Source organism: Pseudomyrmex gracilis, unplaced genomic scaffold (assembly GCF_002006095.1).
Source record: "Pseudomyrmex gracilis isolate BER0280 unplaced genomic scaffold, ASM200609v1 scaffold_1, whole genome shotgun sequence".
NCBI lineage: Eukaryota > Metazoa > Arthropoda > Insecta > Hymenoptera > Formicidae > Pseudomyrmex > Pseudomyrmex gracilis.
In genome coordinates, this window is record NW_018020585.1 from 553750 (window position 1) to 625838 (window position 72089).

At 39.2% G+C, this 72089-nt stretch overlaps 1 protein-coding gene across 1 annotated transcript; it reads left to right on the forward strand.

Annotated features, from left to right (window-relative positions):
• The first annotated feature begins 16626 nt into the window (after positions 1-16626).
• On the forward strand, positions 16627-40544 carry LOC109852286. Its single transcript, XM_020423311.1, has 18 exons — positions 16627-16773; positions 19303-19511; positions 30863-30991; positions 31517-31713; positions 32347-32706; positions 33660-33807; positions 34090-34407; positions 34727-35097; positions 35204-35358; positions 35522-35606; positions 37516-37729; positions 37859-37987; positions 38066-38262; positions 38366-38460; positions 38749-39025; positions 39125-39593; positions 39732-40123; positions 40315-40544. Exons 2-18 carry the CDS (start codon positions 19304-19306, stop codon positions 40405-40407), a joined length of 3837 nt encoding a protein of 1278 aa, XP_020278900.1. The 5' UTR covers positions 16627-16773; position 19303; the 3' UTR covers positions 40408-40544.
• Positions 40545-72089: the final 31545 nt, after the last annotated feature.

Consider the following 72089-nt stretch of genomic DNA (forward strand, 5'->3'; position numbering starts at 1 on the left):
CCGGGCCGAAAGCGAGCGGAGCGAGAAGAGGGTGCTGCAACGAGGGGAGATCTTTGGGTGGAAATGTCGGGTTGGGTTCCTTAAGAGAGCAGCTCTACTTGCTTGCTTTGGTAGCGACAAACTTCGAACAAGTCGAGCAATCTGGAATCGAATGGAGTTTCGGGGACTTAGCCGAGTGAAAAATTGCTGGAGCAACTTTCGCGCGACGCTCCCGGACCCATTAAGCGACTCAACAAGTACGATTCCAGTAACCATTTTGCCGGTGCTCTTTGAATAGGAGAAATCCCGGAACGTGCATCGTGTCGCATCGGCGGTGGGGAACAGAAAATTAGGCGGAGCTCCGCAGCAGCGGAGAAAATTGTTTGTATCGTGCCGGGGCGCGCGCCGCCGCCTCTATCGCGAAAGCTACGTCGAGGGAATGGTTGGAAAACGCAAACAATCAAAGTAGACGTGGTTCACTGCTCTCGCTGCAGCGAGAGTCATCCACGGGTTTTCCACGAGTGAATTCACGCGAGAACACCACGCTTCCGTAATTTGGCTAATCTGGCCTATTTGGTGGTTTCTTGACGCGGATAAATTTCTCCAAACAAAATTATCGGTAAGCGAAGTCAATGACGAAATAAAAAATGGAATAAAATCAAATACTCTTAGATTGCATCACAAAATGTCCGCGTTGCGAAAGGAACAAAAGAGAGTGAAACGGAAATATACACAAATATAATTTTTAATTTATTGAAAAACCAACGAAAGTGCTAAGTCACAACCCCAGCTTCGCTCTCCGCAGAAATAATCTGCCTAATCTCGTGCCTTCTTCGCGTGCATTCATTCTCTCTCAGCGCGTCCAGGATTTAAATTCTCCAATGACGGACTGTTCCGGTTTAACGAGTACCTTTCGAGTCCTTCATTAGCGTATATATCTCACTTTTCATTCCGCGTAAATGTGTTTTCACCGCTCTATTACCAGACCCTGGACCCGAAGGCGGAGAAGTTTCGCAATGAACATGCAGGCAACGGCGCCAAGCAAAAGGGTCGTAAATTTTCGACAGTTTTACAGGCAAATTCGCGACAGCTAAAAGTGAACGCAGTCAGGTCTAATGTACAGTGCATACTTTTACCGTTTTACTCATCAACGGAGGCAGCGAAAACGACGTACTTTGACCCGTCGCAGTTCAAAGTTCTCTTCGCAACAATATCGTACAGAAAGAATATTGTTCTAGCTTTAGCTAAAAGAGTATTAAGAAGTGAATTAGAATGGGAGAATAGTTTCAAAGTGTATACTGTCTCGTTGACTATAAAACTTCTGAATTTTGCAAGTGTAACTTGTGTCGGTTAAGACTACGTGCACATTACGAGTTTATTGCATCGGATACATTAAAACAAAAAGTAAATTCTGTAAAATGTTCGATATAACCTATTCAAGCGTAATGTATTGAAATATTTTTATCAAGAGAATTTTTTCTTTAAACTGGTTCAGAAAGAGCGTATTATACAGTAACTTGAATATCTGTAATCAGTAGATCTTGATTATCTAATCCCTTACTCTGACACTTTCCCTTATATTGAAAAAAATAAAAATCACACATCCCCAACAAGGCAAACAATGTATTGTTTGTATTACAGGAGTGAAAAAAATAGCGAACAAAAGATCTAGATTTGAATGTAACGTCGGGTTCTGTGTAAGTGATTGTTTTTTGAAGTTTATCACACAAAAACTTTTAGCGCACAAAAGCACAAAAACGCATTTGTTATTTACTAGAATCATCACTTCCAATAAAAGTTTTTTTCAAAAATACTTTTGAAAAGGTTCAAAGTATTCTAAATCCACTACACGTATCTAACATATATCAGAGCTATAGAATTTTTCAGTAAAAGCAATTTTACGCAAAAAAGTAATTTTAAAAAACTATATATAAATGAAAAGTGTTTTAAATAACAATTACATAAAGAGAGAGGAAAAAAGAGAGAGAGAGAGAGTAAATGAGTAAAAAAAAAAAGAATAATTACGTGCGTTTTTTTACGCAGCGTATTTTTAATGCATCGCCGCTCAGACGCGGATCAACGTTATTTCTGATCCTGATTCGATCGCGTCGCAATCAAAGGAGAGTCACATTAATCGCAAATACGTGCCATTGATAAAATTTAATTGATCGCCTCGGCAACGCGTCGTGCTCGCCAGCCGTGTCAATATATTTTAATTAACATCTCTCTTTAATTGACTATATATATGTATATGTATATACGTCGAAATCTCTCTATCGCTGTCGTGTGAAAATTCTCTCGCCAAAGAAGCAGAAAGCGCGCTGAGGATCAACAATTATTTCCGGCCGGTCGAACCACGCGAGATGCAATTGGCATGATTGGTATTGGGAGACCGTGAGAGAACACCGGTCAAAGTGGGGAGATAGGGAGGCTTTCGCAAATTTGAATTTGAATCTACGGGCCAAAGAGCTCGACGAGTGAAGTGTTCGGTACATTCCACTCTCAAGCATGGATAGCACAGAGGAAGGCCTGCGGGTGGGAGATTGAAGGGAAGAGGAGAGGGAAGAGGAAGGGAAAGAGGGGAACGAGTCGAAATCCACTTCGACGGTAATTGCATGTTCGAAGTTATCGCGAATCTACTGCCGCCGCGCGATAGAGGGTCCGGTTCGAGGATCTCCGTTTCCGACATGCGTTTTGCGTATTGATCGATCGCGCGCGGATGACATGCCGGCACTTTCTTGCGAGCGAATGGGATAATCCCCAAGTAATTAGCAAAATTACGGAGAACATGATTCCAAGGGGCGAGATTTAACATTACACATTGACAGAAAGCGAAAATGTGTTGCTTGTAGAATTGCGAGAGAATCGTTGTGTGCAATTAAAAATAGTAAATTATAAAAATAACTCGGGAAAGGTCCTATATTAAAAAAGGCACCGAGAAGTACGCGTTTGGAGTTATTTCGAATATATCGCACTTATTGTTGCTTCTTTTCCGCGTTGCTGATTGATTGGTTGGTTGATCGAGTCGAATCGAATCGATAAGATCGAAAGAGTAAATAATACAAGCGATTTTGAGACAGTTCGTCGTATATGTAGAGACAATTAAAAACGCAACTAAAATCACGTGACAGGAAAGAGTAGAAAAACAACACGTGAAAATAACGTGACTGTAATTTATATTATATATAACATTAAATAATACATATTATACATATAATTTATTATATATTTATAATATTATACTTTATATTGTATTATATGTATTATATACATACTACAGTAATGTCACTGCTCACTCCGCGACTTTGGCGGAGTCACTGACCTCGGCCGTGCGGCCTTGGCGGGGCACTGACCTCGGCCGCGCGGCCTTAGTGGGGGAGGGGTCACTGACCTCGGCCGCGCGACCGCGGCGGGGTCAATGACCTCGGTCGCGCGACAGCGGCGGGGTCAATGACCTCGGTCGCGCGACTGCGGTGGAGTTACTGACCTCGGCCACGCGACCGCGGCGGTGTTAATGACTTCGGTCACGTGATTGCGGTATATATATATATATATATGCGTATGTGTGTGTATTATATATAGATATAGAATATTACATATAATATTCTCTTTTTTACCCTTTTCCCTGTCACGTGACTTTAGTCTCGTGTTGTTTTTCCATTTTTCTCTTTCACTATTTTTTTAGTTTGATTTTCATGCGTTATTTCTGACATTTCTCATATGTGTATTATATGGTTTATAAGACGTATATACTATCTGTCATCGCGGTGACAGGTTGTGTTCACTGACAACACGTTAAATAAAAATAACAATAGCGTATGCGTAGCGCGCGCCTGTGTTGTGCTAGTTTTATACAAAAAGCAAAAATGATAGAACTTTTTTGAATTTTTGTTTTTCTTTGTTTATTATTGCGAAGCAATCGATTAGAACGCTTGGAAGTCACTTAAATTTTCGGAGATGCGCTATGTTAACAACGTACGTTTCTTTTTTCTCTTACACAGCTAAGGAAAACTCTTCGGAATTTTTAGTCGCGAAATGGTTAGAAAACTGGGTGACAGGGCGCGCCATCGTGCGAAACGATCTCGCTAAAGAGAGATAGCGTTTGGAGAGCTTCTTGCGAGGATCTTCCGGCCAGACCTACAGCGACTTCGACGGACGGCACGACGCATCAGTTGATCCCGGAAATTCACGGAAAAAGATCCCATGGAGCCCATAACTTTTACCCTTGAATTGCTCTTCTGTACTTTTCAGATCCGAAGCGCGATATACTTGGCGCGCTTCGTTCCCTTGCTCGTATCCCTCCCGCTCGTTAACCCACATCAGCAGAATGTAGAGCGTGTAATTTCTCTTCTGCCGTCATTAAAGGAGCTTTAAGTCGCAACGAGCGGCCGACGCGCGCGTTTCGAGTTTCGCGGTTAGGTTTAATCGCCTACTAATCGAACTCGCGAAACTTCCACTCGATTATTGCAGCTCTCGATCGGTTAATAGACAACTTCGACTGCGTTCGCGAACTATACGTGCTGCACCGATTAACGTAGAAATCACGTGAACCGTCGGTGCTTTATGTATAAACTAGCACAACATAGGCGCGCGCTACGCGCACGCTATTATTGTTTTTATTTTAACGTGTAGTGTCAGTGAACACACAATCTGTCACCGCGATGACAGCTAGTATATACGTCTTACAAACCATATAATACACATTAGAGAGATGTCAGAAATAACGCATGAAAATCAAAATCAAAACATACTGAGAGGAAAGAGTGGAACATTTCATTCGGTTACAACATTACGTCGAACACGCATGAAAGTGTCCCTGTATACGATCGTTACACATCTCCGGTGTGTAGCCGATATTTTTATTGGTTTCCTAAAAACAGGACAATCTGCGTTCTCGAGCTTGTGTGGGATGTCGCAGTTCTCGAAGTAGTCCAAATATTACAGATGAAAACAGCGGTGCACGGGGCTTCTTCGGTGTACACTCGGTTCTTAAACCCGGCATCGAAGTCACTAAGCTCGACAAGGACCGCAAAGACAATATTATCTCGGGGAAGTCCCCCGTGATGTTGTTTCCCCGGTTAGCCCTCCAGCTGTTTCGCTGTACGTATAGCGCGCGTGCGTTCCGTCTGATTTTTCGTAAAATCGCTTGAGGATGTGTTTCTCCATTAATGGAAGAACACTGTCGATTTTTAAAATTGCATCTAGTTGGTTGCCACGTCACGCGTTTACTCCCGCGTACGTGCTGTTTGGTCTTTTAACAACGGAGCGTGGACCGATTTATTAAATAAACACGGGCGTTATTAAATGCATTTTCTTCATCTCGACAAACGTTACTTCTTTCCAATCTGAATCGTCGGAAAAACATGGAATGCCATTACAATTTCATCGATAAAATCGTTTTATTTAACTTGAAACTTAATTTGAAAAATACACGTGCGCATTCTTCTCTCTTCGCATCTCTCATAATTTTATCGTCATTTCTTACTTTTCATTGTTATTGGAGAATAACCGAATGTTTATCGTCATCCAGAGGATAGTTAAAATTAGGGAAATAATTTTATACAATTATGCAATGTGGACTCGAGTGCTATTTTAAGAATTTTTTTTCTCTTACTCTCTCGGCATCGCGAAATTTAATCTCTGATTGAACGCAATTAAGATTCAATCTAATACGCTGTCGCAGGAAGGTATGCAAAACAGATTGTAATTGAGTTGTAGGATTGAATCTGAAAAAGGGAATAAATAATAGCGTTTGTTACACTCGCGATTCGTCGACAGAAACTTGAGGGATTGCTACCCAGCTGGCGCGGACATTGAACCTAATGAATAGCAGATGTTCGCGAGAAGAATCCATAACACGTTATCGATCATAAAAATTGTACTGTGTGCGCGTTGTTCAGGCGCGCGCGAGTGAAGCCGACGGAAAAAGTGTAACGAGATAGATGGCGGATATATAAAACAGATTTAATAAGCTGCAAACCGATTTATACTTTTGCATGGCACGTGGCGCACAGTGTAGGGGAGGCGCGGTAAAATCCGCTGCGAAATAATCACGCGGCCATTAAATATTTCAGGCTATTCTGACCGCAGAGGTAGCTTGAGTGGCGTGCATGCCGCGTGCATCATTTATGTACGGCGCATGCAATACTTGTAGCGTTCATAATCCTCGCTGCGCGTAGCTCACTAGAGAGTGCAGTAATGCGCCCATTACTTACACACGCCACGATCGTATCGTGCTCTCGCCATTCGATAACGATATACTCGACGAGAAAACTGTGTTACATAAACGTGATCGGTGTGTTACGTTTCTTTCACAATTCAGCCCATTCTAACGGATAAACATATTATTAGCATTTTTCTACTTGTCAGCTAATCATTTGTCAAAATCTCTTTGATCCTATACGCTCCTTAAAGAGCATATATTCAATTAAATTCATCGATATTAAAAACAAAATTTCTTCTCTGCAATTCTTACACATCTTGACTATGTATTTCATGATGTCTCGTTCTTAGAACTTGGACTATACAAGAAAGGACACTTAGAACTGAAGACTGAGCTTGAAGCATTCTACAAATCTTACCGCAGGGGCGCTTCTACGGAAACACGTCGATGGCCGAACAATGTCGTCCGAACTAGAGCTTTTCTACATTCCCTCGGGCGTTGCGGTATTATTGGATCGGCATTTGTTCGCGATTCTATCGGCATTTCTGTGATTATTCCGCAGCTTTCTCGGTTTTCCCGTCGGCTGACGAGAAAACGATAACGCAAAGAATTCAAAATGTTTGATTAACGTGATGCGTCAAATAAACGAATAATCTGCACGAGATCGTATTTGCTTAGTCTAATCTTGTCGTCGTTGTCGCGTTTTGTGATGTACAGTAATCTGATTCTTACTTCGTTTATACAAAATTAAACATTAAATTGTGAATTTTATATAAATTAATATAGTTGTTACTATATTTACTCGTAGATATATTATAAAATGTTAAAATTGCTGCAACTGCAAAAGAGAGTGTCATTTCTTCATTTTAAACATACTTCCTTTTCGCGGATAATATCGCGAGTCAGATCCTCCCTTTATTCACTATCTCACCGCAGCACGCGCTAATATAATCCAATACTTGGCACCGACTTTCTGCTAGACTTCTTAATTGCAAATGGAGCTAATGAAGACAGCGGGGAAGCGCGCGTTAATCGGTGCTACTTTATATATACATAGCATGTCAATTTATCTTAATATAAACTTCTCAGCTTGCCTGAGAGAACAGATCGATTTAATGATTAACGTAATCACATTATTTCGCTCAAAGTAGGCGATTGAAAATTTCAATCACTAATAATACCGCGCGTAATTTGAAATTCAAATTGCGAACAATTGGATGTTATTTTATAGACAAGCAATGTTGATTTTGTTAGTATAAACATGTATTATAATCAATGTTGTTTTTCTTATAATCAGAATATAAAACTTAATCGATAAATTGTTACCAAAACAAAAAACTCGTTTGGTTTTGTTGGAACAAAATAACCGAGTATTTTTCCAAGTTGAAAGACGGTCGGTCGCTTCCAAGTTTTTGGCGGTCCCGAACTTATTTATCTTCGGTTTTAACGGACAGTCAAGACATTATTACAGAATCCGCGTCTTCTTCGCTCGACGATTTACGGCAATATTCCTTGCGAGCGGGAGTTAACTCGGCAGTTAGCACAGACTACCCGCCAAAAAGTTCCGGAGCTCGGACGGAGTTGATGAAGAGGGCGGGGAAACGTTGGTCGAAGCTACCTATCTACGCGACAGTTTGCTTATTTAAGCTTAGCTTAAGCAAAGCTCCTGGGCTACCGCGGAATGAGTGAAGGAGGAAACTGAGAAAGGTTGACGAGAAGAAGAAAGAGAACTAGACTACGAATATATCATAGTATGCGAAAGATCGAACTTCCGATTTGTCTGCTGGTAACTTTGCGCGCTCGTGCTTTTGCTAATTACGTAGTCATAAATGTACTTATATGCAATCTGTGCTTCTTGACATTTTCTTGTCAGATGGAAACCAATACTATAATGTAATATGTTAAAAATATTAAATGTGATATTTTTAAAATTACGAATATTTGAACAACTTTATAAAAAACGAAAAAACTTATAAAACAATAAAGAAAGGATTTTGCAAGTTCACGTTGTTAATTTGATTAAAAATTTGATGCGCGACTCCTGCACAAAGCGATTTTATCAAATATATTAAATAATTCGAGAACCAACCGCTGTGAAAAATGAAGATTTGCAAGATGAAGAGTGCTCGACCGAATTTCCGTTGCCATGTTGAGGCGGAAACGGTCGGTATTGATGTCGCTTCTGCGGTATTCTTCACCGGTCGTAGCGGCGACAGTTACAGCGGACAAAGAAGGAAACGAAGGAGCGTTCCGCGATCTTGGAAATTCTCTCCTCTTTTTATTGGCTTACTTCGTGCTTGGCGCTTTCAGCGCGTCGGGTGTAATCTCCTCCGGTGAATTCAGAGAAGCCGCTGCAACGTGCGCGAGCTAAAAAAGAGCATGCACGGCGGAGAACGCGGCGAGGTGTCGGTTTCCGCGCAAGCACCAGCTACACCCTTAGCCCTTCGTAAGCCTTTGACGCCGTGTATTTCCGCGTCGGCATCGCGACGGCTGCGCTCGTAGCGTCGCTATTTCTTCCTGACGTAAGATGGGATTTGCCGTATTCAGCGATGGGATAGACGCGCGGCTTTTCAGTTCGTTTTTTTTCCCCGCCTCCGACCGCTATGCTTTCGCGAGGGAATTACCGCCGTGTTTTCATCTCGCGCTGCTACGCCTCGCGCGTATGCTTCGCCACATAAATTCGTAATCCTTCTCGTTTCATTAGGCCTGTTTCTATATATACATATATATATCGTCAAAGAACTTAAAACTAATGAGCGCACAGACGCACAGCATTGCTATAACGAACGATAGCAGGTACTTCATTAATGTCGCGCGTAATGACACTTTAATTGCCGCGTCGTTAAATATTTATATTCATACGGACACGCACATAAATATGTAAAGCAAAACCGCTGTTATAAATATCGGAGAAATAACTCTAGCAACTTTTCCCGCGCCGTGGGGCAACACAACCCGATGGAGAATAATTTTTCGTAAGGCGAACCGTCACAATGTATATTAACCAATATAAACGCGCGTCGTATCAAAGACTTGAATCTGTGCGATGACGCGTTTTTTTATACGACACACCCGCTATTTTTCCTAACATCGCACCAAAGCGAATGACGTATATAAAACCGATGGTTATTATGGATGTGCATCATAACGTACATGCTGAGCTTTAAGCGTCTTTGGTAAAGGGAAAAAAATGAAACAAACGGGATGAAAGGCTATTTGTACAGACTGCCCTCGTAACGACGAGCTCGCTCATAACGCGCAGGTGCGTGAAGAATGATTGTCTTGAAAAATACGAGCTAAGCGTGATGCTCGTGGTCTATAGAAGAAATGAGGTTTCAAGAGACTTAAGTTTCGTTTTCATAATTAAATTATTACACGTGTGTGTGAATTGTATAACAAATGTACGTTTATAACAAATGTATACGTTCATTTATTATTCGTATGCTTGTTATAAAAGTAATACTTGTGCATCAATTATTTGTGAAGTGTCATCAATCCTGTCATAAAGGTTGTTTATAAATGTTAGTGATAATGAAAGAGAGAGAGACTCATATAGGAAATTCAAGTTGCTTGAGTGAAATTAATAATATATACATAGATTGTTATACAAGGTATGAAGTGATAAAGTATTATTCGTGTGCTGAGGTGCGATAATGTCAAATATTAACGTTGTGCGTAGCATGTAACATCATAACTGTTGAACATCATAGTGGCATTAAGATGATACAGCTAATAAACTGCTAAACAACTGATAAGGAACGATTATTTTGATTTTAATTGTGTTCTCTGCGATTATTGTTTTATTTCCATTTTCTCTCTCTGATAAAGCACAATTGCGTAACGAATAATGCGATAGAAATAAGTTTAATATTTCCGGCAAAAATGTTTTACTGTTTAAATCCCGTGAAATTGTTTTACATAAAATAATTAAGGAGCCGATTATGAAGTTGAGATTGAAAAGTATGTCAAGCATAACTGATGATTGAGCAATACACTTGCGGCAATGTTCTTCAATCATTTTTGCAATAGAAAATTGCGGTTCTGTGACGTCAGTATGAAGAATAATTTCATACACACGTATGTTTAGTAAGATACATACAAATAAGGACATAATGATAGCGTATTGCAATGATTGACAAGCGCATGACAACTATTTGCAGTAGAGTAATCACGCTAGTCGTAGCGCGATGAATTAATGAAGAGCGATCCAATACGGAAATACATACTATAACTCATGACAAGATCATGACATTTTTTTTAGCGTTATTAATGTTCCGTTTCCAACAGGAAGTCCACTCCATTATAATTAGCAAAATTATCTTTACAAAAGTCAGTGTGCTAACAATGTTTATCAGCAATCGTTAAATATTTCAAAGACCTTGTTCAAATTCTTATCACACAATAAATTATTACTCATATATTCAAGTAAAACGAAGTGAGTATACTTTCAAGACAGCTTTTCTTCTTTCTTGCGTTATTCAACTTGTGATCATAATTAACGTAAGGAACTTCGCTTCACATTATACTTTTTTTGCTTTATAAATTGTTCAAGTTACTCACAAGTGATAACATTATTTATTTACGCGTTTTATCTTATCTATTAATTAACTATAGAACGATTAATTATCTCGACGTTCTTTTTGTATCGAGAGATTATTAACAATATATTGTTCGGAAAAGAATTTACTTTATCTTAATTAAATAATTATTAAAAAATTATTATCGATTTTTGATACATTCTATGATAATATCTTATAATGACAACAAGCTTTTATATGCTCATAATTATGCTGTAATGTACTTTATTAGAATCGCGGGAAATCCTTCATAAGTTAAACAACGTTTATCAGATAAGTGTATGAAGCTACATCTACTCGGAGAGCCCACATAATTATTAAATACTTAAATTCTCTACTCGTGAATTCAATCCGATTACTTCTCATCCTGGAGATTAATTACTCTACAAAGAACGTGAATATTTACTACAAGAGATATGCTGTATCACAACTTGAATATCGCACAGTATCTTTCAATATTTGTTTTTTTTTAATATTTTTGTATTTAGAGCTTTTTTTTGTCTATATGTCGTTATCAAAATACCAAAAAAAGCATAATTTCTATGTTTCAATTGCAAATAATATATTTAAATCAATTTTAGTAGAGAAAAGTCACATCAGCACTGAATTAAAAATAAGGATTTAAGAAAAAGTCTTATATTAAAGAAATGTTTGATGTATTCAAGTAAAAACTATTAAAATATATCAGCTCTGAATATAAAAATAAGTTCTCTCTCTTTCTCTCTTAGAAACGCGTACGTCATCAAAGCATTTTACACCGTTGACTATTACAGTTTCATCACCACTGACGACTCTTTGCACAGTTCTGAGTATATAGTAATTCCCACGCTCTCTTCTCTCAAGTTTCTCAGAGTGTGTTTACTCATATCCTCAGGAGAAGTTTTAGACTCCGAAGAAGGCGGAGGAACAAACGAACGGTCGGAAAGGATAAGAACTTTGTTAATATATGCATTGCTTATACACGCTAATATGCCATCATCCGCTTTACTTACAATTAGCGCGCCTTCATGCGTTTGTTTTGTACCTCGCGCTGCCATTTTTCGAATAAACGGATAGCCGATCACACGTCGGTTAAATGATAAAGTACTCGTTAATGATCATATATAATAATAACTGTGCGTAATTTTAGCCGGACAAACTCAGCGATAAAGATCCATTGAATGCAAAGACGTATGATAGATTTCCAGCTGATAGACGCTATTGTCTGAGATGTACGAAAAAAATATCAAGATAGAAAAACCTGTTTCATTATCACAACAGATCTCACGTTTCCGAGCACAATCGCGTGCATTACGTAATAATTTTCTACAAAAAGTATTTGATAAATATATACAAATTGAGATCTTACTTTTTGTTTATCTTGCTTTTTATAAACAATTGATTTAACAAACGCAGAAAGTTGCGATTAGGATTTTACTTCGCGTGTAATAAATGTTTCGTCATCGTGACGATGGAAATGGATTATCGCTCATACACACATGCGCGCTCGTTTTATAAAATCGTAGCTCATTCTTCTTATTTTATTTTACGGCGGAAAATTTTATAGTCGAGCTTCGCAACTGCGGTGCTGCGTCATTTGCTTGTTCCGGGTGGTGATGATTATCGATCTTCCAGCCGGAATTGTTCAATTACGCGCGGTTTTCTCCGAGCGTCTTCGATTCAGGTAAAACCATCTTCAGATAAACCATCTTGCAACAATCGACTTCGCGCACCGACCGGAAAGAAATAATAAAACAAGAAAACTTTGCCGGTCTACACAAAATAGAAATGTATTTGCACAAACGGCGCGTCATCGACAGACGCATTCAAAAGACATCTGGCGTTAACGAGGAAGACGTTGCTGAACAAATGAGAGCCGGAACAAAAGAGCGTTGTTCTTTCTTGGTAAGTCTCAGAATTAAGATAAACGAACGTGTAGTCGCGCGCACACATACACACCCCAATCCCTCGAGAAAACTCTCAAATTGTTCGCAAGAAACAGCCGCTTTTTCATCTAAGCTTCCGTCTGCCGCGTCTGCTGTTTTGGACGTCTTAAAGAGAGACCATCCAGCTCGATTAGATTCGTGGTCTGTTCGTGGACGTAACAAAACTCGAAGAGAGTTTTGCAAGATGCCGTAGAAATAATCATCACAGACTCGTCCGAGATCGTAACATAAGGATTTAAAAAAATTAATTAAACAAAGAGCGGTTAAGCCAAGCTTGGAACATTAGCGTAGTTGCTAACAAAAATAGAAACTATAACGTGTGCTCGTGAAACCTGAACACCGAAACATATTGACAATCGTGATAAAACAAAGAGTTAATACAAAACCCAATACCACTTTTTCTTTTTTTCGTCTATGTCCTTCAGCTGTCGTTTTATCTCAAAAATTAAACAAGAAGGATACGGTTTTATTCGTAGATATAATAGTTCTTGATTATTTTCTAATTGTTAGTACGAAGTAAATTTTCTTAGAAAGTTTTATGTTTTACTTAATTACAATGGTAAAAATAAAATAGTGATAAATATTTAAGTCAGGTGCATTAGCACATTATGGCGTTGTTAATAAAAGCGGATTTGTTTATTTTTCTTCTTCCAGCTGCGACGGAAGAGCTCGCGCGCGGATGCGATATTACACGCACGAGCGTCGACGTCGTGCTGCCGGTGGTGCGCGAGCACCACTGAAATTTATTGGGGGCCTCTGCCGCGTCGGTCCGCCACGGTGTCCGCGACAAACCGGAAAAAAAATCCGGAAGTTCTATTGTTCGTCAACGTAGCGAGTTTCACGGCAAAATATGATTTTCGCGCGAACAACCACCGCTCTCTCCCCCACTGCTTCAACAACAATTCCGTCGTAAGAAAACGCATAAAATACTGCTTCAAGGTTCGTCCCGGGTTATCGATTACGTCCACGGAAATCATTCTGGCCGATTTAACGCCGCGCAGAGTGTTACGTTGTCGCCGATTTTCTAACGATAACCGATACGCTCGATGATACGGAACACGTTAAAAGAATTTGCCGGAACTTGAATGTCTCGGCCAGTCGCGCGTGATTTTTCTCGACACGGCGTGATTGCGTTGAGAGGTACATACATAACACGGGACTTGTTTCGTGGCGAGCATGTAATTTCTAAAAGCAATTTTGTACGCTGTTGGAGGTAAGTGATCGCAAAGCACGTGGATGATTATATACAGTTGTGGTTTGTAAGTGATGTTCTATAAAAGCGACAAAATTGCTCGATTTTATTTTTTATCCGAGATATTTTTAGTTGCGTAACTCATTGTGTTACGATGATATCATATATCGAATAAAAATCTACGACAAGTTCGATCGCAAAACGATTGTTTTATATTGGACGTGATATATATATGTACATATATACACTTTATATATTTTTAGTTAAGCGAATAAACTACTTAGCGGAATAATTTTATTCCACTATTCTTTTCATATGCGAACTTCAAAAGTAGACGATAAATAGCAGAAATCCGAAATAGATAATTCAATTTCATGGATATTTTGTATATCACACTGATACATTGAAATAGCCATTATCAGTTCTGCGAACGCTCACGTCTAATCCATCTCGAATACTCAGAATTTTGACGAGAAATACCAATATTGCTATCGCGTAATGTGTGTTTTTTTGATGAGTCGGCGTCATAAAACTCGGATCTAATCTCCCATTAGAGATATCGTGAAACATCGACATAGCCGAAGTGCCTTTGATCTCGACGGATGCAATCAAACACGTATAATCGCAAGCGCACGCATATATGCGCGCGCGCGCCGCACCGGACGACGTAATAATAACCACGTGTAATCGAATCGGCAACGCTAATTTCGGTAATGGTCATATTCCGCCGTGCAAACGAACGAAAGAGCGTTGACTCATTTGGCGAACGTGTCTCTGAACACACATACGTGCTCGCGCTCGCAACTCAATTGTAATTGTAATTAACAGTTATTCGCTATGTACATATGCATAGATGTACGTACAATTGTTCTTATATGCACACGTGTAAGATAAAGACTCTAATCGTCTATGTGCGTAATATCGTACTCATCGGTATTTCTCATTTCTAGATACGTGATAATTATTTACACAAAATATTGCTAAATTGTCACACGTAATTTGATTGCGATTTATTTTTGAGATACCAGACAAACAAGATTTTGCTGGTCGATGAATTAAAAAGCTACTCATTACACATTGCTCGTTTTCAGATAAGTTGAAACACAATTCAAATTTTATATTGTATTTATGTATAATGCTTGTATTTTGTTAACTTCAACAGTTAATATTAATTGTTATTGAGAACTAAAATGAAACTAGCTCAGCAACACCTGGGAGAAATATCAGATTTACATAAACATTTGTTTATAGTATTGTCGATAGAGATTTTACAAATAGATAATAATACGCATATCAATAGTTTATAATGTGCGACAATAGTTTGCAATATCATGCATAGTCTAAAATAAGCACTGTAATATACGGATGTGTAATTCTAGAGATACTAAATATAATTCGAGAATAAAACAAAATCTGACGCACGCAACAGTAATCATTAAATATTCCTAATAATCCTTAAATGAGAAAACAGGTCCGTTTTTCATTTTATATACGTGTATGTCATATATAATATGTTCAATAATCATTTTCAATGGATATTTAACACAATAATACAAATTTATTGACGAGCATGTGCATATCGCATACACATATATATACATACATACATGTACAGTTATATCGCCCTTTTCTGTTTTGATTTTAGCGATTTAAAATATATAGAATCACACTCGCTATCTTACATAAGAAATAAAAATAAAAATAAAAAATAAGATACGATTGCAAGATGTGATCGGCTCTCGCGATCGAAAATCTGGCAATTGGTTGTTAATTGCACGGATAGTTTTCCGGGCGAAAAGAGTTGTGATGTATGATGACGCGTGCATGCGTGTTAAGAGGCCATCAGTCACAAGTGTAACACGGTTGTGCATGTAATTGCATGTACAAAGAAATTGTTCCGCATTTTGCTGACACCGGGCGCTTCGCGCTCAGTGGTTACGTGAGTAAATTAATGCGACGCAAACAACACATTTCTTATTTACTACGCCAACTTAAACTGTAGAATTATGATTGATGTGTCTCGTGTACCATCTCGTATCTATGCAAACATGACGTTACTTTGAGTCATGGTGATCGACTATCAAAAGCGCACGTGTATTTTTTTATGCTTTACATATCATGTTGTGTTTTGTACAAGTATATTATATTTTATCATAATATACACATATTTTAAATTTTATCCTTCTTTTTCTCTCTCTCTCTCTTTTTCAGAAAAGCGTCGTTTCGCGCTTTACTGGAAATGAATATAATGCCTTAATAATCCTGATGTAAAAATCCCATTGTTTAATTGAATCCACAATATCGCATTGAAATAACAACTGTGTTGCGCGACTTGTAGCTGAAAAAAACGCGTGAATACACACAGAGAGATAAAATCTCGCGTTTCTGATGGAATTAGAAATAACTTATTTATAAATAAACTTTTCAATCCTTGCATTTGCACTCTATTAATTTTATGTTTTATCAAGTTTTTTTATTCTAAGCTATCAAAGATAATTACTTAACACCGCCAGCGAGTGAAAGTATTTTTAATTTTTGTTTAAATTTTTTGTAAACTCGCGTTAATCATTATTATACCGCCGCGGTCGCTGTTTCGGATAGAGATTACACAGCACATTCCTTCCGCACGTGAATGACGTAACGATTAACGCGGGAAATCATCGGCGAGAAAATCGAGGAATTTACGATTGTCTGGATTTTCATTGATGTGATCTATGGCTAGGCGCCTTCACCAGGGAACCAGGACTTACAGAGTGGGAGATGAATTATATAGTAGTGTTCTACGGTGAGAGGTGTTGCAGTTACACATTGCACGTTCGCTGCTTCGTAGACGCGTCGTCGCACGTGCGCACCTTTACCGGATCACGTGTGTATCGAAGTGCATCGATAAGAGAGATCTACCACAGAAGAAAGAAACTATATCCGCTAGTGTGTAACGTTAGTATATCATTTAAATGTGATTTATAAAGTCGCACACACAAAAAGTCCAATCATTCTCACATCAATATCTCTCTGATAATCTCAATTCCATTTTATCGTCTTATCTAATCGTGCGATAATTATTGACTGAACTCTGCAAGAAGAGGAACGAGAGTTCTGTTCCTGCGAAACAAAGTTCCGAAGCATAAAAGCTTATCTTGCTTGCCTTTCGTGTTTTCCTCTGTTGTTTTTTTTTTTTTGTGCAATTTGCGTTGTAGCTTGTTGCAATAAATCATACACGCGTTTGCCATATACATGCTCAGTATACATGCTCATAGTTTGATGTGTGTACATTATAAATGGTAAGCATAAAACGCGATCTGTCACTCATGATGCACGCGACTCAACGAGATTCGAATATTTTCGATATTTCGGAATTTAGCTCGCGTTAATTAATATCGAATTTTCGATAAATTTTGTGTCTTCCTCATGGCACATGGCGCCATGAAGATAAACAGGTTGCAATTTTCATATTTATGCAAATTGATTGTAACAATCAGTAGTGCACTTGGCATGCGTTGCGAGAACTCTTTATATTAGCTTCGCTGCTTTAGGCGTTCCAATATGTAACGGCACAGAAAGGTAATCGTATTAATTAGAAATGTATTAATTAATACATTCGGTTAAGTTACAATTCTATTAACTCGTCTCACTAATCAAAGCGATATTTTATTTGGAATAAACATGGTGCTATTTTTCGCGCGTATATTACACGAAAGAAAAACCGTTTTATGGTAATGTCGTGATAAAACTTGCTGTTATCTATTTAAATTGTTTTTTTGTGTACAGAAAAAGACTGACTAATTGATGTTGAGCGTACGTATGTATGCTTGAAACTCATACTCGAAGTATCAAGAATATATTACAACATTGGAACTCTTCGCTTAAAAGCAGATATTAAACGTAGTATTCCCCGGATAAGCGCTAGAATTTAGGGCCAGAACATGCCGTTTATCGAGTGAACAAATACTGTTTGTTTTTGTTGCGATAGTCGTATAGACTCTAAAATTTTTCGGGATGAACGACAAGGGAGAAAGATGCAAGTGATCGTGACACAACGATCTTCTGTTGTGAAACGACACCGAGAACGACAACAAGGCAACAATATGAGTGAGCGAAACGAAGTGATCGCTCGCTTCGGAATTGTGACAAAAAAAGGTTAGCCATAAAACTGTCAATTTTTATGGCTGACTCCTTTTTTGCAGGAAAAGATGATATCGTTTAGCAAAGAAAAAAAATTGGAGTTGTTTATCCGGAACAAGCGGCGGCGAGTAAACGTCATTGTGATTCTGCTTGATTGGTAAAATCACATGACTCTTGTGTCGCTCTATATCGTGGAAATCACGATTTTATGTCATGTTATTGCACGTTTATCTGTTAGGAAATATCGCAATTACTTGATGATGATGATGATGATGATATCGACGGTTCTCTGTTACAAGCAACAGATATACATACATAGGTACATCAGATACACACAGGGTGCGTTCGCTTTGGGCGCTTACGCGCTTTAAGCGTCAGTTCGTCTTTATTATCAGCTCTGTAAATGTAGAACAGAGATAGACTGACGCTCAAAGCGCGTGAGTGCTCAAAGCAAACACATTTACAGTAATAACAAATGAGCAGAGACAACGAGCAATATATACGAATTAGAAATGTTATTTACATCTAAAAGTCACAAATAATAAATGATAACAAGTGTTTTTTCAATGAACAAATAAATGTTTTTTTCAATGAACAAATGAGTGTTATCACGTAAAGCAAACACACACACAATGAAAAAAATGTTAATTTTAGTGGATTTTTCCTGAAACATGTAAAAAAATGTTAAATTAACTCATTCGTCATGTGTTACTTACTGACAAACTAATAATGTTAAGTAATTAATTAATACAATATTTTATATTTGTTATTTTGATTTTAAGTGTGATGTAAAGATAAAATAATTAAAAACTGTATAAAAGAGTAGTTACAATAACTCTTAAGAAATGTTCTTTAAAAGAAAAACATACTTTTTATGTTAAATTAATACGTAATAATAATTATTTTAACTCGGATTTTAGTAAGTTTGATTATCTAGTGCGTCAAAGTTCATGATTATTTTAAGATTTATTTTAACTTTTCTTAGAATAATTGAATTGACTTTGAGATATGTAGATTAATTGAAATAAGTATGTTAAAAGCACTCAAAGTAATATCCCATTTTTAAGTGACATCAAAATGTTAAGTTATGAAGTTAACATAAATCTGACACATGTTGTATATTAATTTTGCATTGAAATAATAATCAAAACAAAATAACACAAAAAAATTGTGTTATTTTCTATTTTAACACATGGACTCACGAGTTTTTACTATGCAGTTATATAAATTTACAATTGATGTAGAATCACGCCGTTATAGAAATATATTGCAAACCAATAAATCCCGAACGTATATTGCTCAATTTTGCAGACATGCCATCATTGTGATATTTATTGTTTACAGAATGTCGTACAATCTGACGGTCAATCCGACATGCCCAGAACCCTATCTCGGCCCGAGTCTCACCCAGGTCTGTCCGGGATCGCAGTTTTTGACGTTTATGACAATCTTGGATGCGTTTGTGCGCTCTCAGGAGAAAGTATCTCAACTGTGCAATCGTGTGAGGCCGGTAGATCCACCTGAATATTATTACGATTTCATCGTTGTGGGCGGTGAGTAAAACGACGAAGATTCATAAATTTCATTCGCCGGTTTAACCTTCTCGCCATAAAATAACAAATTACAAACAGACACGATAAAAACAACTATCAATCAATAACAATAATTTTTTTACTCAAATTCTTTATTCATAACTTTTAAGATTTTTTAGACGCTTTTTATGAAATATTGTTTGTAAACTTTGGTGACATTGGTAAAATTGTAAATAATCAACAATTATACAAATACTCAATTGTTATTGTAGTAATATTAAAAAACAAATTTTTATTTAGTGCCGTATATTACTTTTTATACGTACGCGTTAATTATTGTTAAAGTCGTGATGTAAAACTTAATCAGATTTACACATGACGAAATTGCAAAAATGAACAACTTTCACGTGATATATAAAAACTATTTAGAAAACTGTTTAAGAAGTGATTTCTTTTGTTCATAAATCTTTTAAATGTGCGCGGTAAATAAGTCTAAGATAATAAAAACTTGTTTGTGAAATCTGTTTCACACAAAACAACGATAGAAACCGTCATATCCGGAGAACGCTTAATTAGGAATAAATCTAATGGTTGTTTATCGCATCGCTCGTGGAAAGGAAGAGTTGCCGCAGAAAAGAACGGTCGGTTATTTTCTAATGGACGAGTGAAATTGATCGACGTAATTGGAATGTATTCTCGTGTATGTTCCTTCCTGTGTACTCGATGTGATCGAGTAACCAGTTTGAGATATTGACACGAGCGCGTGATAACAATCGCATTAACCTTTAACGAGCAGATATCTCGCAAACCTGTATAAACAACGAATTATCTCGTTGGACAACGATAATTATTTTACAAACACGAATTTTGTTTTTCTAAAGAGAGTTGGTCAATTTCTCAATGAACAGATCACAAAATAACGTAATTTGCGACGCGCAGCGGAAACTAGACGACGCACGGCTCGTAAATGTCGTTATTCATTATGTGTAAAAGTCAGCGAACCGCAATGAAAATAACAAACTATCGTGCACAGCCTTCAAAGAGATAGAGATATAACGATGTGTCGAAACGCCGCTCATAACCCATTTTTTAGACAATAGAGGAACTAATACTAAAAACGGGAAACGGAACAAAGTGTCAGAGCACGCGTAATCCAAAATAATAGAGTAATATTAATAACTTAGGAAAATGTTATAATGGATATTCACACTATATTCGCACATTATTATTACTGCTCTGTATCTAGCAAATACAATACTCCAACGACAATAAACGAATATAATCGTGTAATCGCGCAATGAAATTTAATCAATATCTATACCAACACGATTGTTGTTAATAAAATATTTATACGAACATATAATTTATCTCAAATAAATAATATAGTAACAACTGATATTTCCTCTGTTCTAAATTCGAAGATCATCAAAAGTTTATAGTATCTTTTTAATATGATCTCTCTCTTGCACGCTCTATATTATTAATAATTTCTTTCTTTTACTTTTTTTATTTTTTCGTGTATATCTAGTTAATATTGACATGTACTATTGTATAATGTACAAACTTAGAAAATGATAAAGTTGTTTACAAAAAGAAAAGGATTATTTGTTATTAACTGTAATAACAGCAAATAACTGCTTTTTGATTTTTAAATACGTTTTTGGTTGGTAAAAATCGGCGTAGAGTTTTATTGTAAAAAAGAAATATATATATAGGTATATAATTGAATATGCAATTGCAATAAAATTCGTTCCATAAATTTCGGCCCGTGATATTTGCTATTCGCGGAGACGATACCCAGTGCACGATCGAGCAGATCGAAACTAATTTTCTTTGCTTCTCTTTCGGTGATTATTCCTGATCGGACTTCCGGGATATCCGCGCAGGAAGATGGAATTTTTCAGTGATTCGATCGGTTATTCGGTCGCAGTCGAATAACCGCGCTTTTCGTTCTCGCGCGATCGATCTTCTTCTTAGTCCAAATTTCTATTCTTGTTACAATCAATTAAAACGCGGGTGTAAAAATGTAATAAATGTAGAAAACAAAGTCTTCCTATCTTTTTTTCTTCAGATATATCATAATGTGATCGGTGTTTCTAATCAGAGATGCGACATCACATGTTATGTAAGAATATGTACATATGTATATACGTACATTTTTTTCTGGCTAAATATGTCCAGAAAAGAGACGGGTGGATGCAGAAATAAATGTGCGAGAGGCGCATCTGTGTGCGGAATGATTAATCGTTGCGTCGGTGTGGTTGGGGTGTATTATACCGCGGAGGTGAGGAGAAAATATTAATAATACCGTCGCTGAGTAATTAGTGTGATGCTTATTAATTATTCCGTCAATGCCCAGTCGGAAGAAAGAAGCTCGCGAATAATTATAATGGTGCAATGCTCGGAGCAGAAGTTGCGGGAGGCGGTAAAAGAGTTGAGTCGACTGGAGGAGCGAAAGAAAATGGGTTTTGTCATTATCATTAGAACCTGAGTAGGACATTGCCGCGATAATACCTTGCAAACTAAAATCGCGATACGCAAATAGCGCGGCGTAATGTAGCGTAATTGAAATAATTACGAAGGTGGTATTGTGAAACAGCTGAGAAAAAAAGCCTAATAAATTGTTTACATGATAATCAAAAGAAGAATAAAGATAAGAAAAATCTCATATTTAATTTATAGAGATAAAATATTTTCTTAAAAATAAACCAATTGATGAGAATAAAAATGTGTAATCGAAGAAAAACAATCGCATCTTTATTTTCTAAATATAAAAACAATTAGCAATCAAAAACATCAGTCTAAAATAATGCATGTAAGAAAATAAATACGGTTGTTTTGCGCGCAGCTATTTATGCTCGTACAAACAGTTTTGTACGTACATAACGCTGGAGCTAAAAATCCTTTTGGAAATCCGTCAAAATCCACAAGCATTTTTTTACGCACCGTTTATTCAAAGTTTTGTTGCAAAACAAAGGTGAAAACTTTTACTCGCGTGCTCGGATATAAAAAAACCTTGCACTAGGAAGAGCTAGATGAAGAAATATATACTTATGAATAAATTCATAATGTGACACAACAGTAACAAATGAAATAATCACTGTAAAACGTTTTGCAACAATTTTGCACTATAAACTGTACTGGGAACAATAAATTAATAAACGAGATGAAAACATTTTTATGCAATAGCGTTCTCGCAGTAACAATAAATATACAATTTCCACGATTCGTTTTCGTGGGAATTTAACAAGCTATTAAAACGCTAATTAAAAAATAATTGGAAATAGCTCGGTTTAAACGCAGCGCGCGGGATCGACAATGCTTTCCCGGAGTTTCTCGCATTCCACTTTCGTCGAGTGAAACGGAAAAACGCTGTAAACCTCCCGGGTAGCGTTTACATGTTTACTACCGCCAAACAGAGTTATCACGAATCGTCGCCCGTGCCACAGTGGCAATTGTTATTTGTCGTTTACAGAAGTATTCTGTGCTCTCTGTCTGTCTGTCCGTCTGTTCGTCTGTCTGTCTGTCTCTCTCTCTTCTTTCTTCTTTCTCTCTCTCGCTCTTGCTCTCCATCTCTCTTTCATGTTGCAAAATGCAATTGGACGCACATCCCGTTCAGATGCGATATTAATACAGACGTTATTTATCCGGTCGCGAAGCGCGTGATTATTGTATCATTAATTTAATTACCGCCCCGCGGCTTCTCTCTCATCCACCCTCGGAAACCACCTCGTCCGGCGTGACCGTCGCATCATTACACCGGCGACGCTACGTTCCATTATTCCATACGCTTTCGCGTCCGAACCGTCGGGAGATATAAATCCTCCAAGGTGGCAAAATTTGTTGCGGGAACAAGAGAGGGTGGTAATAGTAAAGTGGTGCGGATCGCTCGCGCGCGCGATTGCATGGCGATGCGGAGAACGGCGCATAATGTGATTTAAACGGCTCAACGAATTTTATACGCTCTTTGCATTTCGGGATAATTCGTACCGGCGACGCGATCGTCCATGCGCGAACGCGTCCGACGTGCATTTTGTTTATACATTTTAGCGACTGTCGCGACTATCGTGAATGTCGTTAATGCGCGCGACAACTACAGCGAACGTAGATTCGGTATTATAGCAAATTTTGCAGTTTTACAGATGTTGAAGTCGAGTAAAAATGTAATGTGATTAATAATTGTTCAGACAGATAAACGACAACAGCAGTTTTGAGAGCTATATATATTTTAGAATTTATTTTATTTAAAACACAAAATATAAATTAGTATTCCCGGTAGAAGAGATTACAGGTGAGCAATGTGTTTAGTCTATTGAAATATTTGATGATAAATATATACTATACGCTGTATACTTAGGGTAATAAGTTAAAAGTACGAGAGTTGCATCTACGAGACCCTTGTGTCTACAAACCTCCAAGTTCGCAATTTTTCACGGCAATAACCAGGCAGTGAGATCGCCCGTGTTTTTCCCTCCGATAGGGGCGTGACTTTTCCCCCGCATTTTTCGCCGATCAAACACGGCTGCCCGCACAGCTAGAAAATAAAATAGCAGCCGAGCGGAATAAATGCGCATCATTCTGCATCTGCAACGCGTCAAAATACGATGCGCTAAATATTGTCTGAAAAATAGATGCTAGCCGCGTTGAAATCGATGCGAAATTGCGACAGAGCTGCCTCCTCCTCCCTCTCTCCAAAGAGAGAAAAATATTCCTGCTTTCTCGTTCCATTTTAATAATTAGATATCGAGAAACTCGGAATATATATATATAATATTCGCGACTTTTTTAATTTCCATCGTAATTCATGCATCTCCTGCAGATGTGCATAATATCGCGCACGATAATTCATACGAATATTCAAATGCAACTAGTTAATGACCGCTGTAATATCCTTGATATTTCTAAAGATTATTTGCATTGCCTGTAAAATATTCTTTTTCCGCGTTCAGCTTAGTTTGAATATATTTACGATCATATGTTCAAATTATGCGCGGTCGAGAAATGTAAGTGGATTTCTAATTTCTAGTCTGATTTAAAATTCAATTAAATATTCATAATTATATCTATGTGCTAAAATTGCATTCTGTGCGCGGAAATGTAAAGTCAAGAAACACATAAATATCTTCTTCGCGGACGTGGCAGCTTTTTATAAATAATTGCAACTTTGCACTCTTGCGGGATTTACGCGTCACTTATTCACGCCGTATATTTAATACTTAATAATACTTAAGTAATCGACAACTACTACGTTCTGCTCGCTAACGCAGCTGTTACGACTGTATCTCGTCTTGTGTTTCCTTGATGAATACAAATTGCAACGTGTCGAGAAGATTCGCGCATATCTTGTTTTCAATTGTGCGAGTTATTTGTAATATCACGCACAATCGCACATATATCGCAGCGATTGATTGCGTCAAAAAAAAAAAAATCGACATATGCAGAATAAACTTTTATTCCGTGGTTTAGAAACGGAAACGCAATTTTACGGATGATATCTCGATACGCCTATCTTTCCGCATATGCAGCGAAATTGTCAGGAAGAGCGGCACAAGAGCCGCGAAAATTACATAGAAAGTAGTGTAGCGTGGCGAGTGAGTACAATTCGCGGTTCTCTCGGGAAACGTATGATCACGAGAGAATACTTTCTTCGCGCTCGCGCGCGCGCGGTGATAAATCACGGATCCTTGACCGAGAAGCGGAGTGCGGCGTGCGATCTGCGACGATAGTGGCATAACAACACGACCGTCTAACGAAAAGTAAACTGTCGGATACGAGTGAACGGCGCGCGACGCGGCGGTCGTAAAGATACGAATCGACGAGTGGGAATAAGTGCATATATACGGCGCGAATAACGACGGATGGAACGAGGCAAAAAAAAAGTAACGTGTCTTGTTTCTTTTGCATTTGTTTTTTCGTTGAGTCACCACCGCGAAAAGACCTCGCACGGTTTCGCAAGCAAAGTACGAATCGCGCATGTAATGTTCCACATGTAGATCGACACAGTATGTTTTTCGAGATCGTGCCAAATCGATGCCAGGTACGGCAACATAAGCAACAGACACGACGATTCAAACAGCGACAAGAGAGAAATCGTGGGGAACCAGGAAAAATCAATGTATACACGTATACGACAAGTCTTGGCGATATGTCTCGAACGAGTTCGCACGCATACGCACGTACTTACGTACGTGTGTATGTACATACGTTCGTTCGTCCGTTTACTCGCGCGCTCGTCGAGCGACGCACGAGTGCATCGCGCTTCCTTTCAGCAGCAGGTGCATATACGCGTCGGTCGACGGCTCACGTAAGAACGAGTCGTTTTTGTCGAGCAGAACTGTTTTCACCTGGCGGCGGTCTCGTGCCTCCGGTTTCGTTTCGAATGTGTGTTACAATGGAAAAGAAGAAGGAGGTGGTGGTGGCGCCGTGACGCGCAAAAGGAAGAAAACCAGCTGCGGCACACACATTGGAATTATCGCGTGCTCGTGGATTATCATGGATATTCAGAAACTCGTCTTGCCTCGCACGCCCGGTATCCTTCCCGTCTGTCTTTTCTTTTCCATGCCTGCTGGAAGTAACAAGCCGAGAAACGTTCGCATTGCGACACATAAATTAGGCGTGCTCTCCATTGCGTTTTTCCGGCTTCGCAGAGCGCGCGCGGCCTACCTACACGCTTTTTGCTCGTGGCCGATCGATATTGAAACTGTTTGATGAATGTTCTACTTTATTTCTTTTTTATTCTGATATATCTGCGCGATTTAGGGAGGTATCATTACTATGAACGTGTAATTTGTTTGTTTACTTTCTATATTAATGTTCTAATGTGCTACAAACTTGACATAATTAGTGACAATTGAATAAGATAAGTCTATCATGTGAATGTGAACAATATTAAAGATAAATATGAGAAAAAACAAAAGCATACGCCAATTGAAAGAAATCAAATTTACACACAAAAAATAATAAATTGTAACTTTTAAGAGTTCAATAGAAAATTATCTTGAAAATTAATTATCACGGATATAGTCAGTTACATGAAGCGAAAATTCTTTTAAGAATTTGCAATATCCGTTTGTTTGCCCGCGTAACTTGCATACCGTATTTCCTGTCCTTCAGAGGTGAAATAAAAGTAATCGGTGTGTCCAAGAAATCCACATCTCGCAATACCACCGCAATCCCGCCGATCTTTACTACCGTTGACGACGACCGTTGCCACTCGAGTCGAGTCTATTAAAATTCCCAGTGGGAGTTAGTAGTATTTCGGCCGACGTTGCATAAAACTGGGACGACGTGTTATCTCCCGCAGACGTCATATTTCCACTTATGTCTTCAAGCTTCTCTCACGAACGTGCTTGTTACAAAGGAGCTGTCAACGAGTGCTCAGGCGTGTATCGTTGTCCCGTGATACATATTTCACGCGACACAGAGAGAAAATTATTGCGCACGCAACCGAAATATACCTGGTCGCATAAAGACCGGGTTTCAGCTCAAACACGCGACACCGGAAAAACAGTACTTTTTTTTTTCAATGGTACAGAGCGCAAATGTGTCGCGCTCCAAAAAGTCAGTCCGCAAAGAAGCGACTATCGTGCTGCCGTTGCTCGCGGCGTTACTTACTTCTTTTTGTTGATACCTTCCGACGAGAAAACTATACGGGTGAATCACCGGGAATACCGCCGAAAGAATAGCGACAAGAACGCGCGCGATCGCGATCAGGACGCAGTCTATTTTCCGCGCTGCTGCGCCGAAAGCGGGTTGCTCGTCGTCGATCTACGAAAACGTAAGAAACGAAAGAACAATTCCGACGCGCAACAGGGAGACTATTTACTATTCGAGCGAGACAGGCACGACATTTGCGTAAAGCACGCTCATTAGACAAACGTATTTTTCTCGTTTCTGCGTGGAAATCGTGGAGCACGAGAAAAACGAGTTCAGAATGAATTTTTCCGCGAAAGTTGACGTATCCGATGTTCGGATATTTACGACTACGTAAATTAGCTGTCATTCACATATGAAGGATTTCCAAATTTTTTACTATGTAAACTTATTTGTTTTTCTGTCGAAGCGTTTTTATATTTTCCTTCCTGTGTAAACAGCGTGATGTAGTTTAGTTCGAAATACTCGTATTTAAAACTGTATGATAACAAATTCAATTAATAATTTTTTTAGTAAAGTTTTTAGAGTAAAGAAAGAGCGAGAAAGAGACAGAAAAGTACGTCTTTTATTTAAACAAACAATTATATCTCCGCAAAGCAATATGATTAAATAAATCTAATTCACATTCACTTTTGCTTGTCTAAGGTACGTACACTGAAGTTCGCCCGGAACAGAAAGTAATTTCCCTATTAATTGCTGAATTCAAATTAGCTCTCATAAAGAAGCTAATTATAGACATCGTTAAGTTGATTTAGTGCGGGCAAAATTCTTCCCGGTTTGTTCGCGCTTCTGGCGTCAATATGAAAAATTATTTCGTAATACGGAAGCATTGCTGCATTTCTAAAGAATTTTCTATGCCTGCAGCGTCAAGTTCAACCAACAACTAATTACCAAGAGAGAGAGACGAATTTGTCGTGCGCCCACGAACACGCTGGCGTATTTTTCTTCCTGACGGCAATTCTTCTGTTATTTTTAGTTCTCTTTGCACACACACACACACACAAATTCAAGAGAGAAAAAGAAGAAAGAAAATCAGCGATTTCGCCGCGTAGCCTGTTTTTCTGCAAACGGCAACGTCGTGCCTCTTGAGCACGCTGCAAACACGTTTAACGATCATCTACTGAAATGTCGCAAGTATTCTGTCGAGCGGAAGAAAAGTGAAGCGATCGGAAATATCTTATCGTGAAAAGTGTTACTGATACATCTCAAGTTTTATCCCGTTTGAAATAATTTAAACATATGCGATTTCTCAACTGTAGCGTGTTATCGCGCGCTTGCGTGGCTGCATGCTTAGATAAAAATTTATCTATATTGTGAATATAAAATTAATTCATGAATATTAGAGAGAGAGAGAGAGAGAGGGAGAAGCGGTAGTTTTTAACTTCTAGAAAATCATCTCAATGAATATGCATTATTTCGATATACTATATTTATTTGTATATGTAATATTCTCTCCTATAATTAATGAGAACATAAATAGGAATGAAATAGAATTTAATTGTAAAGAAAATAAAAAGTAAAAGCGATACTTAAATATATATCAAGCCAAGATTATAAGTACTTAACCATTCTTGAGTGATTTCCTCTCAATTTATTACATGCAATAATATAAAATAGAAAGGAAGAGAAAGACAGAAAAAAAGAATTTAATTTAAATCTCAATTATATAATATAATTTTCTAATGTAGTTTTGACATATTATATAACATCGAGCGCGCACATTTGCCTTCCAGGAAGAGTTAGTTTTCCCCATTCGATAACGTTCGTGTTATCAAGTCAAATATATCATTGTATGAAACTGTAAAGTTTACCGGTTTGTTACAGTGAGCTCTATAAGTCACTGGAGTGATTCTTATAACGTGCTTCGAATTCTAAATATGAAATTTTACATGGTTTTTTTTATTGAAAAATATTATTTTATTGATATTAAGATTCATTGATATTATCAAAATGTTATGAATATTTCATCCTTATAGAAAGTTTTTCTCTCAAAAATTTCTCTTTTTCTTGGATTTCTCGAATAGAGAATTCAAATATTTACTTTTTATTTATTTGTGATTTTCTATATGTTTCATCAATTACAAATTGACTCTGAATAAAATAAAAAACGTGAAACCTGCTATACTTATCTTACGGCAAATGAGAGAGCTGTAAAAAAAATCTCCGCGGGTATGTAAGCGTATTCATACGGAAGACATTAGTTAGGAAAGAAACTACTGTATTTAACTGTTACACGCAAACCCCGCTTTACATGTAATTACGCGCGATCGACAAAATAGGGAGAGTAAATCGTATTACGCAAGTGGCGGTTGCCGTAACGTGATTTGATATACACGCGGAAATGCTAATTGAATTTCTTGATTAGAATATCTTGGCTAATTTGTTCTATTTGTAGGAAAGTAAGACTAGAGTAACGCGATTTCGGTAATAAATGAACAGCCCGCAAAACACATTTATTTATTTTTGCATACAGTACCTATTTCATTTTTTTTAGTGAGTTAATCTTGAAGAAAAATATCAATAAATGTTTGTTGATTCATTATGTATTGCAACTAAGTCATATATTTCTACATAAGGTAAAATATTAAAACATTCCTGCTTACATTATGTATATCTGTGTGTAACCAAAAACAAACTAACTTTAATAATCTGCAGTAAAATTTGCAATTTGAATTGTAATTATTCGCACAATAATTTTATTTGTAGAGATACTTCTTTTGTTTTGATTTTACAATTCAAATTAAGTATTTATTTATTTAGCTCTGAGTTGCCGCGCAATATTGCGATAATCACTTTTTTTAATTTAAGAGGTCACGGTATATTTTAGAATATCTGCTATGTTCATTATAATCTTATTTAAGACATAAACGTGGTAACACTAAACAAAATACATATATGTGATAACAGTTACAAACTAAAAAAACAAATATTTTAAAATGTTTCAAAATAGGAAAATCAAAATTTAATTTTGTAACGTTTACAAAAAAGGGTTTTGTGCACGGCATGCCATAAAGCTATCCTAAAAGAAAAAGAAAACAAGAAGAAGAAAAAAACGAGACAGTAAATATAATTAAATTTAAAAAAGTTAAAACGCAATTTTTCAGCAAAATTTCTAGCGCATGCAAAAACATTTCCACAGCTCTTGGCAAACCAGTGCCAAGGCCTTAACTAGCAGCTTTCCAGTGCGCCGTAGAGAAATCTTTTCGCAACAATTGATGGTATCATAATAACAACAACCACAGACCTAAATTACGTATGTCCGACGATTGTACATTAACATAATAATCTAAAACCATGTATTATGCTCTTACCTCACCGTAATTATCACTAGTTAGTGACTCTTCAGTTGTTATCGAAACTTTTGCCGGATTTCCTTGTGTCTATATCATTATAATTAAACATTAACGTCCGATTTAGAAATTATTATCTGCAACAATAATTTGCGGATAATCTAGATTAGATGACAAAACCATACGGGATTTATTGGTCAAAGATGAATCTAATCGGGGAAAAGTTAATTAGAGATAGATGCAGATGTTTTTCTTCCAGCAAATGCAATTAACAGTATTCATAGCCTATTTCTTCCGAATCGGCTACCTCACTCTTCTCTACCTCACTCTTCTCCCGTATCACTCGCAAATACGTATTTTTTTTCCAAAGTAATCGGTTTGCGCCAAATAACGATAGGACTTTAATGACTTTTGTCGCTTCGGAATTAGGAGGATCAGCCGGTGCCGTGGTGGCGTCTAGACTGAGCGACATACCCGAATGGAAAGTTTTGTTGCTAGAAGCCGGCCCGGACGAGCCACCGGGTGCCGATGTTCCCAGTATGGTGGCAATGTTTCTAGGTAAGTTTCAATTGGACCTTTCGTATACACAGCGTCGCCGCTGTTTCGTTATCTGCGCGATGTTCAGTTCCCGCTGCAATAATGAGCATTTATAGAATATAATTCGCACATTTTTTTTTTTAAGTTTGAGCTAAAATTAGCTTACAAATTTTTATTTCATCGGTTATCACGAATTCTGTTCGCTTAGGATTTCAAGAAGCATTTCTATTTTTTTATCTATCGAATTTAATATGACGCGAATTAATATCTTCGAACAATTGTGACAACGAAAATTCGATTCAAAAAATTAAGATAAAATCAATTTGATATCATCTGTTAAATAATAAAACTATAATATAAATAAATATTCACGTGTCTCGAATGACGCAAGAAATTACATATCGTGTTCAAAATACAATGTATTTTGAATATATCTCGGAGAGAAATTTGTGGCACTGCTCATCTGGAATCTACATTATTATGAGATCTGTTGCGATCCGTTGCGAGCTTTACGCATGTTAAACGATCTGACAATTTTACCGATAGGAACTGACATTGACTGGCAGTATCAAACCACGAACGAGATGAACGCTTGTCTGTCAAACGGCGGATCCTGCAGTTGGCCACGCGGTAAAAACCTAGGCGGAACATCCGTTCACAACGGTATGATGTATAACCGAGGACACGCCAAAGATTTTGACAATTGGGCGGCCATGGGTAACGCCGGATGGAGCTGGCGCGACGTAAGATGTCGTTAAATTTACTTTAACATATTATTTAAAATATTTTTATCTTTAATCAGTTTTATATATAGATATAATTTTTTTCAATAAAAGCGTAAAAATACACAGACGTTTTAGAATATGGAAAAACAAATGATGTTAAATCAACAGCATCAGTTTAATTGAAATGTATTCTGTTAATTCAACATCAATATTATTGAACTACACACAGTAGATAGTTGCTTTAGGAATCTAGATATTAAATTACTCGCACATGCAATTGAATGAACTATTTATTTTTGTGGCAACCCGTGACGTCGACTTTAATTAAAGCAACTCCATTTCTTTCCTGTGAATGTTTGTTTAGTTTTTTCGATTGCAAAACTTACAACATAAATGATTAATAAGAGTTAAACTGTCGGTTTATGTTAACGCATTTGTCACTTATCAAACTTATGTGAAAATAGCTTTCTGTAAAATATAGAAATATAAAATATAAAATATAAAAAATATAAAAATATTATCATTATAAAAATATTATTATTTAGTACACATTCTTTTAGTGATATGATTTTTAGTATTGGTGCGATGACAAGTTCACTTTGAGAAAGATAATAAGAAACTGTATGACACTTTTTGTTGTATTTTGTTTAGGTTCTTCCGTATTTCATGTGCTCAGAAAACAACACAGAGATTCAACGAGTCGGTCGCAAGTATCATGCGACCGGCGGTTTGTTAACCGTCGAACGGTTTCCGTGGAAGCCTCCGATCGCTGACGACATCCTCGCGGCGGCGACCGAAAGAGGATATCCGATTAGCGAAGACCTGAATGGCGACCAATTTACAGGATTCACAGTGGCCCAAACCACAAGCAAGAACGGCGTTCGAGTGAGCAGCGCCTCGGCGTTTCTCCGTCCGTTCCGTCACCGGCGCAATCTGCAAATCGCGCTCAACGCCACTGCCACGAAGATCATCATCGAGGATCAAAAGGCCGTCGGTGTCCAATTCAACCAAGTTAGTACCATGTATTTAAATTTCTTCAACTCTTTAACTTTATGTGAGTTCTCGCAGAACACATAAAATTTGCAATAAACGTCGTCTGGAATTCTGTTTGTCACGATATCGCGAGCAGCACGGGTTTTTATTCGGTCGAGAGCTGCAGAGAAACTAGCTGTAAGTTCTATTAATACGTCGAGCGTCACGCTTGAAAAACTTGCATTATGCACGAGTAAGAATTTGCTGAGGGGTCTTATATACGATTTTATTATTTTATTCATTTATTAATGTGTTGCAACGCGCGCTCTAGTAGTCATGCGCGGAGATCACGCAATACAAAGAGTCACTTTCACGCTTGTTAAAAATATTCTTCAAATCGATCGTTCACGCCTAATATCCATGCGCAGATGACACATAATAAAGTCACTTTCATGGATATTAAGAACATTATTTATATTTTTTGTCGTATTTTTACAAGTTCTTTACATGTGCGCGCATAACCGATAATCGATTTGTCATACTCTGCTTGTTTAATATCGATATTGTTCAATTTTTTTTCCGAGAAAATGAATTTTATTAAAATCATATATCCAATAGCGCGCGACTGTTTTATCTTGATAAATTATTTTTGATTGCTCGGAGAGAATAATATTCTGGATATTACGTAAACGCGTTATATGGATATTTCGTAAAAATGTTAACGCTCTCAAATTAGAAACAACATGTAGAGTATTGCCATTACAAATGTAAAACATTGCCATCGATTGTATATAACGTGCGCGTTGAATTTTTCAAAATACACATTGCTGGAAATAGACGGGACACAATAAAATAGCACACAATAACGCACGCTATCGGAGAACTTTGCTTTTTGCCGGAACGGTTACCAACACTTAGAGCGCGAACTGGATTTTGCGCTCTAAAGCGCGACGTGAGTTTGGTAATGTGAGTTTCAATGAACGCATCTTCAGGGTGGTGAACTTCGAGTTGCCCGCGCCACAAAGGAGGTAATCGCCTCCGGTGGTGCCGTAAATTCGCCTCAACTGTTGCTACTCTCCGGAATCGGGCCGAAGGAACATCTACAGGCGGTAAACGTCACAGTCGTCAAGGACCTGCCAGGTAGGCAAGCCATTCATTGCGTGTAAGTCATTACGAATACGCGTCGATATGTATAATGACTTAGAAAGATAATAATCTTTCAGAGTTTAACCCGTAATGACGCGGCTATTAATCGATCTACGCAGCGGAATATTAACGTCGCAGTCGTAACAAAGACTTGAATAACAATTTATTCTTTTAAATTTTTTTCCGAATTTTCCGTTATTTAAAAAAAAGAAATACGAGTAGCATTAACCGCGAGTGATAACCGCGTATTCGATCAAGCGAATTATTTTGCTCTAGGTGTCGGCGAGAACCTGCATAATCACGTGTCGTACACTTTATCATGGACCATCAATCAGCCGAATCTTTACGATTTGAATTGGGCGAGTGCCGCAGAATATATCGCCTTTCAAAATGGCCCGATGGCATCGACGGGTCTGTCGCAATTGACCGGAATGCTACCGTCGATCTACACGACACCGGATCATCCCGACATTCAGATATTCTTCGGCGGGTATCAAGCGGCCTGTGCGACCACCGGCGAAGTAGGTGCCATCATGAACAATAACGGTCGCAGCATCAGCATGTCACCGACGATGACGCAACCTCGCAGCAAGGGTAAGCCAGATGTAATTAGCTTCAAACTACTGGATTTCTATCCAAAAAAAAAAATTAATTAGATGATAATGATGAATTTATTATCATGATGTCGAAACTGCCGTTCAAAATTCCATACGTAATTCAACGCGGAAATGACAAGTTTGGTCTGTCATTGTGTCGAGCAGCTATCATGAAATTCTATAAATTGATTAAAATTAATGCTCTATCGTTACATATCCGCACAATCGTTGATTTGGACGTTTAACGTAACACATGTTTGATGTTTTTATCATCAATTATATAACGCAGCTAAAATGCACTTGCGTTATTGCCGCAGGAACTCTTCGTCTCGCCAGCAACAATCCCTTCGCTAAGCCGATCATTTGGGGAAATTATTTGAGCGATCCTTTAGACAGAGCGGTTCTCGTCGAGGGCATCCAGGTCGCTTTCTCTCTCGCCAATACCAGTGCCATGGCCAAGTACAATATGACTCTCAACAATAGACCTTTACCCGCGTGTTCCCAATATCCATTCCTGAGCAGAGAATATTGGGCCTGCGCGGTGAGCCAGGATACAGGCCCGGAAAATCATCAAGCAGGCTCCTGCAAAATGGGACCACCGCACGATCCCATGGCTGTAGTTGATAATCGATTGCGAGTGTACGGCATCAGAAACCTTCGTGTTGCCGACACGTCTATTATGCCGCAGGTAAATATAAATCACGGAAATAATATACTATTACATCTGCACCGTTTGTTGTCTTGAGTCATTAATTAGGGGATATATCACAAATATGATACGTTACTTTTTTAAGGTAACGTCCAGCAATACGGCAGCTCCGTCCATGATGATCGGTGAAAAGGCGGCCGCGTATATCAAGTCCGATTGGGGCAATGTCGCCACACAATGGTACGGGAAACCACGTAGCCATAGCCCCATATGGAAAAACAGCCATTGGAAGCGTCATTAGTCACCAGCAATTTACCATGTTTCCTAGTTCCCGCACGACGATCGACAGTTCGCTGGACCTATTACTTTGGGGGATCAAGTACATCGACTGGGATCAGACAATATGGTAGCCCGGAGCCACGATCTATCTAGTCTCGTTATGATACATCGCGTTTTCCCGCAGCTTTAACAAAATCGACGTGAACATGACCAAAGGCGAGGACTCTCTGGAACATCCTGCAGAGACGCAATTTCCTCTCTCCTCTTCGGTATCGAAATACAATTATACCTCGCGCTTGAGCGCAACATTGGATTTGAAATTACGTCACAACGTGCAATTACGTGCGCAGTCATCAACACACAGGGAGTCGTACAACTAAAGACAGTCGTATTATCCCGTTATGTAACCGCCATGTTTTAATTTCCAGTTAGGAATTTCCTAAGATTGCGCGACTATGGCAGCGTTGTGGCTTTTCGAAGATCCATCATATGCCGTGATGTTGCAGGCCTAAATCCCCGTACAAGTATTGTTACTATTATTCTTAATTTTCTTAAATACTTTTCTTTTTTTTGACTTTACGTGGATTATATTGTTTTTCATACATATAATTATATATGTATGAAAAACTTTTTAGATGGATATATACATATATTTGCTTTTTCGATATTCAATTCTATTATTTTCTAGTATAGCTGTGACATATTGTATATCGTTCACGGACGTTCTTTACATAACAACCAAAGACAAATCGTTTCTGATACACTTGATGCGATAATGATAGGCCAAAAACTGTAGTAATTAATTGTTAACAAAAAGAAAGATAAGTTAAAAATGAAATTGATAACAACAAATAAATATCTCGACTGCTCACAAAGTGCGCGAGTATAAATCAAAATGTTGTAAATAAAATAAGATTGCATGCAAAAAAAATTATCAACCGTCGTGAAGCCACCGTTCATCTCCGTTTGTTTCCAATAATCCGCTCCTACAACACTGTTACAATTGCGTTTCACGAATAATATATATTATTTATTTTATAGTAACGTATTGAGAGAAAAAAGTTTTTCAAAGTTTTGTGTAATAAAACATATTTTCTACATATATATACACGCAGAGTAACTTGCTTGTGTGATATGTAGTGTTAGAGAGAGAAAACATTAATATTAATAAATTAAATTCACTAAAGCATACATACAAATACATTTACTTTTTAAATGTAAGAATAGGGTTTTAAAAAACGCAATTCATAAGCGCAACTGTTTATTTTATTTGCGCTATTTTTCCTGACATACTATTTATCAATCTCCCAATGATAGCGATGATTTACAAGTGTGACAAGTACGAGTTATAACAAGCGCCACTATTATCGGTGAGTTACGCTCAACGCTTAATCACAGATGACATTTCGGGGAACGTACAACAATGTACAATACGTATACGAACTGGGTATATAACAAAGCAACACAAGAAAGAGCATTGCAATCAGGAAGTGACAATCGAGCGGAACAGACGGTCTTCCTTACAAGTTCGAAGATAACCGCATTCAAGGAAAATGGTATGTTGGTGTGGAAGTGAAGTATTATTACGTGAACAGAGAAAAACAATTTGAGAAAAAAGCACAACACTCAAAAACATTATAATCCATAAGCATGATAAAATCGATTTTTCACATAACACTTTCAAAGTAATAATAATAAGAAATAATAATAATAATAGTAAGAAACAGTTATAATAATAAGAGTATATCAAACAAGATTAAATATTCGTTTTTTATATATGTACACATAAACTAAACTTAAAACTAAAAATTTCCAGAATACCATTCACGCAAAAAATTTTAACTTTTACACATATTTAGTTAAATTGCAGCTTTATATTTATTTATTAAATGCGTCTTTTTCGACATTTGATCGGCGAAATGTCAGATGTTGGTACATTTCCTTCGTGTATTTCTTATTATGTGTCTGTCAAATTTCTTTTTATATTTTTGTTTATCTTAATGTATCTTTTTGAAGTCAATACACACACATACACATACACATACTGTTCTTTTATTTTGATTTTGTAACAATGATGACATAATATAATAAGCTTCTCGACTATACAACATATAAAACCGAAAACAAAATTCTGAATGCTTCGATATATTTAGTTGTGTAAACTACTATGTTATATAGACCGTGCCGAACTTCGTGATACCAGAAACAACATGTACATCGCCCTTCGTGGGTGGACTCTCGCTGAATTCTGTCTGCAGTGCAAACTCCGCGAGTTTATTTTTGACTTTGCTGAATACGTTGCTTACTTATCACACGGCAATCAACGGACCGTGTGAACGTATTAAACCTATTACAAAACCAGATTTAGTGTACGACTTCATTGTCGTCGGAGGTAAGACAATCAATATATGAATATAATAAGCCTCAGTTTTACTTTGTATTATTTTGATTAAATTATGATGAATATGCGATAGTGATGTGTTTTTAACGAACATAAGATTGCCTTTTGTTGACAATTTAGGTGGTGCAGCTGGGCCGGTAGTGGCTGCGAGATTGAGCGAGATTAAAAATTGGAAAGTACTTCTGGTAGAAGCCGGACCTGATGAACCAGCCGGCACGCAAATACCGAGCAACCTTCAACTTTATCTCAGTAATGCGCTTCTGTACTTCACCTTTTAGTTTATAATTTATAGTTCATTTTTAATTAATTTCAATTGTATTTGCGCAGACACGGAACTCGATTGGAAATATCAGACCACAAACGAATCATACGCGTGTTTACAAACTAATGGTAGCTGCTACTGGCCGAGAGGTAAAAATCTCGGCGGTTGCACTAGTCATCATGGCATGGCGTATCATCGAGGTCACGCAAAGGACTACTATAGATGGGTGGCAATGGGAAATGCAGGATGGTCTTGGGAGGATGTATGTTTTAAACAAATGTCATTACTTAACAAGCGCAGAGACATATAGTCAAATCATTAGTTAACTGTTTCGAATGATTAATAATTTGATGTTCGTCCGTCAGGTGCTACCATATTTCTTCAAATCAGAAGACAATAAAGAAATCGGAAGAGTCAGAGCAGAAGATCATGGCACTGGAGGTCCGATGACTGTCGAAAGGTATTTTGTTCTGTACTATTTTTATTTTCAATTTGTTTATTATTAATTCTTACGGTATTTTTATCCGATATACACGCATATATTAAGTATATCTTTAAAACGATACAATAAGTTTACACATTTATCATTTTGCGTGTCGCAATAAGCGTGATTGAACCGGTGAGTCATTAAATAAAACTGTGTTCAGAACTACAACGCGCTTCAACGTAATTGCCATAGTTTCCTTGCCACTACAAAGTAGTTTATATGCGCGAATTAAACTCGCTGAGAGATTACTTTCATTAATAGATTTCCGTGGCATCCGCAATTCGCTGAGGACGTGATGAAGGGTGCGAATGAAGTAGGTTTGGGCGTCACCGAAGACCTGGTGGGCGAGAAAATCACAGGATTCACCCTGGCGCAAACGATCAGCAGAAATGGCGTTCGACTCAGCGCTTCCAGAGCTTTCTTGTGGCCGCACAGGAACCGCAAAAATCTTGACGTGGCTCTGAACGCGATCGCGACGAAAATCAACACAAAAAAAGTTGGAAACAATGTGAAAGCCCAGGGAATTACTTTCGTTATGGTGAGCTGACGCGTCGTAATTTTTCATGTAATGCAATTCTGCGATTTTTCTGTAGAAATGATCTTTTATCACACTGCACGACGAATAACTTGTTCGCAGAATGGCAAAGAATATCACGTAGCAGCGAGAAAGGAAGTGATTCTCACGGCTGGTGCCATAAATTCGCCGCAACTTTTGCTTCTGTCGGGTATCGGACCAAAGAAGCATCTGAATTCCGTGGGAATTAACACAGTCGTCGATCTGCCGGGAGTCGGTGAAAATCTTCATAATCATCAGTCGTATGGTGTGGACTACGTTCTCAATAAGACGAAGGTAGACGAGCTTAATCTCAATAGCGCCGACTTATACTTGTACAACCAAACTGGTCCGATGTCGGGCACAGGTCTGGCCCAGCTCACTGGAATTCTAGCGTCTAATTACACTACTCAAGACGATCCGGATATACAGATCTTCTTTGCCGGATATCAAGCTACATGCGATACGGGCGACAGAATCCCCGACTTGCAAACGCACGGTAACAAAGAAACTGTTAGATTCACTTCCGTGAATATTCAGCCACACAGTAGAGGTAAGCTGATGCATACTTGTGTTTTAATAATGAATAAGATATTTAAAAATATCTAATTATAGTTTTTAAAAATTGAAAATTCCGCTTGTTACTACGAGACATTGTAAAAATTAAATATGTTTTGTTGATAAATTCCAGGCCGACTCATGCTGGCATCGAAAGATCCCCTAAGTCCCCCCGTCATTTGGAGCAACGATCTGTCTCATCCCAAAGACAGATCGATCGTTTATCAAGGTCTCCAAAAAATTTTCAAACTGACCAAATCGCAAATATTGCAAAAAAAGTACGGTTTGAAATTAACTCTCGAGACTGTTCCGGAATGTAAACAATACATAAAAGGAAAAAAACAGGATCATTTGACTTATGAATACTGGGATTGCCAAATCCGATACCTAACTAGACCCGAAAATCATCAAGCTGGAACGTGCAAGATGGGTCCCGCTTCGGATCCTATGGCTGTTGTCGATCCGAGTCTCAGGGTTCATGGTGTGCAAGGTCTGCGAGTCGCTGACGCGTCTATCATGCCGCAAGTAAGCATTATTCTTTTTTTCATTATCTGCGTCATTACATATTAAGACACCGCGAACGATTAATTATTGTTCATTGCATTGTTTCCTTTTTGTTTAATCTGTGACTAAATGATATATATGTACACTAGAATATATATATTTTTGAAAATAATATATATTTCTCTGTAATCAACATATATTTTATTTCTTAGGTGATTTCTGGTAATCCCGTTGCTGTAATCAATATGATCGGCGAAAGACTTTCTGATATTGTCAAAGACGACTACGGTATGAATAATAATTAAAAAAAAATTAACATATTTTAATGCCAAATTATTAGTACGAATAGGATGTTTAGATCCTATCGATTTGTTATTAGATTTTATGTAAACATGACAATTTGCAAGATACTTAAATAAATACACTCGTGTGTTTAAAAAGTTTTGTTTGTTTAATATATTTTCCCAACCACACTGTGTTTAAACTAATTCTCGGCTACACGCAACACTAAACATATAAAATTAGTTTTAAGTTATAGTTTTAGTTAGTAAAATATTTATTTTTTTACAAAATATATTTTAAGAATATATTTTATCTTTTATTTTATATACATTTTTTCATTTTCTTTATCACAATAAAAATAGATATCTATTGTACAGGGTGTTGCATTTATATACAGCTCATATAGTGCAACAAATTGTCTACTTGATTTCAAACAAATAAAACATATCGTATCTAGTAGATACGTGTTGAATATGCGCACTGTAAAAAACTAAACTCGAATTTATTTTACAGCTTTTACTTAAAATATGTTTTATTTTAAATATAAATAAATGTGAATGGCTGCAAAATAGATTAAAAATAAACACAATAAGTTTCTTCGGCAAATTAAAAATTAAACTATGTTTCTCTTAATTTTTTATCTGATCAAAGTCATTTTTTTATCTGATAAAAATTATCCTGAATCTGTTCAAGTTCATGCCCTTTAACTAATAGAACAAATCGAAATTACTCAACTTACTCTATTGTCCTACAGATAAAATTAGAGTCACTTTGTTCGTCTTCGCGGATGGCTTTTGTTGCGAGAGAATACGTTGGTTGTCTCAAATGGTCCACTTACGATATCTTACGTCTCAATTATTAAGATAGAAAAGGAAGGAATGCACCTTAGAAGAGAGGAGGAAGAAGGGGAGGAGGTCACAACGGCAGAATAGAGCGGTACTAACGGGGAGGAAGGGGATTCGTGAAGAGTCACAGAAACTGGAAGCCTGGAGAGCTCCCGCACTCGACCTCCTTAGACTCGCGTGCTTACACGAGAGCGATTTCGCGACCCTTCGCTTGACCTCAGTAGCTATTCATCCATCTGAACTTTTCGAGATCGAATGCGCCGGCCTCGAGAGTGCATTAAACTCGAACCGCCCGGCGAACAGCTCGGAAAAAGTTCCGATCCATCAATAATCGAACGGTTTCGAACGGATAATTGACGAATTCGAATACCCGAGAATATACACCATTGAATTACATTTAATGCATTTATTCCTCTAGACAGCGCGTTTTCAAACGAAATTTCAGGAACTCTACCTGAATTTCGATTGTATGAGAACGCGTTTCACTCTCGCTGAAATATTTTTATATCATAAAAGCTGCAAAATGCATTGTAAAAAGGAACTATAAAAATTAAAGATTTATAGCTCACGAGTGATCGGCTGATGTATAAAAACTGACATCCGAAAAAACAGAATCGTTTCGAGTCGCGTTGCGGTCAGAGGCTCTATTTTAAAGAGCATCAGTCGCGCAGGTATCGCGTTACGCGAGATTTAAGAGTTAGTTTCAAGTAAACGACAGTATAGTAACACTCCTGGAAACATAAGTACATGTATATTTCTCTAAACAAACCTTCAAGTTATTATATTCCTGAGTCCGGATTCTTCGAACCTAAGACGGGTTAACATAGTTCTCGCTTTAAAATAATGTATAGTAAATATAATAAATGTTTTAGTTATTTAAATAGATGTCTGTTGTTTGATAGCAATCGTATCTGTAAATTATTACTATTCTTATTGCTTAGTCTTATTGCTTGTAACGTATTTTTGTGTCTCCAGCTCTAACTACATATTGATGAAAACTTTGTTTCCTCGACTGATCGATGTAAGCACACACCACTTAAAAAATCCATTTCGAATAGTCAATCGTTATCTCCTGTTAAATCGACCAAAGTTGCGAACTTCAATTCGTTGACAAAATTGGTCAATCTAACGCTAGCGGAATATTTCACGAAGGATTAACCGAAAATCCGAATGGTCCTTGAATGATTTTTTTTTCTCTGTTCCTATGCCCATATCCAGTTGTTGTACGAATTTATGTAACATTCCAAATCATGCGATGTACGTTCGGCATTCCATCTGCTGTAAATTGCCACTATTGATGTTTGCTTTTTTATGGCTGACAAAAAAAGTCAAAATTCCTCCATTGTTTGCGTTATTGACGACCTTTAACTCGTTCCGGGATATACTATTTTTACATTTCAGTATATTACGCCGAATAGTTTTTAGAAGTTCAATCTAGCAGCGCGAGCTTTCATTACATTTTTTGTGAGCTCGCTCGCATCACGAAGTTTATTCTTCTTATATACTTGCACCAGTCGACTGCAGTATTCGTGGAAAAAAATTCAGTGAAGTATAGCGAGACAGATGTTTGACTATTCATGTTTTCAACGAATGCTTGAGAGTCAGTGACGAGCGCGGTGGCATCGCGCAGACACTGTTACATACACAAGTCGGCAGGTCCGAGCAGATGATGAGATAAACAAATTATAAATAAAACATCGAACAGCAAGAGAGAGGTGCGAGCAGGTAGGTAGGTAGGTAGGTAGGTAGCTAGGAACCAACATCCGTGCACGTACTATATCCTTGCGCCATCTCGTCCTCTTCGCCGTCGCGTTCGTTGTCGTTGTGCCAGGAGCGTAACGACTGCTTTGAATTTCATGAGGGTGCGAATGAATTCATGGTGGGATGGCGTGGTTGGCCCCGAAGACTCAGCGACTTCAAACGCCTCCTGTGACCTCACGACGACGAGCGAGCGTCACGCGCGTTACACAAGTCCAAGAAGCAATTCTCATAATACTAATTGCTGCTTATTTTATGCCGTATAATCTTTCAGCCACTAACCTGTGACAGAAAGTGATTTCTCAAGATCCGTCAAGCTCTTTATATTAATTTTCTTTTATTTTAAAGACTGATCTCTATAATTTCCTAAAACATATTTCTAGTATTTGTTCAAGCAAATATTATTGTACGGCCTATTTTTTCTCTTTGACAATTCGATTCAGATTTCGGTAATGAGTGCGCTGATATTTCGGAGAGACATTGCGGAGGACGACAACTCGCGTAACCCATTAACCGTAAGCCTTTATGAATTATGTAATCCATTAAATTGCGAAATATCGAACTGATAAAGCAGGTGTGGTCGCGGGTATTTCCGAAAATTATGCTCCAATTCCTCCGGCGAATCCGATTACGCCGGGTGAGCCCTTCGCGCCTAGGTGTAACGAAATCTCCGTTGCCTCGTTAGCTAGTAACACCGCTACGCTTTGACGACGAAATTTATAATTCCTCGCGTCGTTAATGTGGCATTAGTGCAAAGTTATAAAATTACGCGGGCAAGGTCGGCTAGGTGACTATCGACAAACAAATAACTGTATTAACCTCGGTACTCAAAACTTGTTCTATTATAATTTCGACACATTGAACATTATATCGGTTTAATAAGACCGAGTACCCACGAATTATTGACGAAAACGTAGGTAATAAACTTGACTATTATCGTCATTATTGCATTAAACATACAATACGTACAAACATTTGGAGAAAGTACATTTTGCTATTTCTGTCTGATATGAAAAGTTAGTGTTGTCAACGTTTAATTACTTACACATACATCCTTTACAGTATCTTCTCGCGTTTTCTCTCTAAACAATCATTTGAAAGATACATCACAGTAACAAAGCAAAGCGATTTTACTAATACTATTAACTTTTGGATTATTATGACATTGTACGCGTTTTATCATACTCACGAAGGTCGAGAGAGAAAAGCCACGACATTTCGCAGACTTCTTGTTACGGGCTCGGCAGATAAACGAGCCGAACCATTAATAGTTGACCCCGTGGATTATCCGACAAATCCAAGATGGTAGCTCACTGTCAACTAGGTGAGAAACGAAAGGGCTTTAATGAAAGGTCACAATACTCGCCAACACACAGAGAAACGGAACAAAGCATGATCGTCTTACAAAGAATATAATACACATATGAGAGGTGTCAGAAATAACGCATGAAAATCAAACTTGAAAAATAAAGAGAGAGAAAAATCAACACGTGACTAAAGTCACGCGACTTTAAAAAACCGGATTGAAACGTCACAGTACTCGTTACAAAGGAGACCCGAAAGGGGACAACTAATCGCGCGGCGTGCTAAGCCGCCGTAGGCTTAGAAGCGCGTAACTCAACGTGGCTCTCTCCGACTGAAATATTTTGCCGGTTGCCTCGTTATTTATCCTGCCAGGGAAAGTTGTTTGGTGTCGTCGTTGGTAGTCGTAATAAATGTCCTACCTTGAGAGAGCAGGACTTGGCTCGCGCGCACAGAGAGAAGGTGTGTACGTCGTTACACCAAGTTGGCCCGTCGAGCACACTGGTTTTGCCCTACTTTTTGCGCGGCATGCGACCGCGCAACCATGTCGAGGACAATGTACAAGGCAAGCGGCGAGAAAATAAGATATGTCGACGTAAGCGGTTCCTCCGCCGCGTCGTCCTTAGAGAGGATTGGCCTGACGCGAGTGAGTGCATTTTTTTGCGTTCGTCGTGGTTTTCCGTTCTCCTCTGTAAAGAGCGAAAAGACCACGTCGTACAGAAATTTATTGTAAACTCTCTAATTGGAATCGTGCCTCTGCAAAGGTTGGTTTAATCATTTCTAATTTACTTGATCAAACATGCGACGTTATATTAACATATATGTTATATACGTATACATATCGAAGCCTGAGAGTCGATCTAATCGGAAGACGTATTTTCGCGCGATACTGACGGAGACGTCGCGCTTCGGGATAATGAGGCGCGAGAAAATAGAATGACGGTAACGTAACGGTAACGGAAAGAGCGTGGTGCACCGCGACGATCAATTAACGTAATTAATTCAACGACCACTCGTCTACGGAAGCGCGTTATTAAATTTCGAAATAGTCACGATTACATAAGATAAAACGGGTTCATATATGGAAAATGGCTTCGTTATATTCAGACTTCGTTATTCTCCGTGGAACGGAGTAGTTGCTTGTTCAAGATGATCGAATTAGAGCGACGTTTAAATAAATTTACATTGATAGCCACTCATCCACAGCTGTTGTAATGCCTGCTACGCGAATAAATTAGCAAAAATCAACTCTCTCCCTCTTTCTCTCTCGACAGAAAATAACACCATTAATTTCGGATTATTCTCAACGCTCGAGCGATATCAATCGCTTATCAAGTGCTCGCTAGTGGTTGCGTTTCGGGAGGTTTTGCGGACTGACACCGATCGTATTTTCCGATCGCATTCGTGATTAATCGATCGATGCTCGCTTACCGCTGATTCATTACGGCATCGACGTAACATCGTCATTTTCAAGTGGCTCGCATCACATTATCGCGACCAAGTTAATACCGCTGGATTTGGAAATGCTGACTCCTGCGGTGCATTGCGGTCAAATTTTGCGGATAGAAAACGCGATCGTGTACTGTCGAAACGCGTTAATAATCGCCTTGTAATTAACTTACGTGAACACAAACGGAATAATTGACACACCGAGCATTTTATGGACACGAAACGTTCGCGCAAAGTTCAAACGCGGTTGCGTATTTGCAAATATAAATGCATATTACTCTTTGTCCTTTTTAGTCTTTGAACGATATTTAAATTTAAAAAAAATATGTTACATCGCCGGTTTTTAAAATATTTTGATTATTGAAATATAATCCACGCGTCACATTTGTCAGAAGGTTAATTATAAGCGCTGTAAAAGCTTCGCGTTTGCACAAAAAGAGAGAGGAAGAGAGAGAGAGAGAGAGAGAGAGACGGGTAGTTGTTTTTCCAATTCCATGTCGCGAGAGAGAATGAAGAATCGAAAAACGGATCAAAGGACAATTTGTAGGGCTTTTCGACATGTATATAGCACGTCATGTTCGATTCGTGCGCGGCACGGTAAACTTGAGCGCGCTGAAGAACGCACGACCAGACGCGCCGGATAATTTTCGAGAGTAGGTATAGAGCTTGGGGAAATTCACGTCGGCCGAAACACACACAGAGTAATGACTGTATCGCCCTATTATCGGAACGGAGTCATAGTGTGTCCTCCGAGCGATACGAGCAGCTCGATCCTATTTCACCCACCAGTGAGCGTACGGGAACGGTCGGTGTTGACCAATTCGATAGAGAGTCCAAGTAAGCTCGCCACGTCTCGTTGTCTCTTCCGCACGCTCTTTTATTATTCATCCTCTTTATGCATCTCTCGTATGTCTTTTTTTATCGCGCGTTTATTCCCGCGATTCGTGATTGCATCCACATAAATAGCACTGATAGCAATAAACCTCGATAAATAACGGCGACAGTTGTGACATATTCGCGTTCGATATTTTTTTAAGGTTTCTAGGGAATAGTGATGTATATTGGTGGCAAATAAAAACGGAACAATAGATATCTATATGTAGACTCTTGCGGTTTAGTTTTACTGTGACTCTCCTGTTCGTTTAACAACTCTATATGCGTAACAAGAGTTTATTCAAATAATATTGTTATATAACGAATGTCTTGAACGATATATATACATACGTACACACATATATACGTATGTACATATACACATACATATATTTAAACATAAAATCTCTAAAATAGTATTATTAAATTATTATACGTACGGCAGTTAGAATAACTGTATTTTCACGTTCAGAGAGATGCGGTCGACAGCGGACGTGACAAGTGTGACGGCAGTTCGCGCGACATTTCAAACGTCGAGTCGCACTACTGAAATCCGAGAAGTCGCGGCAACAGCGATCGTTTAAACAGATATTATTATTTTACCTCTTCTATATTTTCACAACCGTGTACCAGATGTCTGCCAATTCGTTTAAAATTGTTCTTCAAGTCTTTTGCGTTTTTATTCCGTCCGCGTTATTCTCCGTTGCGAACTCTATTAGTGACCTCGATCGATCAAATTAACGTTTTTTTTTTCTATTTAAAAGCATTGTGATTTCGTCATTTTCTCATCGTTTATTCTTTTATTTCTCCAACATGTTTGTAGTCGGAAACATTAATTCTACCCGTGCTAGGTGATGATTGTTAAACACGGAAAGCATCGTGACCGTCACGATGCATCATCCATTTATTGCCGCTAAACTATGATCGTGCAGCAAGTGGTCTGAACGAGCGCGATGGAGATAGGGATTATAAATTTTCCTTCTCTGCGCGCGGCATTCATGGCTACGACGATAACGAGAACGATGGAAAGCATGCGGCGGCGGCGCTGAAAGCTCAGAATCAACATCCTAAGCATGATGAAACAAATTCCGATAGGCGTGTAAATCACGCGGAGAAAATGGTACGCGCAATCGCGAGAGGTGCGGATCGAACCGCGACGTTGTCAACATGTGCCATACGTTTTCTATTCTGAGAAAAAGCGATATTGCACACTTTGTCAATTAGCTCTCGAGGATTAAACAAAGAGACGTGAGAAAAGTAAGCAACGTTATTCGAGGATATCGTCTTATTACGTCTTTTCACGCGGGAATCTCGAAATCAGTATTACAATTTAACTTTGGCTAACGAGAGTAAAATTGTGTCCTGGTAGCCAGGTACCGTTTCTTCCAGCGTTCAAGATAGTCGATGGTTACGAAACGAGATTGAGATTGACCCACTTCACGGCAGTGCGAAATCCGCAGTAATTGCTAATTGATATTAATGAATTGCTTCTCCAATCGCGCGGCACACATACAAACGAGCTTAACGCACTAAACGCTCTCTTGAGATTGAGAGATCGAGCTCGCGTGTTCTGAAATTATGACTACTACAATTACTGATAACAGATTACGAACTTGATAGACGTATCGTGTATTCAAATTACGTTGTGAAAAATCTACTTTTCAAGGTGGACGTGATTATTTCATATAGGTAAGCTTTCTCTTGCGGCTTGTGTGGCAACGAGGGAAATTTATCTACATTGCGCGTAAAAAGACATTACTCATGTCTGTGGAGGGATATCAATGTAGGCGATTTCGAAATTATGAAACAACATAAATTACAAAACGCGCGTTTGGCGCTCGCAATAAAGAAACGACGAGCAAAACGAAACACACATATACACGCAGGCCATGCACAGCGCGCTCGTAACATTTCGCAGTTCGCTCAATAATTCGCATCAAACGGCGACGTTCGATGAATAAGCGTAGCACGCGGCTTAATTCATTGCCTCGGTGCAATCACGTGCACCGGCTTACGAATAGCCGTCCCGAGCGTAAACATTCTGCTGCATATGCAAACGTGAGCTACGGAATAAAGCGGATAATGCGCGATCTGATTGCACTCTCTTGAGTGGCCCGTGTCGGCGACGATACCTACCCGTGCGCGCGCGCAGAACGCGTTCCTCTTTGACGGATTATCGAAAATCGATCTGGCCGATACTCAATTAACCTACAAGTCATTACCGGGCGTAATTATGCCAATACTGATCCCGGGATCTGTTTAAATTGATAATAATAATGATAACGTCGGTGTGAGCGTATAGCGCGGTATGCGCGCGATCCCGGAGGCGAAGCGCAATTCCTGTCGCGCGTGATATTGCAATCTGCCATGCTGGTTCGTCTCGGCTACGAAATATATATTTTTTTTTATCCCTCACGTAGAGACCCCTAAAGCCTGACGATCGACAAATTTCCCTTTGAAAAAAAAAAAAAAAAAAAAAAAAAAAAACGGCACTCGCAATATCGCGTATGGCTTCTGACAGCAGCGGTGACCAACGCAGTCCTTCATATCAAGTATTTCGCAGTTCAATTCCACTCGAAATTGCTGACAATCTTGATACCGAGTAGATTCCCGCTTTTACGTTTATTTCGGTTCGCTTTACACATCGACGCGACACTATTGCGTGAGAATTCGCTGCAACGAAACGTATCATCACAAATTAACTATTTATATGCGTAACTGTGTGTGTGGAAAGAGAAAATAGCGTGGAGAGTCAATGTAAACGATATACAAATAAAGATTATTTAAAAGATTGATTTAAAATTTATAAGTAAAAGCCAAAAAAGTACCCCTGAAAATATTTTTATATTTTTTCACAAATACTCTGATAACAATTCATAAACTACTTTCAAAAGGTAATCCAACCAAATTGTGTAATATCGATTTCATGTTGCTTTGCATTCTTTCGGCAAGTATTCATGTTACTGATCTTTTAAAATCGCTATCAAACACGTTTTCGTTTTTGGATAAAATCTTGACAATATAACGCGGATTACAAATGCGCAACCGCACAAATTGTTGCAATAATTCCGATCGACAGATGTACAAAAAACTTTACATCAATTATTTGACACAAAAAATAACACGTAAAAATAACTTGTATCGAACAGCGCGTATTTTAATATTACGAGCTGTATAATAGATTTACAAGAAAAACGACAAAATCACGGGAAATTTCCACCGCGGGAACTATGAAATGTTCCGTCAGCGAGAATATGTCATAAAGTTCCGATCGCTCGTGGATTTCTTTTAATCATCATCGAGTCTCTATTCTTCTGTCGCGTCGCGGCGAGACAAACCGGTGACACCGATCGCGCAGAACGAATGTGCAAATATTGTTGCGCTTCGTAAATCGCAAAAACAACGGTGCTCGTCAAGCGGAGGATTTATGCACGACGGTTCCGTCGTCCGAACCCTCGTCGCTCGACCTTCCTCCCGTCACACACTCTCACCCCATTCACTCACTCTCTATGCTTTAACCCGCCGTCTCCCCGTCCGGCCCGTTTCCGCTGTATCCGCTTCCGGTTTCACCGTAGGTGCACACATGTGCAAGCGCGTTCCTCCACGCCTCCCGCTTCCTCCCATAATTCCCTCGTCCCGTTGTTATTTCTTTTTCTCGCTCCCACGGGACACGCCCAGGAGAGACAGGAAGCTTCCAATCCGTATAGTCGCGCGCTTTCGCATAGGCGGCATTAAGCTACAATTTCGCAGTGCCGGTAGAAGAAAAGAAAACGAAAAAGAAAACGCGCGATTCCGCTCGAGTAAATATGCGGGACGCATGTACAACCGACGCGCGACGCGTCGTTGGTTTGTACATACGTATATATTAATACGCTACACCGATTGTCACAAAATTCTACGTCGAATTGATTTTCTTTCGATTCAACGTATCTGTTCCACGCTCTTCGAAAAATGGAATTTAGCCGATTGGCCACAATAGAATTACCGGCCGAACGAACCAGTTGGTATCATCGAATGTCGATTTAGTTACAGCGGAATTATTTCAAAAACTATCCGCGAGATACAAAACTTTGGCGATTTGATATCAACGCAATCGGTGTGCGCGCGATTAGCTGCTTAGTTCTAAATATTCACAGATTATATATCTATATATACATATATATGAATACAAAAGATACGAATTTTTATATCTATCGCCACAACTGTATTGTTGCTTAATATTTTATTTCGCTGCGCGCGGTTATTATTTATCATCTTCTCTCCACCGTCGTTACTACGTAATCGTTATTATTATTTATTAGCGTTGCGGATTATCTTAGCGCACAACTATGACTATTTAAATGCCGCAAATAGCCAAAAGTTTAAAGTGAATTTATAGCGAGCCAGCGCCACTGTCTCTTTCTAAAATGGACGCGACCGCGAGGCGATAAAAGGGCCGCGGCTCTCTCTCCTCTTTTTTTCCCTTCTTCTCTATTATAAAATATGAAAGAGAAAGAAAATCTTCGTCTTCGAGAAGCAGATTATCGCGCCGCTGGTTTTCTTAGAAAAGCACTTTTACGAATTGTGCTGCTCATTTAATTTCAGCGTCGCTTTAGTTGCAGATCCTCGCGGAGAAGATGAGATCGAAGACCTTCTCTCCTTTCAGGAGAATCCCCCGAAGGGTTGTCTCGATGGAGTGAAGTCACGCTTTATTTATTTTGCCAACATTTTATCCCTGGGTCTCGGTTGGGACGCGAAGGATCCGTTTTTCGATCCGAAGTTACGGGCTGAACCGTCGTCGTCGTTCGACAAATCTGCGCTGTTAGGGCGCGACAATTGTTTTTCGGGGCTGTCGCTCCTTGAGCAACCGGAGAGTATCCCTCCGTCCATCCGATATCCGCTATCTTTTTTGCTGCTTGCTACCGAAGACGTTGCCTCTCGCCTTTGTCTTTTTCTTGTCTTCACCCGAACGCGAACGCCGACGGAAAGGGATATCATTTCTGAATGTGTAGATCAGCTTTCGGGATTTCTTCAATACGTACGGCCTTGACGTTCCGTCAAATAATAAAACATATAGACAAAGATATTGTTACAAGAAATGCTAATTTTGTTTGAAAGAGATAAACTCAACCAGTATGTTGTAATAAAAATCACTCATCTTTATTTTCTTTTTAATGAAGATCTTGTAATCGCATGTATGCGTTAGCAGCGGCGTTGCAAATTGTTAAACGCTCAAATATTAAAAACTACCAGCACACAGTATAATAATACCCCGTGGAACACAAAAGAGCGGGAGAAAGTTCTCGCGGAGTTCCATCGCAAAAAGACACTTTATGAGATTTTTTTCTCACTTGTACATAGACGCGTGTGTGCGCGCGCGCGCGCGCACGTTTGCAAGCTGGTTCGCTAATTGTGTTTCTTCAGCTATTTATAGCAATAATTAATTAGGAACCGTGTGGTGAACGAGACTGAAGTTCTCTGGCTTATGCCTTTTTCCTACGAGCCATTACTGCGAGCATCCTTTTTACGCCCATTATACAGCCATAATAAAGATGATTTATTATTATTACCTTCTTTATTTTTGTCGTACTCACTTTGCACCGCCAATGAGACGCCGTTATGCGAGAGTGTAAGGTACGCTCGCTCTCTCATGAGGTTGCGCGCGCGGTAAATTTTCACGATAAATTTTCAAACCGCGTGGTTATCTGCAAAAGTATAGCAACAGGAATACGCGATCTGTAATGTTATTGCTCCCTTGGTGTCGTATCTCACGTCCGATTAATAACTTTTACCGTATTCACGCACAATAAAGCTCGTGACACACTGCGACTTCCGCCAGAGGCAGATTTAATTCGACCTTAAAATCGTCATATCGTACCATGTCTGTGGTACAAACGGCATGCGCGCGCGCGAATCAACATATCTCCCGTCGATATTACATACGTCGTAATGAAAGAATCGTTATCGAAATTGAGACGCGACAGTTAACCGCGTTATCTGGTGGCAGCTGGCTCGATTGGCAAATCCGTGATAGCGCGTGACGGTAGTAGTAGTTGTGATGATGATGGCAACGACGCTCTCTGGTGATATTGGTAATGTTTCGTGGTGTAGTGGTGGTTGAGGTGGTGGTGAACGGAGGAAGGCGCGAGGGGATGGGATGAGCTAGTGACTGGGGTTGCTATCTCGTGTCAGTACGATGTTAGAGCAATGGCGTCCCTCCAGGTAAGCGTGCTAGCTACACCGGAGGCAAGGGTGGGTTTAACAAGCGATGTTATCTGCCCAGATGAATGCCGGTCGCCCCTTGCCCTCTTCGGCCACCCCTTGACTCCGATCGTATCGCTTCACGTTGCCTGCTTCGTCACGAATCTCACGAAGCAGAGCTGGCCGAGTCCCGGCTCTGCGAATCTTTGAGTTATTCAGCGAGTTTTGTGTGTATATATTCTCAAAATAGGTTTTTCTGAAAGAGCGACAGAGAGAAAGAAAGATTCTATAAAGTTCAACGACCTTAGATTAAAATAAATAATTATAAATTGTGTATCTTATATTGTGTCTCACAGTTAAAACAAACTAGTGCACTTTTTATCGAATCGCGTAAATTTTTCTTTGCTTTTTTGGCAAAAAAATAAAATTGACATCAACAACCTTCTAAGTTACTTCAATTTGTATAGTTTCTAAGTATCGAGAAAGCTCGAACAATCTCAGAGATAAAAAAAGAAGTTATCTGAAGAATTAAAGTAGAGCATTTATAATGAAAATTAGAATCTCTTTGGCGCCGTCTCTCGCGCGGAAGGGAAATTTTCAGCGATAAAACTTTTACGACGGGCAATTCGTATTTAGAACAAACGCTGAAGGAGCACTTAGTGATACTTTTTTGTGCGCGCCCGCGAAGGTTCATTAGCGATATTAAGACGTTCCACTGAATACCCGATTGGAGAGTTTCCAGAATTCAAACGAATTGCCTGGGAGGCGGCATACGGAAAGAGGAGAACAAATCGTGAGATTTATCGAGACAGGCGCGAGAAATCCCTCCGAAATTACGGGCGTGCGCGCGGCTACCGGACGAGCAATCTCGTCGGACAATAAAATTTTCGACTTGAGCGGTTCTTGCGAATCGCTTGAATTTCGCGAAGCAACTCGCGGAAAAAACATCTTTAAAAAACCAGCCCGAACGGAAACAGCATCAAAGTATTTCGCGCTCTCGCGATAAAGAGAGAACGTGTATACGATAATCTCACTTTGAAATAAGAACAAAAAAAATTAAATAATGTGTTAATGTTTGTCACCGCGTTTGTTTCGAACCCTCTTTTCCTGGCATTAATCATCGCCCCGAGTAAATGTTCTTTGTGTTGCTAATGTTTCGTGTTGCCCGTAACTAACAAACGTAGCCGTCGCGCGCGGTATCTTGGGTCCGCGCGCGGTACATTGAAATAAAACTACCGGCCTACACTCCTTCCCCCTCATTTTTCCCGAGTCATATACGAATAACGCAAATTTCTCACCTGGCGTACACCAGCGCGACGTTAACCAGGTCCCATTAATCTTAACGCCACCTCCTTCCCCTCCTTCCCTACCGCCATCCCCAAGTTTCTCGTTTAGAAACGTGAATATACAACCCGCGCGCACCCAACTCTCTCCGTCCATCTCCTACCCCCTTCCTCTTCCTCTCCTCCTTACCGCCTAAAGATGAAGACCAGGGTGGTAATTAAAGCGTGAATAAATAAAAGGCAGACGTGTAAATCCCGCGACATGAAAAAGCGACGGGGGGAGAGAAAGAGAGAGAAAACGAGAGAAAGAGAGAAAGAGAGAAAGATGAAGAAAAAGAATGAGGGTTGCGAAAACAATAAACTCGCGCCGGTTTACGAGCTCTTCGAGATCTTAATCGTCCACTCTACTAGACTGCCTCAGGGCTGTTGTTTTCCCTCTCGTCAACGCGTGCGTATCACCGCGGCGCGTTGAAGCATATAAGATCGCTCTTGACTTCAAAGTTACACCGTTTTTGAATAATCATAAGCCATTCCGCGTTTCGAATTTCGCAAGTAACGTACAAACATTTGCCCTAACTTGGTGGTTTGCGTTATGCTGAATATATCTCAACCGTGGAACTTGCAGATCGTGAAGTTTGCCCCGCGTATACGTAAGGGAACTTTACTGTACGTCCTATTCCGCATAAAATGTCTGTCATGGAACTTTGTAAAGAAACGTTCGAGAACCTTCAGCGCAAGAATATCCACGTCGAGACCCATATCGCGCAACGATGTCACGAAAGAAAAAACTCATATTGTAACTCGAATGTTTGAAGAGGATATTCAAAGGAAATATATATATATGTATTTCGCGTCGCGCGAAGAAGAACTAGACGCATAATAATTGTTTTTTTATATATGTATGCCCTCTCTCTCTCTTTTTAGGGTACATGTAGTTTATTAAAATTACTTTGAATTCTTCATCACTACGAATCGGTTATTCCTCGACTGTACGAGATATCTGTCCTCTTGATTCGTCTCCGTTGAGTCCGCTATCCTGGAATAGCGGAGGGATAGGAAATCCGCAGGGATAATTGATTCCTTCCGACTTGGCGGTAGATCCAATCACGATCATTGGGAGAGTTAATCGAGCGGAAGGAAACGCGCGATTTCCCCACTCGCGCGCGCGCGCGCTTTCCGGAGCGTATCTGCGCCGTTTGCATCCCCCCGCCGCGCTTTTTATATCATGTATCTAAGAATTCATTATTGCGTTGCGATATCACTCCGTTCCACCCTGTTAAGAACAATCCGTTTTAGGGCGCGTAATCCTACAATTTCTGGGAAATAAACGCGCAAATTCGACTGCCCTTTGTGAAGCAATCTAAACTTAGACATTGACTTGTTGTAACAATAGAATTTTTCTATATGTTGCAAATGATAAACACAAAATCAACACTTAGAATGTGTCATCGTTATATCTATTATTCATATATCCGGACAATCGACACTTTGGAAAGTGGAGATACAAATAATCGAAAAACAATCGAATTCCTGTTGATTGAGGTCTCATTATATATGTATATTAATACAACATATGAATCATTCCGTGAACAAAATGTGTAATATCTTATTCCAAACGCTTAATTGAAACGCATATAATCATTTTCATCAAATGATATAATCAATGTTCAGTATGTCGGTGTTTCATTCGAGCAATTAATTACTAAACGATTATATTAAAAACTTGTACGCGTATTTAATATTGCTTTTATCGGATTTGTCTAAATATTAAATTTTAAGAATATGAAGTGAGAATACCTACGCGATAAGAACACAATGTGGCACAGAAAAAATAAAAAGAGAAATACTTTCAACATAAATCTTTTGTCGCACGTTAATGGCACTATCTCTAAATTGCAACGACTCTTCTTATGCACACACACACACACTTAGAGAATTTAGAGAATAAATTATTATGTTCATCGGTAGGTTTACTGCATCGACGCGCGGAGGTGGATAAAGAGATGGGTGAGAAGGGGGCAATGATTAAGGCGCACATAGTTAGCGCGGTGGTCGATTATCGAAACGGCATTTGTATCCGCTTTCGAGCGCGGGTGGCTGGAGACTACCGTAAGATATTGGGCGATTCACTTACTCTCATGAATATGTATCCATGTGGCAGTCTCTACTCTTCCGCTCTCGACAGCCATTATTCTTAATAACCGCCATTATAGGCGGCTATGCCGCAAAGATTTTTTAACACACGGACGCGAAGTGATGGCGCAAAACGACGACGATAAAATTATACGGCAAACTCGGATTTCAAGAATGAACTCCACCCGCCACCGAAGCGTCGCGCCGTCGTCGCTCCGGTCCGGAAAAAAATTCCCCATCTTGCCGTAAACGTCGCGTAACGAGCAGCAATATCGCAGTAAAAGGAAAACGTCGAGCGCAACGTGTCGCGTCGCGTCGCGTCGCGTCGCAATTCCGCGTTTATCGCGAGCGGCGGAAGCGACGACGCTTTGATCAATTAATGTGCGTCTATATTATTTGCGCTAGTGTAATTATATCCTGTGAATTAATTACCGTATAATTATGTAATAATACTGGAAATACATCACTTATACATTATTACTGCGTTAATGCGATGGTGTCGAGATGCGCAGCAGTGCGTAATATCGCGATATCTACAAAAAATAACCTATATAATAAATGCATTACGAAGAGGAATGCACATTTTTGAGAAAAAATGCATTTTATTCAATTTTACACAAAAAATAATAACGATAATCGTTGATATTGATCGTCATGTTGTTATTTTATTTTATTTTCCATGAAAGACAAATATGCTTATTATCACGCATGAGTTCTTATTGTAAAAACACATTTGCAACAAAATTTTTCCGTCAAAATACAATTGTCGCAATGCAAACTAGCCGAAGAATCGAAAGAGACCGTTGTGCGTTTATCGCGGTATTTCCCAGCATTTTCCCATGTTTTAGTGCCGAGGTTGCCCCAACCATCAGCGTCGCGGTGCGATATTTACGGCCCCGCTTATACCGTACGGCTTACACGCCGTTGCATTATTGACGCAGTCAGTAAAAACGATCCTACCTACCAAGGTACTGGTCGGTAATAGTCGTTCGCCGCAGCCCGCCGCAGTTGGCACGAACAATTTCAAGGCACAAAGCGCCCGTACTTGTGCACGCGTGCAACGCAGATAAGAAATTCGCAAAGAACCTTCTTCGGTCGTCCTGTTAACGGGGTTAATTACCAATCGTCCTTACGACGTTCTCTTGTCGGCGATACCAGAGACAAGATATCGCCACCGGAGTTTCTGTTTTACTTCGCGCGTTTCCGCTTCACCGCTCACGTAATAATTCAGCCAAAAGTATCGAAATAATCAATAGCAAAATATTTTACAACACTTTACGATATCACTTTCGGCGTCTGATAATTCCCACGCTAATATATATTCAGAATACCGAGCTGTTATTATGAGGAAATAAATAATGTACCCAATCTGTTATACTGTGAAAAATCTTAAGGTTTCCTAACATTATAACAACTCGTTATCACAGGCGGAGGGAAACATAAAAACACATACAAAACCGACAAAACCGACACCGTCTGCCGCAATTAAAAGCATCGGACGTTTTATGGCTTTATGCTTTACACACAACACTTGCACACTCAAGATTTATTGTTTTAATTTACAAAATACTTACTACTTGCAAAAGAACGTGCAATCAGCGATATTGCGCGGAGTGTGTGTCTGAAACGTTCTTGAATAGAAACATTTTCAAAAACTATTTAGTCAGAAATATGACAGCTTTATAGTAATATGACAATTTTAAGTGGATTGTTTTTCTTATAAGATATGTAAAAAATATTATTAGCTATGGATTTACTTTTTACTCAAATCAGTTTCGCGCAATTGGAAATTGGAATTTTTTTAAACTGAGAAATATAAAATGGAATTTTTAAATATTTTTTTAGATAAAAGTTGTTAGCTATTACGAGTTAGAGGTGTACTTTATACAGTCAGTACAATGTTTTGTCAAAAAAAATAGTTCTCTTCATTTCGTGCTAACTAGATTGAAAAACATCTGCTGTACAAAGCCTTGTTTTCAAAACCACCCTTAACTCTTTTTTTTTTGTATAGATATTCAACTCAATTTTGGAATTTTGTAGTACGATGTATATATAGGTTTGTAAACCAACTCTAATTTGAAAGTTTATAGTGCTCTGTGTAGTAAAACCAAAGCTCAAACATATACAATTACCGCTGTATCTAAGAGAATATTTCAATTACAAACACAAGAGATTTTTTTTAGTAAAGAGGGAATTTAGAATACATTCATACATAACGTTTTATAAAAATGTGATAAAAATTAAGAGTATTGCATACACATAACATACTTCAATTATACAGAAACGTATTCAATTTCATTTGCTGTTTTGCGATGTCGAAATATTGCACAACCATTTTTGCGCTTTCGAACTAACTCAGAAAGCGGTGAAAGTTTATTCTATAAACGCGCAGGAAAAATAAGCATTAGTGCGAACTATAAAAAATGCAACACCGGTGAACTTTTCGTTATGGGTTTACGTCATATTTAATTACGTCGTGCATTAATGTTATCTTTCGCTCTCTCTCTCTCTCTGTCTCTCTTTCTCTCTTCCCCTCGCTCTCTCTTTTTTTCTCTTTCTATTTCTCTTTCTCTACTAATGTTTCAGTCACAGTAATATCTTTTCGCGCGTTTATGATTTATTTCAAAATTTTATTATATGTACGCAGTGTATCACTTAGATTGCTACAGAGATAGAGACTTTTCTATTTCGAAATATAACATATTACACTTTTCCTTCTTTTAATTTTGTAATTTTGTGTAAAAATTACAAACAAGTTTTTAAAGCTTCTTCTTAATTTGATATTTGTAAAACACAAATATTATACATCGTGTAGTAATAAAAATAAGAGCTAATTATTTTTATCTTTAGTTGATAGACTAATGGCTGATACGTTTAACATTCAAAAAGTCAAATTAAATCAAATTAATTTCTTCAATGCATATTTATATTCTATTAGTTTGCAGTAAGAATTCATTTTTCTTTTTTTGTTATTTATAACTAACAAGTTATCAAACAATCAGGCAAATTATCGCGCTCACAATAAGATCTACGTCGGCATAGATTATCACCGACGCGATTCAGACAGATCATCCCTGCGTGTATTGCAGCAATGCCGTGTGCAACTGCAATTATATCCGAGAAGACGTTGAAACGAAGACGAGAGAAAGGATTCGGAATTATCCTTGAAAACAAGTAAGTGTCAGACAAAAAACGAAAGAAACGAAAGAAAAAAAAAAAGAAAAGTTTGCATCATCCACTTTCCGCGTGCGTGTACAAACCGCTCGCTTTCCATTTTCTCCTCAGTCATTTGCCATGCGAAAGTAACGAACCGCAAGTCTTTAGAGCTCGCATCGGCACAATGACGTGGCTCGCTCGTGTTCGCAGCTTGTTGTACAAGCTGCTTTCTAAAAGTCCCTCTAGCAAACACAACGATAGATATAGCACGATATTGTGCGCCGTCACACATTTTTCATCCTTCGGGAGGGGTGCGTGCGTATGTACCTATGTTTTTACGTTCCGCTACCTCGTCGCGAGAGATAGCGCATATATATGATATTATCACGGGAACGTTACAACAACGAGATAGTTTCGCACAACCGGGATTCGTTTGTGACTCCTGGTCTTCTTCCGTCTGAGCTCCGACAAAATCGAATGATACAAGGTATGTATGTGTATCCCCATTGAGCACCGCATTGATCCGACGCGCGAGGCGTCTCTAAATACGCAATCGTAGCGCTACGCTCAAGTTGTAATTGAGGCAATCAATGGACGCGGAATAAGGGCGCGCAACCATTAGTTATTACAACGCGTTGTCGCGCAGCTACGCGCGCGCGGTCTCTAGATGTTGCGATGTAGTCGTTTCTAAATTAAAAAATCCAGCGTAGTAATTAAACGCAAGAGAGAGATTTCAACAATACTTTCTCTACCTTCTTTAATAACATCTCGATGTATACATAGGAATTAGAAGGAATTTTATTGAAAACTCTTAAATTTTCAGAACGCTTTCGCGTCACTATATTCAGATTTTCTCAATTAATTCTACAAAGTTCGGAAGCATTAACGATACAAAATTTCAAATGAAGTCTTTAAAGCACGTATTGGAAAAACAGAATGAAAGTTTGTACAACGATTTAAATTAAGTAAATCTATAAATCGATTTTGGTTATCGCAAGTTACATAATATTTCGGAAACACGAGAGTATGAAACTGTACATCGAGTTTCGTTATTTTTATACAGCTAAAAAAGAAAAGAAAGAAGAATTGCAAAGAAGATAGAAGTGCTGCGCATCGAAAATTTTTAACTAACAGTAAATACAAGATCGTGACGTATCATCAATGATAAAAAATCTTCTGCGGTGATGAGAGTCAAACTGAAGTAATATGTTTCTTCGTGAAAAATAAATAATCATTTTATATGCAACATTATCTGTCTTTGATTTCGATATGAGCAAGAAGTAAAAATAATGGAATAATGCAACTTGCTCGAGTGCAGATTTTCACATCTCAGCTCATTAGCTTTATCATCGAAATTTTCAAAGACGCGTGCGCGCGCGCGTTCGATATTTGCGAAATTACATTGAAAGTTGAGAAATTGCCAGTTACTCGCCCGTTTGCAAAAGATGAGTAACGCGCGTAACTCACTCGGGAAGAAACGATGACGAACTTGCTCGAACAAACATCGAACGACTAATAACTTTCTTGAAACGTGCAAGATGCGCACCTCGGAAAATTCGCCAACTCTCAGGATTGCCTCCTGTATTTCCCGGTCACCTGAAACGGATCTCGAGAATCGTGCAGCTTGAGTTATACTTGCGACGTACAGCCTGAGCTATTCCGCTCGGATTATGTGTCCCGGCCATATCATTCGGCGGAACTTAAGTCGGGTGACGCAAAACAGCTAACTACGAGTAACGATCCTTCCAAAGTAAGTAATTAAGGTGCGCTGTGCGCTGACTCACCGTTTCGTAGTTAAAGGCAAATTTCACGCGAAAAGAAGCTCGAAGCATAACTACTTCGTTCGAAATTCTTTACGGTTCGTGTACTCTCTTTTTCGTCAAAGACAGGTCTCCGCAGGGGCTGATTCGATTTTAGTTGGATAACTCGGTCGTTTTTCCTCTTCGTGAAATTCAATAACGATACTCGATAACGACTTGTAAACTCGCTCATTCGAACACAGCGTGTACTGTTCATAAAAATGTTGGACAAAGAGAAAGGATGGAATGTAAGTAAGAAAGGTTTAAGATGTAAATGATCATTTACCGGAAAACACGCACGTATATACTTATATAGCGTATACTTAGCCTGTACCTTTAAATCGATCACAAGCTCGAGTCGTCCTTTGTGTCGATATTTCCCCATTATGTTCTCTCTTCCATCGCTCCCCTCTCTTCCCACTTCTCTCTCGTCGTCATTGTGCGCTTTCTTCGCACGTTTCGACGGAGCCATTATTGCGCGATGCTCCTCTGAAGGTATAGCACCATTAATTAGATTTAAACGATGGAAACACTTGGACGTATTCAGCTTGAATTTCGATCATTATTCAACTAGATCTTGTGTGACCATCGGATAAAATTCTATATAAATATGAAATGCAGTAATAATGTGTGTGTGTGATGAAAGTATTTTTCTGTCAAAGAGATTGACATCGTATATGAGACATTTTTATTAGACTGCGCGTCTAACAAAAATAGAAGATTTATATTATCGCTTTACTTAGTAAAACGTTTAATTGAATGCGCCAATCACAGATGAAGAAATCGTCAGAAACTGAGAGAGGCAACGCCGCGCTCAGATTGATAACAATTAATGATCTCGGAGCACTTTAATTATCAACGACCATTTCTTTCCGCGCTCTCGTGCCGAACGAATTGTCGAAGCGGCAAAGTTTTGGCAAATCCGAGACGTACATCAGCTCGCCTAATGGCTAGACAGAATTAATTATACGTATCGTATTAATCACCAATCGCGTTACTTTGAATTCGAGCTAACACTGTACAATCCTTTAGGGAGGAGACTAATTATGATGGAGTGACTCGCATCTCTTCGTCTTGACGTCTTCTATGTCTGGCATCTTCTGCGGACGCCCGCCTTCCTCTTGTGAAACCAGGATAGAATTTTGCGCGCCGTGTAACTGCAATTGTGTATACACACACCCACACACATATATATATGTGTGTGTGTACAACGCTACCACAACCGCGGATTTCACGTCATAGACACGACACTGCTTGTACAAAAACACGAAAGACAAACGATCATCCTGCGAAAGTACTTTACGTGCGAGAGAAACGCGTAACCGTTTTCCTTCAAATTCAGACGCGTTTTTCAATTTGCGAAAATTCTTCCGGCACACGTTTCCGCGCGCTTTAATTAAAATCATGAAGATTAATTGCAGCGCAGTGAAGCGCGAATCGCCATATGTTTGCGTTTCCGACGGCAGACCTTAATGATTGCACGCTAACAATTCATCGTTCCTTATACTTCGTTGAAGATAATTAACCCAAATACTTGAAAAATATTTGTCACATCTGTATGTATATATATATATACTTTTTTAAATATGTTTTTTATATGAACAATTAAGTAAAAATTAAGTGTTCGCAATTTCCACTTATTCCACGAGAGAAACATAATAAAGAATAAAATTATACTTCTAACGTAACATATGTGTATACGCTGAATGTAACTATTAAATGAGGAACTTATTATCTCTTGGTTAAGCTTTCAGCTAATCAGAACAGTGGTATAAACACGACGTTTGAGTGTCTGTGAGCAAACGAGGTAGACTTGCTAGCGTAAAGGGTTAATTTAATGGAGGCAAAGAACGCCTGAACGCCTGTGGCTAACCCAGCTGGACCTACCAGCAGCAGAGTTACCCCTTTGCTATCCAACTGGGAAAATTACAGTAGAAACGGATACGGGCATTCTATTTAGACGTCTAACATTCCTCACGGTATCTTACCTCACACATTATGCGTTTGAACACTTTCTAATAACATCTTCATCCATAATAATGTGCAACTAGCTTTCGTAATTTAACATCTTTTGAAATTAATTACTTTTGGAATGATATGAAAGTTATGTTGCGAACAAAAACCTATTAATACAATGTTATCTTACAAACATTATTACATTTGACTTAACAACAGATAGTTTGTTTTCACCTTTACATATCAACAATAAAATGAAATCTTCAAAATAATAATTAAAAAAAACCTAGAAGATGAAGCGAGATTTGAGAGAAAAAGATTTTCTTAATTAGCAAAAAATATATATATATATATATATTTCATATCACGCTAACAGATTATCTTGCAGTATAGATCTTCTCCCAATCTTTGTACGAGAGAGCTATCGTATATAATCGCAAAAACAAGCGGACAAACACGAAGAGCGGCGAACGAGCGAGCGATGCGTAACGCCGCGCCCGCTCGTGCGCGATGCGACACCCAGCAGCGGCACGCACAAAACGGAGATTAATATCGCCGTAATTCGTTGGGCAAATATTTATTTCGTGCTTAATTAATCGTTAGCTTTTAATGGCGGTGCCATATTTCCCGGCTTGTTTGGCCGTCCCAGTTGCCCCCGCCCCATTGCCATTCCATTATAAATTATAACAGCCTACACTATTAGACGGCCGCGCGCGCCGCTTTTATCGTCGAGCGCCATGAATTATCAGTGTTGACCTTTGCTCGTCTAAACCGCCGCATACCAAAAAAAAAAGATTGCGCGCAATTAACATCCGCGGCGAAATGGTGCCAAATCACCGATGCGCATATACACACGCAAATATTTTGTCTCTCTCAGTCAGTTTTATGAAATTATTTAAATACAAACAATAAAGTGAGAAAAGTTGCTAAACGTAAGGCAATTGGACTTTAAAATTGTAATCAAAATACTTGCATTATAAAAAAAAAACAGAAAAGTATGATAAGTATATACATAAGGTTTTGTTATTGTTACACGATTTGCTTCTGTGGTTTTTGTTTGTTTTTTAAAGGCTCAGGAAAGTTTCTTTCCCCGGGTTCAACGGCAACTCGACGCCTCTGCTCACAAAGACACAAGTACACTTGCACTAGCGAAATCCTTTTAGGAAGCAACGAGCGCCGGCCGACGAGAAGCAGTGACCATCCCGCATCACAAACGCGCAGATATCACGCGCGCGAAGAAGAATCGAACGATTCGAAAAAAAATCTTCATTCTCTATCATCTTTTCAGTTCTTCTTTACTTCTGGTTTTTCTTCCCTCCTCTCTCTCTCTCGTTCTTTTTCTTTGTCTCTTTCTCTCTCTCTCTCTCTCTCTCTTTCTCTCTCAAAATGACGAAACGAGGTCGGAAAGAGAATATTGGAGTCTCTGTGCGCGAGTCTCCCGCGGTCGGATTCCCTTCTCTCCCTCTCGCGGCGCGGCGCCTCGTTCTTCCACCGCTGACTATGGCCCGGTGGTTGCCCGGCCATAGTCACGCTAGCACTACTAATTGCATGTCCGACTAAAGTATATCACTACCACCGCCACCCATCGTACCCGCCCAGCGCACCGAATCCCCGCTCGTTTCGCGCTGCACGGTACTGTTCAGTATTCCTCTCCCTCAGACACGATGTTCTCTTCCTTTCCCTCCGCCGACTCTATCATTTCTCGTATCCTCTTTTCTTTTTGTGTATGTGTGTGTGTGTGTGTGTAAGAGAGTGGTGCATTCTCACCCCTTCAGCACGGGTTTTAGTGCGCGCGCGGCATATTACCACGCCGCGTATACAAGTTGAGTTCTGCAGCTTTATTCAAGTTATTGCCGACTGTTTTGATTAGGTTCATCGTAGCGGCAGCGGTGGCGATTCGGATTCAGTCCCATCTCAACTTTCGCCCGGTGTCTTCTCGCGGGCTCGGCTATATTACCCACCGCTGTCCTCATGCGCAACATGCGCATTTACATCAAGAGCAATCACCCTCCGCGACTGATTAGTATCGTAATAACTCGCGTGATTTGATTTACGCTGGCTTTTCGTGTTGCTTTAACTCGTGACTTGCTTCTGTCTCTCACCGCGTGTTCTCCACCCGAATGTATAATATAATCGCCATTTGTACGTGTTTCATGTGCAAATCCTTTTCGACAGAAAATGCATCTCGCAATTGAAATGTGATTATGCATATTTTTTCCTTTTTTACAGAAAACATTTAGAAATATCTTTTTGCTCTTAAAGAGCATCTCTGCTATATTTTCTCTAGACATCTATAGCATTATAATTTTTTTGTTTTTCTTTTTTATTTCTGTGACATAATTGTGACAATGCGCATTGAATCCATCTAGAGCTTCGGCTTTACCGACGTACGAGTTCGGCGTTATATATACGTGGCGGTTAATAATTCAGTGCGGCTTTTATCAGCCGCCGTTACATCTCTTTATCTTCGTCACATCTCTCTTTATACGTTCTATTATTGTAATAATCTTCCATCGCGCACAGAACGTGTACGTCTATGTTCGACGTGTATTGGTTTCCCTTTCAGTCACGGCAATCTGCCGTGTGTAAACACCTGTCTTTGTTATGTCGTCGAAAGTATCCCTTTCTGCCTCCGCGTTGTTTTCCTGCAGTCGCTCAAGTACGTACCGTGTCGAATTACGTGAAAGGTACGATTACCTTTGAACAGTTAACGCGCGCGATCCTATCTATACGTCTACTTTGTTCCAGCGGGAGAGAGCTTCGAGAGCTTTTCGAAAAGGGCGACATCGTGTCGCCATTAATCCACCGATAGATGTACGCTTCGCTTCAACGTTCGCGCTTGACGCCGAGTGATGGTCGGATTTACAACGCGTATGATAAATTCAGAGCTATACGCGGAACGTGGAGAATAATCTGTTATTAAACTAACGTGTGTGCGTTTACACACACATACACACATCTCTCTCTCTCTTTCTTCTTCTCTTTCTCTTTCTCGTTCCGAGTCAGCTTGATTGTCTTCCCCGGTCTTCTCCGCATGCTTACACGCGACGCTTACGTGCAATCGCTATCGCGTAAATCGTGACTCGGGAACACTAATTTTACCGTCTTCGCCACGTTCAATGCGATAGAATAATGAAATATATTGGATATATGTAAAGCAGGATAGCGTGTAATTTGCGATGCACTCCGATGAATTAAATATCTTAAGGCGAACCTGGAAGAGATTTAGAAGAAGCGCAGATGCGCACAGCCGGGAGATTAAAAGACGCAATAAATATTTGTCGGTCGCTTGCACTAGAGCTAATCCGTAATACACTTGTTCAACCGGATCGCGTAACCGCGCCAACTTGAAGCATAATAAACGAGAATTTAATCCTTCCCGCGGGCTGCAATTCATTACAAAACGGCTTTCCATCGACATGCTTTGTTCTTTGCTGTTCACAAAATTAGCTCTTTCTCTCTTCTTCTTTCCCCCCCCCCCTTCTCTCTCTCTTTCTCTCTTCCTATAACGTACTCTTTTTCTCAGCGAATTGAAACCTATAAAAGCCGCGATTTATCTGTGAACAGTGTCAACGCCTATTCTGTCGCTCAAGCGCTTTCGTTGCAACGGTATTTGCTGTCTTTTCCGTAAAACTATTAATCCAATGAGCAGATCTCGTGTCGCGTTTTCCGCGCACGTTCGGTGTTAGCCGCGTAGAAATTTCCCGGATACGAACGTTTCTCCGCCTTTTCGCATTAGTAAAATTTATTTTGTACTTCCTCCGTCTGCTTGAATTATTGTTGTAACCGGGAGTCGTTAATACATCAGAATGATTCATTATTAACGACAAACCTAGCCGTGTATGTCGTCATTCTTCGTCACAATATCCAAAAGAGCTTTGTCCTTTGTTACACGTAAAACTATTTTACACCTCCAGCGTCGGTTCTCGCTTTCACAGTGTGACCGATAGCGCTTCGAATTTCACGAAAACCACCGCGATTTACCTTTGTAAACACATCCGTCGTACCCTCTCTTTTGTCCTCATATATCGGTCATACGCTGTATAGATCTGCTTTCAATGAGTCATTTTCCCATCGCGGTTTGCGCTTGTAATTAACGTTTATCAATCAAATTGTGAAATTTATTTTGTCATTTTTTATTTTACTCTCTCTTTTTCTTTGAAAACAACAGATATAATAGTTTTGCACATTTTGTTTTCAATATGACTTACTAATTTGTTTAATTGCACGGTCGTACAATTTGGGGTGTAATTAGAAAACCATAAATTCTAAATATATGTTTCGCGAAGAAGATAATTCGCAAGTTTGTTTCTTCGCAGAACGCCGAGTAAATTTTTTCTCCATACCTTGCTATGATCCGCAAAATATACGTGTGTACGTATATTGTAATCTTTTTACTGTAATATTTCTACTGTCAACAACGAAATTGCTCTCCTTTGTTCCTTATCTTCTTTTATATGCCTATTTTCTTGAGGAAAAGTACGCAAATTCCGAGAAAGCTACGGGCGGCTTACCTCTATAAACACTCAAAGGACGATCCCCTTTTCGATTTGCTTTTGACCCTCCACATTTCTCTTTGTTACACGTGGAGAAGGATTTTTCGATTAACGTCCGAGATATTTGAACTATATAACACAATATGTGAAAAAGCAGAAAAATAACGATGCAAAAACATTTCAGTGAATATTTAGAACGCTCTTAAAATCGACAGTCAAGCAAACTTTGCTTAACTATTCAATCGCCTAGCAGATATCGCTTTATATATCAGTACCACTTCGCGTTCTGTCAACATAGTACATAGTGATTTCTTGAAAATCGTGCATCGTGTACGCAACTTACGTCACTTCTCAGCCATCTTTACGTTTTCCCGAAAAGAGATTTTATTTTGATGTGCGCGCGGAACACGTTTAACAACTTCCAATACCATCCGCGATTTAGCTTTGTAAACATCCAAAGGGATGCGCGCGCCATTTTCTCCCTTTTCGCCTCTCCCGCTTTCTCCTGCTATCTTTTCCCTCTTCCGCTCGATCGTGTCGAGATGGCGTTCTCCTACCTGACACGGTATCGCGATTAATCCGCCGTTCGAGCGCAAACGCCGGCCCTGCCACCGGAAAAGAGCTGTGCGCTCCAACTTCCGGTTCTCGCCTGGGCGAGATAGCTGCGAGAAAACGCCACGAGATACCCCGAGTGATACGCGATCGCGGTCGCGATCGCAACAACGCTCTTTGTGTGTACGCCTGTGTGTGCGAAGCACGCCATGGATAACGTCGCTGTTTTATTTCTTTGTTACGTTTAATTAACCCTTTGACGCTGATCTCGTCGCGCTGATGCTCGTATCCCGCGCTTGTTGCACGCGCGCTCTCAATCTGATCGAAACATTTTCGACAGGAATTCCCGGGCAAAAGCCAGGAGAATCTGGAGCACAGCGACAATGTGCTTTCGCGTAGCTTATGTGATATTGCAACATTCGAGCCCGTCATTACTGATTATTATCAGACTTAATTCCCCTCCGCGAATATATAATTTGATTGAGTCAAATTTGCGAAGTAAACAAAATATTGGGTTTCATCTAAAAGAAAAATCTTCCGACTGTTACTGTTGGGACAGCGAGTAAGGTAATCAAGAAAACCATCCCGTACAATTCGGAACGCTCTCTCAGAATCCGAAAACTCTCTTTACATAAAAAAGACGATTTAATTTTCTTATCATATTAAAACAGCTTTTACTACGTCTTATGATTACGTTTCTGTCTTATTAATTGATTTATGCGTTAGAGTATTATAAGAGATAAGAAGAACATTATCTTCTCAAATTGAATCTTCTTCGAAAAATTGTCTTTTGTTACATCTAAAAAAAGATTGTTTTTTAGCAAACTTATAGATATCGATAGAACGCTGTTCTTTTTTTCTTTCCGTCAGTTACTTGCATTCCAAAAAGGTTGTTGTCGCTTGTTATATGTAATAAACTCTTATCTATCTATCTAGCTGTAATAACCGACATTAGCAGCTCTCGCAAGTCGTCCCCTTACATAGGCGAAACGCGGGTAATGACTGTTCCTCTTCGTCGTTTTGGTAGCGTTCAACACATACATACACGCTCTTTCTCTCTCTCTTTCTCCCCTCTCCCCCGTATTGATTCTCTCGCCAGCTCTCAGTCGCAAAACCGTGACGGAGAAGCGAGAGCTGGTTCGCACGGGGCACTCCGCGCTTTTCGCGTGAGCGAGCGTGCTCGGTCACCGTACTGAGTCGCCCGGTAAGTGCCCATTCGTGTGCACGTATACGTCGGCCGTGTCTGCGGTACGTTCGTGCGAAGCAGCGCGAACACGTGAGTCCCTGTGAGTGGCCGCGCTCGAGCGCCCGCACCGCTTTATTAATGGCCCGCAAAGCTCCGAGTTACACCAATTTCTCCCGCGAACTCTGTTATTTCGAGCACGAGCAAGAGTTGGATCTCTCTCTGACGTGGGCGACTGTGCGACTCGGCAGCGACTCGAAACGCCCGTCGTTAAACGGAAAAAGTGCAGCTCTTGCAAATTACATGTCAGCGATTACCAACCAATAATTACGCGCGATCGTACTTGAGCTCGGGATCGTTAATGGTCGCCCTCTTTGGAAAGGTACTTGATCAGAATGCGGTTATTGAAATTGAACATTTCTTTTGATCGCACGTAATTAATTTTAATTCAATTGCCGCGCAAAAAATCCAAAACTTTACTCAGAAATACACAGATTTAGTACAGTGCAATAAAAATTATAATATTTTATGATCAAATTATGTAAAACCATAAAAAATCATGTTTTCCTATAATTCTCTTCTTCTAAAAAAGAATAACATAATTAATTATTAGAGAGAAAGAGAGAGAGAGAGAGAGAGAGAGAGAGAGAGAGGAGAAATCAAACACACACATTCACACTCACATTATGTAAATTCTCATACATATTGTAAGGAAGTGAATTCACAACACAGATTGAACTTAAACGCCTGCCTATGAATAAGTACACAGGTAATTCGCATTACTGGCAGATGCTGCTCTTCCTCCATTCCGAGGATCGTAATACCGTAAGGCCGGGAACGTAATACAATATCCGTGTACCTTGATGCTGGTGGTTAACACATTCGATGCACCGGCACAGCCAAAGCGTAATCGTTACCGCCGCCAGAAGATGTACATTCGGAAACTTGTATCTCCGTTCGCGTTATCACCAATATATGGCAACTTAGACATTATTCTGGCAGAGGTGTAACTCGGGCTTTCCGCGCCCAGCTGACGCAAATGACGAACTATATCTGGACAAGTTATATAAGATATTGGAAACAAGAGCGGGGAGCAACTACGTGCAGGGTTGCAGACACTGAAACTATTGGCACCAACCGATGATTAACTACCGGTAGCTATACCTAGTTGCAACGTAGCACGAATAGGATTTCCTGTTGGCGATACGTCGAAATCTCGATACAACTCGGCGCTATGACACGACTGGATGATGACGTCGACGACAACACCGACGTGGAACATCCTGCGAAAACGTAGTCGCAGTACCGTAGAGCCGAAGTGAGCGCAATAGTCTTTGATCGGCCGAGCGAGCTAAACGTCGAATAGTTTCAAATGGAGCTTTACGTCATGCCGGAAATGACCTCGTACACTCCGCGAAAGGAACCCACGTGGTACTCCCGCTCGCATCGCATTCGCTCTTTTGCCTAGTCGACTAGTCGGTGGGTTAACATCGATCAATTTCAAATACCGTGAGAACACGGCGATCGATCGCACAGGCACAAATATTAGACTTCGATATTACAGAATTATTTGACGAGCAATCGGCCGTACAGAAACGATGCCTTTGTTCGGCTGTTTCCGCTCTCCGGCGCAACGTCTAACAAGTTCAAAAGCGATACTTTACAATATACGTATCTCTCTAATTTTGTACGTACCGTTTCTTCGAATAACGTCGCGTTTTCATCACGAGCAAATATTAATTTAAACACTTCGATGTCATAATTATTTAAATTAAAAATTCAGTCTTGTTACTTATTGATTATCCCGCGTAGTAGTCATTTTCATTCCTCTTCTGCCTCCGCGAAATTTCTGGAATATTCGAAATCTATGACGGATTTTTTGTCGTCGACCGCTCATTTATATTGACTGCTCATGCGTGCTTTGGTGCAAATAAGAAAATTGTAAAAATTTAATTGATGTCAATGCACAATTGTTTCGGAGATTCAACAGAACGCAGAGAGTTTCGGATGTGCGTACAACTGCACGCACATGGCAGCAAGGGGATGCATGGGCGAGCAGGGGTTGGAGAGAGAGTAGATTTATTGCCAGCTTACTGAGCCGTGAATACAGGCGGACGAGCGGAGAAAACCGCAGGAAGCTCTGTCATTGACCGTCGGTAATTTCTCTCTTTCTCTTTCTCTTCTCTCCACCCCACTCTCTGTCTCTCTCTCGTTCATCCCCTTTAGCTTTTCTCGGTCGTCAACTCATCCTCTCCACTCTTCTTCTATATCGTCACACGCGTAGCGACGCATCCCTATCCGCTCGTCTACTCGATTCCCGCGAAACTGCGCGTCGTGTTGGTTTCGAAACATTATCCACTCGCGGACAAAGCCGTATGATAGCTCAGTATCTAGTCTCGTCGGGAATTTAATTCGGTCGTTCTCCCTTTCGCTGTTGCACACGTCCGCGACGAAATGGTTTATCCATCCGATCTGTATCGCGCACGAAATATCCTCGCGAATGTGTCGCACGTGAAATTCCAGAGCGTGAAGCCTCGACATGTTTCTAACATTCCCACTATATGGTGATAATTTTATCAGGAATATCACAATTTGCTCGGATATGAACGAACAAATATTGTGTGTTTATCATATCGGAAAAACAGAAGTTGGTAGAATTATAGTGGAATTATATATAATTGATATAAAAATTATTCCAAGACATGCATAATTAATCACTTTTTCTGACAATCGGATTTTT

Bases quoted from the DNA above. Each gene is read 5' to 3' on its own strand.
- LOC109852286 (XM_020423311.1), top strand. From the start codon at position 19,304: ATGTCGTACAATCTGACGGTCAATCCGACATGCCCAGAACCCTATCTC. The intron at 35,359-35,521 runs GTCACCAGCAAT...GTTTTCCCGCAG, and splicing joins AGCCATTGGAAGCGTCATTA to CTTTAACAAAATCGACGTGA. The intron at 38,461-38,748 runs GTATTTTGTTCT...TTTCATTAATAG, and splicing joins GGTCCGATGACTGTCGAAAG to ATTTCCGTGGCATCCGCAAT.